General features: G+C 34.1%; 7 protein-coding genes and 3 non-coding genes across 13 annotated transcripts in view; 1 reads left to right on the forward strand and 9 right to left on the reverse strand.

Moving 5' to 3' along the window:
- Positions 1-9,681: 9,681 nt before the first annotated feature.
- On the reverse strand, positions 9,682-11,349 carry LOC113740004 (gibberellin 3-beta-dioxygenase 1-like). The gene is made up of 2 exons (XM_027267466.2): positions 10,723-11,349; positions 9,682-10,337 (listed from the first exon to the last, which is right to left on the reverse strand). The coding sequence occupies exons 1-2, from the start codon at positions 11,205-11,207 to the stop codon at positions 9,704-9,706; spliced, it is 1,119 nt and encodes a 372-aa protein (XP_027123267.1). The 5' UTR covers positions 11,208-11,349; the 3' UTR covers positions 9,682-9,703.
- An 11,314-nt stretch (positions 11,350-22,663) lies between these two features.
- On the forward strand, positions 22,664-23,512 carry LOC113739121 (UDP-glycosyltransferase 90A1-like). The gene has a single exon (XM_027266365.1). It carries the CDS (start codon positions 22,664-22,666, stop codon positions 23,510-23,512), a length of 849 nt encoding a protein of 282 aa, XP_027122166.1.
- A 2,572-nt stretch (positions 23,513-26,084) lies between these two features.
- LOC113740348 (protein DELETION OF SUV3 SUPPRESSOR 1(I)) lies at positions 26,085-31,405 on the reverse strand. 3 transcript variants are annotated; one of them, XM_027267952.2, is made up of 4 exons: positions 31,225-31,405; positions 31,066-31,094; positions 30,618-30,735; positions 26,085-26,309 (listed from the first exon to the last, which is right to left on the reverse strand). In XM_027267952.2, exons 3-4 carry the CDS (start codon positions 30,712-30,714, stop codon positions 26,179-26,181), a joined length of 228 nt encoding a protein of 75 aa, XP_027123753.1. In that variant the 5' UTR covers positions 30,715-30,735; positions 31,066-31,094; positions 31,225-31,405; the 3' UTR covers positions 26,085-26,178. The 3 variants fall into 3 exon arrangements, with proteins under 3 accessions (XP_027123753.1, XP_027123754.1, XP_071902221.1); XM_027267953.2 differs by having other exon boundaries at positions 31,071-31,094; positions 31,225-31,323; XM_072046120.1 differs by lacking the exon at positions 31,225-31,405 and having other exon boundaries at positions 31,071-31,209.
- Positions 27,844-28,001, reverse strand: LOC113740470 (small nucleolar RNA snoR145). The gene has a single exon (XR_003460470.1). It is a non-coding gene; the product is annotated as a small nucleolar RNA snoR145 (small nucleolar RNA).
- On the reverse strand, positions 28,778-28,943 carry LOC113740474 (small nucleolar RNA snoR145). The gene has a single exon (XR_003460472.1). It is a non-coding gene; the product is annotated as a small nucleolar RNA snoR145 (small nucleolar RNA).
- Positions 29,709-29,865, reverse strand: LOC113740472 (small nucleolar RNA snoR145). Its single transcript, XR_003460471.1, has one exon. It is a non-coding gene; the product is annotated as a small nucleolar RNA snoR145 (small nucleolar RNA).
- A 7,696-nt stretch (positions 31,406-39,101) lies between the features above and the next one.
- Positions 39,102-41,441, reverse strand: LOC113739508 (U-box domain-containing protein 19-like). The gene has a single exon (XM_027266731.2). The coding sequence runs from the start codon at positions 41,311-41,313 to the stop codon at positions 39,262-39,264; it is 2,052 nt and encodes a 683-aa protein (XP_027122532.1). The 5' UTR covers positions 41,314-41,441; the 3' UTR covers positions 39,102-39,261.
- A 9,860-nt stretch (positions 41,442-51,301) lies between these two features.
- LOC113739122 (aldehyde dehydrogenase family 2 member B4, mitochondrial-like) lies at positions 51,302-52,366 on the reverse strand. Its single transcript, XM_027266366.2, has 3 exons — positions 52,160-52,366; positions 52,009-52,070; positions 51,302-51,575 (listed from the first exon to the last, which is right to left on the reverse strand). Exons 1-3 carry the CDS (start codon positions 52,364-52,366, stop codon positions 51,302-51,304), a joined length of 543 nt encoding a protein of 180 aa, XP_027122167.2.
- Positions 52,367-59,369: 7,003 nt separating this feature from the next.
- Positions 59,370-64,391, reverse strand: LOC113740006 (benzaldehyde dehydrogenase, mitochondrial-like). Of its 2 annotated transcripts, XM_027267468.2 has the most exons (12): positions 64,229-64,391; positions 63,821-63,967; positions 63,157-63,294; positions 62,900-63,042; positions 62,638-62,791; positions 62,323-62,552; positions 62,018-62,107; positions 61,134-61,307; positions 60,919-61,056; positions 60,345-60,482; positions 60,190-60,251; positions 59,370-59,785 (listed from the first exon to the last, which is right to left on the reverse strand). In XM_027267468.2, the coding sequence occupies exons 2-12, from the start codon at positions 63,882-63,884 to the stop codon at positions 59,512-59,514; spliced, it is 1,605 nt and encodes a 534-aa protein (XP_027123269.1). In that variant the 5' UTR covers positions 63,885-63,967; positions 64,229-64,391; the 3' UTR covers positions 59,370-59,511. The 2 variants fall into 2 exon arrangements, with proteins under 2 accessions (XP_027123269.1, XP_027123268.1); XM_027267467.2 differs by lacking the exon at positions 64,229-64,391 and having other exon boundaries at positions 63,821-64,066.
- A 6,672-nt stretch (positions 64,392-71,063) lies between these two features.
- LOC113738688 (probable cyclic nucleotide-gated ion channel 16) overlaps positions 71,064-71,347 on the reverse strand; it is a 10,138-nt gene continuing 9,854 nt past the window's right edge. The window contains exon 6 of the mRNA XM_027265931.2: positions 71,064-71,347. This exon is cut by the window's right edge and continues 719 nt beyond it. Within this exon, the coding sequence (XP_027121732.1) occupies positions 71,278-71,347 (70 nt within the window). The 3' untranslated portion in view covers positions 71,064-71,277.

The raw sequence follows: 71,347 nt of genomic DNA on the forward strand, positions 1-71,347 counted from the left end.
ATGCTGATTTTTTTTCTTTTTTTTTTCTCTCTCTCTCTTCTCTCTTTTATTCCAAATTAGTTTTCTTTTTTCAAATTTTTATTTGAAAGAAAATAAAAAGTTTCTCTAACAAAAAATTTAGATTGTTCATTCTCTAACTGACAAAATTGAAAAAACCCACACATTTCTGTATAATCAGTTATTACAAATCAATTTCACATTTTCCAATTTAAGAAATTAAGAAAAAATTATGCATTTATTTTCATATAATTATAAATTTCAAATTTAATTATCCGTTTCTTTATATCACACATTCACATGCCGATTACTGGGGCATTTTTTTCTTTATTCCTCTAATGGATTTTTTTCTCACTAGGGTCTTTTCTTTGCCTTTTTCTTAAAATGTAATCAATTTTTGGTATATTCCTTAATATATCTACTCATTTCATGTGAAACTTTATTACCATCAATTAGAGTGGTCAAAATTCAATCACTGTTTAAAATTCATTTAGAAAAGGAAGAAGAAAAAGTAAAAATGCAACTTAGAATTGTAAAAGGTTATTTTTGCCTCTCAAGGGGTCATGTGACACAAAATAAATGTTAGAAAGTAAAGTGAGAATCAAAATATATGTTAGGAAAACAATTATGATTAAGCCTTCTATTTTCACTTGTCCCCCTTTTTGGAATTAAAATTGAGGGTTTTATGTAGCCAAAGTCAAATGAATTACAATAACAAGAGGATGTATTAAGTTTGTCATTAACAGTTGAAACAAATAGCTACAGCATACATATTTTCATTCAAATTCCTTGGGCAGTTGAATATTTGAACACTAGAAAAGATAAAATTAAACTTCAATTAGGTTAGGGAGCTGACCTAATTTAAAAGTAAATTAAATTTTATGGTGAAGAGGTATACAAATAGTTCTAGTAAAGGAATTAAGTATTAAAATGAGAAACAAATTTTCTTGGTTGCCTACTTTGTTATCCGCATCTGAGTTGACAATATTTTCGTTTTGCCTTTCCATCTTAAACCGACATATGATCGTTAATGTCGTCCAAATTTGGAGATGATAGGCGTCTCAGGTCACAACCATATCTACCATTTGTCTTTGTTCAAACAAGCCTAGGATACAAAGAACGGAAAATTCTAATATTCGCTATAGAGTCAAAATTAAACTATTTTTCTCAGGCAAATGACTTACACTATTAATATTTGAATGAGGACGAATTCCATTTTGCATTGATCTTTAACGTTTGTGGCATATCCCTCCCGCTTTGCTCCTTTAGCATATTTTTTGAAACTTGCATCCTAAACTCATCAAATTGTTTAGAATCATAACAAGAGTGTTTATTAAATATAATTATAGTTATAGGCATTAAATGAAAGAAAAAAGAACAAAGTACTGTATTTCACATTGATGTAGAAACATAATAATATGATTATTATTGTCCTTATAATATATATTGGCTTTTATCACATTTATTTTATCCATAGATTATAGCTATAGAAAAAGTCATAAAGAAAAACAAATTGAATAAAATCAAATTATCAAATTATTATGAATAGGGCGATCAATAAGTATGTAGATATTCACTCATAGACAATAGAATCCAACCTCTATTGCGTATTGTCACTTATCGACTATAGACTAAATTTGTTTCTCTTTGTTCCTACGAAGAGAATTGTTCCATTATTTTATTACCAAGAGAATAGAATAAATATTAATCTCTATTCTGAATAATCCACTGAACAGGGGGGTCCATAAAATAGTTATAGTAGAGTCTTTTCTAATACAATAAAGTTACGTAATGTCTATTTAGCTTTGGTAAAGGAGTATTTTCATGGATTTGCCTTGGTATCACGTTCATACTATTGTATTGAATGATCCCAGCCATTTGCTTTGTGTTCATACAATGCATACAGTTTAGGTTGCTGGTTGGGGCTAGTTCGATGGCTCTATATGAATTAGCAATTTTTGATCCTTTTGATCCTGTTCTTGATCCAATGTGGAGATAGGATATGTTTGTTATACCCTTTATGACTTGTTTAGGAATTACCAATTCATGGGATGGTTGGAGTGTCACAGGGAGAACAGTAAGGAATGCGGGTATTTGGAGTTACAAAGGCGTAGCAGGGGCACATATTGTGTTTTGTTTTTTCGTGATTCTTAAGTATTAATTCCCCTATTTGCAATTAAAACGGTAAATTGTTGTAGTGTATAGCCGTCAATTGTTGCTAGTCACTAACAATGTGTGAAATCATACTAATTTGAGATGAATTGGAAATTCTAGAGTACAAAGTGTCTAAAAGAAATTTTATCTTTTTTCTTTCTTTTTTTTTTTTTTTTTTTTTTGGTTTAAGGGAAAACTCATAACCTTGTAAGAGAAAAGCAAAGGGAATTGGTCACATCTTGATTAAAGCTATTTAAGCGATGCACACATAAGGAGATTTGCATATAAGATGCTAAGGTGGGTCTTGGGCTGAATTACTATGATTTGTGCATGAGAACATTCGGTTGAGTCACACTATTAAACTCAAACATGCACACATGAGAAGAAAAGGTAAAATCACAAATCAGAGAAGCTTCAGCCGGATTACATATTTTTAATGGTTTCTCTTGCTAGAAATGCGAATTGACCAAATGGTTCCTCTGCATTGATCTTGGATTTTAAGGGTTTTCATTGTCCATACTGCTGTGATTCACTAATTTATTCTCATTTTCAAGGGATTAGCACTCATCAGGTAATATTTTGAATTCATATAGCGTGCATAAATAACTATCATATGCATGACTATAAATTTGAATACTATATAGATATATCTGTATGTATGCATGTATATTAAATTTGTATAGACACATACACGTTTATAAACTATGTACAAGGTATAAGCTCATCCATTTTAACGCACTTTATCACTTTAAGTGATTTTATTAAGAGTTAATCTTATATATATTTACAATGTATACAGTACTATTAGGATTGGATATATGATGCATATGCAAGATTTGAATTTTTAATTCAAATTAGATTAATTGTTATATATCTAATGGTGATAATGTATACACTATCAGTATATAAAAAATTATGTTTTAATGAAGATCCTTCTTTCACTGAAATTTAGAATTTCTGACTTCCACTTCTTTCTCCCTACGACATTCAATGCAATAACATCTTGACATTGGCACATTCAACATGACCCTCCAGACATTCAGGGGGTCAAATTTATGCTTGCACCATTTGTACATTTGCCAAAATTGAGACTAAGAATTAACTGTTCCAATGCTTCAAGAGTTGGTCCTATGCCATTTTCAAGGGATCACCTGAATTCAAGTAATATATAGTTTTTGAGAACTATTCCGAGTTCGAATTAATGGACATCAATTCACCCTTAAATAGAAGCAAACGGAGAAACACCAGAGGGAGCAGTAGTTCACAACTTCAACTTGTGCATTCAAGCCTTTCTCTATTCGTTCTTATTGTCGTCGATGTAAAGTACAAATTGAAGAAGTTGATATACATAGAAAGGGACTGCCACCGAAATAGCTTAATTATAATCTTATCTAATATTCCAACTTCAATAGAAACACTACTCGTGCTGCAGCTGCTATAAACTGCAAACTGCCTTGTATTGATAAGAAAATTGATCCCCTGAATATCTGTAAAGGAACCACTGAAGGAACCACTGGGCCAATGGCTCAGAGGCCACCAGGGAGGGATTTAAGTCCCTCCTTGGGCTGTTGGCGAGGGTTCAAACCTCACCAGCAGCAAAAAAAATCTAAGGATTGTGCCATAGCACTCCCTTGGTCTAGTTGGGTTTGTACACCCACTAGCCCCTACAATAGCTTCCTTAGGCTTCCCCTCCCCCTAGATTAGGATAGCCCTAGATTAGGATAGAATAAATAATACAAATGTATCGTAAGGGCATCGTGATGGACTGGGATTCTTGCAATTGACACAGCAATTTCACCATGCAATTGATCACCCTAGATTGGTATAATTTGAATTTGATTAATGGATGAAATTGATCGCGGGACATAACTTTCATTTGGTGACAAAATTTGTTTTCTTTTTGTACATTATTCTCGTAATGTCAAGATTTGCAATTTCAAATCATAATATTGTATCATATTTACGGGATTTGTCACTAAAAAAAAAAAAGTATCATGCAACAATTGCAAAGACTTGAATCGCATGGTGACATGTATATTTGGACCGTGGAAGACTAAAGATGAGAGAGCTCAACGCCTGTCTACATCTGTTGTGTTAATGATTACGTTGTGTATGTCGCAATTGCAAAAGCCGGAATCCCATGGTGACCTGTATATTTGGACCTTGTGCGTCTAAAGATGAGATAGCTCCATTCGAATTCCAGAATTAGTCCAAAATTCCAGACAACTACATAATATTTGTCAATATGCATGTGGACGGAAATACTTGCAATAAGGCAGTAGATAAGGCCTGCAACAATCATGAAATAATTTATGTAACAAAATTAAAAAAAACAAAAAGAAATGCCTAGAGGCTAGAAAGAACGATAGGAAAGGGAACCAATTAAATATGAAAGTATATGTGGAGCTGTGCTTGGGCGGCCATGAATATTATTATCATAAGGGATCATCATTTCTACTATTTATTTCTGGTGAGAATTTCTCTTCTAGAAGAGAAGAATGTGCCAAATATCACTTTAGCCTTCCATGAAACTTGATAGTTGTTTTGCAAAGAACAAGAGCCCACGAGTGTATACGGTTGAATCCAAACTTCGCTGTGAGCTACACGAGTGTATTTCAAGTGTCGTCACTTTGATTTTTGTTTTATCTTCTGACTTGTGTTTTTACTTATATTTTCCTTCAAGAAAGAAAAATCCAAAAGCATGAAGTTTATCAGCCCATATAAGTAATGAGCTAAGTTAAAGATGGAGCCTTAGGTCCTTGATTCGAACTTTGCTGAAGATGGAGTCATAAGTCCGTGGTTCGAACTTTGCTGCCAGCAAGTTGCGGAGAGTGAGGAATAGTCTGCGGGATCCACTTCTTGCGGGACACCCCTAAAAAAAAATACTCGTGACCTTCTTGTCATTGGATTGCTAATTTTTAAAATTTTTATTGAAAAATATATTATAAAGATTTGATGTATGTAAAGTAAAAAAACGATTTCAAAAATGATGTATTTATGAAAAACGTAAAAGTTTTTTTTGAAAAAAGAAAAAAAACTGCAATTCAAACAAGCCTTACATCTTGACGATTCCAAGTGACTTAGGAAATTAACTCAAGGATAAATTTGGTTAGACAATTGTGATGCCAAAGTGATGCACCACCTTCTTGAAGAAGCAAAACCCTTTATTAGACATAGACAAACAACCAAAAAAATACACACATAAAAGGAGAAGAAAGCTGGGAGAAAATAGCAAAAATCAAACAAACAACCATACTATATCCTGTTGCCCAAACTCTAGATTGAGGCTTCTATCGTTTTGAAAAAATTCACGAGGATCATGTTACATTTGCACTCACAATAATTGGTTGGATGAAACAAGTCATGAAAGCTACTGCATGAAGGTATCAGTGTAAATAAAAAGTCTCACCCTTTTTTTTTCTTTTATTTTTTAGTAAGGGACATGTGAAATTTAAGGAGTATGGAGCGAGAGGAGGATTTTAATTCAATACTTCTAATTTTTGAAATTCAATCTTAGCCATTAGACGTGAAGTCTCCTTTATGTTAGCAACTTAACAAATAACGACAAAAAGAATGTAATCAAATCTTTAAAGGGAAAAAAGTGAAATGGTAACAATCAAGTCATTTTGTGCAACTGGAGATTATAAAAAAAAATAGAAAATAAATGAAAAAAAAAAAACTGGTATCCAAAAATAAGAAAATAAAAAAATGCATGCAAAGAAAAAATCCAAGGCACGAAAACCGTTGCCAACAACTTCTTTGCATCATGGACATATCATATTTCGCGTTGACCCTCATTTTCAATAAGTTACTGCATTATGGGTACAAGTTGAAACTGCATTTTTGCTTCTACTTAGTACCTTTCGGTTTTCAGAATTTTTCACCCCCAGAGATCCTACGATCTTTCAAGAGCTTGCTTCAAAATTTTGATTTTAGGGGCCAAAAGTACCTCAAATTTCTAAAATATGAAGATTGTGCGGAGCTTATTTACACCATTTTTGACATTGTGAAATTTACAAAATACTACTAAAAATGTTACCTATTGTACAGAATGATTGAAGATTCTTTACTAAACATTTCACAGCAGACAATCGTCCTGCCCCACATAACATGTTGCTGCAAAATGGACCAATCTGGTAGCAACCAACTTGCATCTCTGATTTATTTTATTTTGTTAAGTACCCCCAAACACTTCAGAGGTATCACCTGACAGATATGATTGTTTGTTAGAATCCCATCAAAGGTCGTCTGTCCTAAACAGTAACACACAACATTATTGCCTTCAATGAATGCAGTTCCCAGTAACAATTTTTTCTTCTTTGGGAGGGGTAATGACTTAATACTGTCTTTTATTTTCAAATTTTAAACTCATGATTGAATTATTATGTCCTATTCCTTTTTCAGTCTCTAAAAATACTCATGTTTTTTCCATAGACAGAAGAAACACACACACAGTTAGATTAGAAACACTCAGGAGTCATCACCAAGAAGGACCCTAAAGTCAGTCTAAAAATACTCCTGTTTGGATTGCTATTTTTAGGGGATTTTATAGAAAAATGTACTATAGTGATTTGATATATATAAGATAAAATGGTGATTAGAACATGCGTTCACGAATTGAAATCTTTAGAAGATTTTATATAATACTGTACTATAATGATTTGATATATGTGAGGTAGAAAAATAATTAAAAAATGTATTCACGAAAAATATGAAATTTTTTCTAGAAAAGATAACAATCCAAACAAAAACGGCTTGTAATGGAATGTGTGGCTGATTCTAGTCATCCCATTCCCCGAAAAAAAGACAAGGCAAAGAGAATAAAAGAATGGATGACTAGATTCTGCACTGTATTACTACAATTTTACAAGAATAGATCAGTTGAAATTATAAAAAAAGAAATCTAATGCAAGCCTTGGTTCAACAAATATTGAAATCTGAAATTCAAAATCATGAGACGTAGAAATTTTTTTATCATATTTATTTTTATGTAAATCACTTGTTCCATGGAAGATCAATTTCTAGTATCACTCTAATTCATATACTCCCTCCATTACTGTTATAATTCAACTTTTCTTTTGATATAATAGAACAGAACTGTACACATACAAGAGAACATTCCCTAGTGTTGGCAAACCCTCTCACTAATCTATTGACTATTGTACGTTTACCTTACATCACTATTACAATCGACTAATAAAAAATTTTTGAGTTAAACCCCATTCCATTGCAAGAGCTCGGGTGCAATAAGGCTTACCAATTTAAATTTTACACAAAACATTAGTTGCTTTTTATTTTTTCCGTTTCAAAGAAATAACTTTTCGAGATAGAAGAACACATTTACCACTTGAAAATTTTGAATTCTTAAGTTACATATATCTGAATTCTTTTCATACCATCTCATAATAAAGGTGACTCTAACGCTAGGACGGAAAGAGTACGTAACTGTCTTTTGGTGTGGACATCTTGTCTTATAAGCGTCAACCACTCCAAGCCGTACTAACCAAGGAATTGTGTTGGTTTCTTTTGCAAAATTTCTACTCTCAGTACGGGATATATTAACAATTAGTGATTAAGGCACACTCGCTATGTGTGCAACAATAAAAACAAGAATATATATAAAATTATTTCATGAAAATCTAAGCATGAAAGGAGAAAATATTGTATGGATTGAGGTAATTTAGAAAGCATGAAAAAATGAAGAAAGAAAAGAAAAAAATCGTGACAAATATTTTATTTCATATTTCTATCTCAATCATAAATTTAGATGAAATGTAACCTATATCGCAAGACGTTTCACTTGCAACTGGCAGGTTACGGGTTCAAGTCATCAAGAGGATAAGTAAAGAATTACTGTTAATCTTCTTTAAAAAAAGTCCGTTCAATCCGACAGTTCAACTGATCAACCTTGTAACCTAGTCATTTAGTCAAGTTGGATTAGTAGTTGGAACAGATAAAAGAAGAAGCTGATTGACTAGTCAATTACATATCGATTCAACTGATAAAATTCGATACATTGGCCGATTCAACTGCCAATTCAATAAATTGTATTATTTCAAAAAATTTGAACATACTATTTTGTGATATATAACTATCGGTTCAACCAATAGACATGTAGAGAACCATTAACCTGTTAAACCGATTGCCTTGCTGGTTTATGTCCTAGTGGGATTTAATAGCCATGGTTAACACTTCTGCTTTAATATATAAATTTGAAGAATGTCAGAAATAAATGTGGAGATGTTGTAAATAAAAATAGAGAAATTAACAGAGTAAAAGATGGGAAGACAGGGTAAAATAGTGACACATTTTATAACACTATAAAGGGCTTCGCACTGAGTCTAAACGGGCCAAAGTCGATTAATCCTTTCTATCCAATTGGCAATTGCAACATCTGATTGATATCATCACCACATAAGCCAAATCGACAGAGGTTCGGTTTCAGTTACAAAACAACAAACGCTATTGTTAACAAATTGAGATTCTGATGAGCCATATTGGAAAGGAGGGGTAAAGAATAAAAGAAACAGGCAAGAAAAGTTGCAGTTCATGGAGAATTATTGTGAAGTACTATGATGAAAGGAGTAACTAGCAAAATGAAAATTTTTGGACAAACTTCATTCAGGCATTGGCGGAGCTCTTCTGTTCTCGAAGTACATGTCCGAGTAATACGTGTCTTGGCGGACTTTGTTTTTCTTCTTATCATGTTGTATGGAATTATTGATATAGTCCTTTGCCCCCCATCATCTTCCAAATATTTGGTCCAATCATTTGTCCATTGTCATCTTAATCACTGTCTTATTCTTTGGAGGTGGATCTTCCTTCATATCCGGGGCAAAAAGATGTCGGTTTGAGTGTCGTTTACTTGGATATTCAAGAGACCCCCACCCCCCCCACAACTCTTTAAGTCCTCCATAGCCCTTGTCCGTGTCTCACTCTATACACAAAGACAAATGGCCAACAGGGACTGCTCATTTTGGATGCCTTCGTGTGATTTGATTGAAGTTATCCTCGAGGCACTTTGTATTGGAAAAGTTACTTTAATTCTCCACTACTCTCCAAGCACTCCTTTAGATTTGGCAAGCGTAATATACAAATTAACATGGGCATGACTTTTGGACTACATAAAACTTGTTCTCTTATATATGAGCTAGTCTAAATGCATGACACATAATTTCTATTCAAATTTAAAATTTTTTTTGTGTGCAAAAGAAGGATAGTAACTTATTTGCAAAAAAAAAAAATATAAACACATTTTCAATCATCTTTTCATCTTTTTAACTAGCTTCTCATCCCATATACATCAGATTACAAAAAATATTACAGTACTTTTTCAAAAAAATTATTCCAAATAATCTTCTATCCAAACACACTCCTTATTTTGTACAATCGTCCTTACACCTGCATCTTCTCGTGTTGAAAGATGTCTATATATTGTCAATGTAAGACAAATAATAAAAATAGTTGAAAAACTTACCTCAAGTAATAATCACCGTAACGATCCTTACGAGGTACAAAAAGAAGAAAAAGAAAAAAGAAAAAGCACTTTATTTTAACCCACAGTCACACTCTGATGATCATTTGCATCCCCAAACCCATTTAAAGGAGCACAAACCCTAACTAGTGACAGTGCCTTGTCAAAGTGTTTGGCTTTGGTGCCAAGATACTCAGTCCAAGTGACTGGCCTGTATAGAGGAGGGCGGCCTTGGTCTACCAGTTTTTGAAGTGGTGAAATTGTAACACCGGATGGGGGCCCATAAAGATAAGCTACGGAGAACCGATGTCGGGTCCGGTTCACGACGGCCCGGTGCAGTACACTAGGGTACAACCCGTTGGATAGTATGTGAAGGAGGTCCCCAATATTGACCACCAGAGCTCCGGGAAGAGGAGGAACCGTGACCCATCCGGCCCCGCCGTCACGGAGCACCTGTAAACCACTGGTGTTATTCTGGTGGAGGATGGTAAGTATGGTGGAGTCGGTATGCGCAGCTAGACCCATGGCCCGGTCGGGCTCCGGACAGGCCGGGTAAGAGTTCAATTGAATGGCAGCATTTCCACCTTCAAATGCTCCTTTAGGGCTAGCCCATTTCACCTCTTCCTCGGTTACGCCCAGTGACCCAAGAATTAACCACATCAGCTTCCCCGCGAGCTTTTTCATTTCCTTCTCGTACTCTTTCATTACATTGCTGCAGTAAAAATTAAATTAACTGAAAGTTAATTGAAGAAGTTGTTTAAAGAAAAACAGCATGCCTTTTTGTATTCATTCAACAACAGACTAAGAGGAGAAGGGGCAAAAGGGAATCTTAATTTTAGGAATCTTATCTATCTAGCTAAATTCCATATCTTAATTGTGGGACCATGTCAACTTTGATATAGGTAATCTTTACCTATTGGATCTTATTGGATCAAGGAGATTGTCATGTACTTCCCTCAACTCAAGTCCCAAATCGATAGTAGAAATGACCCCAAAATTCATCCCAAAAAAATTAGATGAACATATTCTACATTTGCAAAATGGAAAGTGAAAATCAATTTATACACGTGCATGAGTAGGTAAGGATGGATGTATACCAGAATTTATGGTAATCATGGGGCCAAAGTTGACGTGCATGTTCCAGTGGAGAACCAACAATGGTGAACCCTTCGGACCACATAAGTTTAGGGAAGAATGAAGAAATACGAGCGACTCCATAGCCAGAGACCCCCTCAGGGGAACGAGCAGCTTTAAGTTTTTGATGCATGGGGAGCGAGAAAAGTCCTTTTCCGGCAGACTCAATTTCCTCGAGCAAGTTCTTGGAGATGCCATGGTTTTTGACTTGGAAAACGCCCCATGTTCTGCATGCATGGCCGAGTAAATCCTGGGCATTTTTATCAGCCAGATCAACAACAGGAACCGTCTCAACGTTGAGTAATTCGCCACGAGGGTAGTCGTCCTTTGGCGGAGCCGTAGTCCATGCATGGGAGTCAGGTAACTTCTTGACTCTGCTTAAGTCCAACTGTTTATGGTGGAAGTAGACAGGCTGAGCTCTCATGCTATCTGAAGCCCTTGATGGCATTGTTTATAGCTAGGTCAAGAAACAGGAAGATTTTAATCAGAAATTGATGTATGGAAGTTGCAATACTCCGGCAAGGGGCGGCGCTACGGGTGGAGGTGGAGGGACTAGGGAGACTTGTGATGTAAGTATCTTGTGAGAAGTGAGAAAGAATTGATTTTATGCAAGGGAATTGATGGTGTCTGCCTTGTATATTTATAGGGATGAGGGGAGAAGATGGTGACGAGGTGGATACAAATAGTTGATCTATTGGAGATTATGGAGTAGCATAATTTTTGTTGTTTTTGTTATTATTTTTAGTTTACCTTTTAGTGGTCTAGGGGTTATCAAATTTTGGAAGGGACAGAAGTGATAGAAGGTTAGGCAGTCATTTACTAATTTTGTAGTGGACAAGTGAAAGAAGAAGTAAAGATAGACCATCATGTCCTACATGAAATATGAAGAAAAGTATAAATTGCCATCTCATCGCTCAAAACAATAAATTAAAATAAAAAAAAACCAAAAAAAAAAAAGGGCATCTCATCTCACATTAACCAAGCTGCTATTCCATGAGAGGACTGAGGAAAGAGTCAATCTCTCTCCATGTGGCCGTGTCTTGTCTTCAAGTAGAAAAACATCTACATCACCCTCTTCACTGCTTGGTCTAGATCTCTCTTGGCTATAGGACAAGGAATACTATTTTGCCATAGCTTTTCTTCTTTGTCCTTCTCTTCTTAGTTAAAAAATTGAGGATATAGGGATTCTAAAATTAATCGCATGTACTAGTAGTTGATATAGGGATGGTTATTCTGTCCTATGTCACTCCTGTATAAAGGGCTTTAAGAAATTGATTCAGATTGATTACGATTATCCAATCATTTGTGAAGATACATATATCCTACGATGTATTCAGTCAAACTTTTATCAAGGGGAGGGTCTATAATTAATTTTGGAAAGTTACAGACTACTACTCTTAGTTACCACAATTTATTAATGTTATCCTATTTCATTATGTCTACTTTCACTCGACTATCTAATGTCTCCAATGGTACGAGAAACGATGACAATTGAGGGAGTTTATATACATACATCTATAACTTACATCTTATGTGATGCTAATGTTTGATGTTTGCCTTACCCTTTTACCCTTTTGTACGGATGAATCCTCTATTTATCTTATATGATGCGCTGCTTTGGATTGGTAGGGGACCCTAAAAATTGTTAAGACCTGTTTTGGTGCCCTACATGATCTGGGCAGGAGGTGATAGGAGACCTATTTTGGGCTTAGTCGTTCAAAATTCGAATCCGACTGTGACAAACAAGATAACACCTAATAAAGAAAAAACCGCAAAAAATAAAGAAATAAAGAAACAGAAATCAAAAGAAAATTAAAAAGGCCAATTTTGTTTCCTTGTGTTTTTATTTTTCCAGTCAAACTCAGCATTATCAAATTCATCCGAGTCAATAACTGGCCAAATTTTTTTGGTTTAGCCGGACCAAACAACCAACCGTTTGATTCTCGGTTGAACCGGTTGAACCGACTAGGCCCATACAAGTTTTATGAACCGCTTTTGTACGATGGGGGATGGGCATTATTGTCCTGCCAAAGACAATAAATAAAAATAAATAAATAAAAATCAGGCATCTTTCGTGCTTTTTCTTCTTTGCAATTGGTCATTTCGGTGATAAGTAATAAAGTTACTTTTGGTATTTTGCGGTTTAGATTTGCCGTCTTTTGTCCCATAGTAGACCCAAGAGTCGGACCATCTCTAAATCATCATCTTTAATCGAAGAACAGAATTGAGACTGTTTTGTCTTAACATTCGCAAAGGGGTCATTTTCTGATTATGTGTCATGCTTATGCAAATTAAAGTCTTTTACACTAGAATTCTGTGTCAAAAATAATTGCTCACAGAAAAATCTTTTACTAACCCCATGTAAGAACTAATTCATATGCTACTACTCATCTGTAAGGGTGTGACAGCTTGGTCCACTAGCATCTGATTGGACTGACAGATGCATTATATTAAGTAGACATGATTAGAGTTGGATAACCATTTTTCTATCTCTGTCTCAATTGGTTGCTTTCTGAACCAAAACAGCTAACTTGTGGATTGTATTGTATGCATACGAAAGAAATGGGCAGCTGTTGCGATGCTCAATTGCACATGTTCCTGCCGAATGGACCAAGCAGGTCGCAGTCAACTTGCACCTCTCATTTATTTTTGTGGCATTAAGCGAAACGTGAACATAGGTTTCAAAGCAAATGGTATGGCCCCTAGAATTAACTTTATCTGAAGAAAAGGAGGAAAAATAGGATGTAGTTATAGAATGAGACATCTTTCTCTTTATTTTTATCGCTTAATTCGACTAATAGCCGTATTTTATATCTTTTTTATTTATTGTGTTTACCTCCAACTTCAAGAAGTCGAAATTTTTTGGCACGATAATAGTATTGAGCAGCATCCGTTTGAAATTTTGAATATGGTGCTGCACCATGTCCAACGTGCAAGACCCAAAAACAAAAACCCCACAAAAAAAAAAAGAGATTCATTGTACGTGTCTTGTATTACTTTGATAATTATTCACTCAGAAAGGATTGACAAAAGGCTGCCAGTGGTATATGTTGGTGATTTTCAATGTCATTTTAAGCAGAGGTTAATCCAAAGAGGTTGGGGTACTTAGAAACTCGTGTTCGTCTAAGAAAAACTCAGACAAGAAACTACCTATGAGTGTAGATTAATTTTTTTTACACCAACAATGTAATATTTTGTTTACATTACTAAGTGTAAACGCGTTACATTGTTCCAAATGAATTTCAAAGTTGAAAAAAAGCTTATGTATGTCGTACAATCAAACTCGCTAAACATGCATAATAGGAAAACCTTTACAGTATTGGCGTCCAAATATGGGAATAAATTTTCTAGGTTATCAATGATAGCATTTGGGTTGCTATGTTTTTATTTGTAATGGTATGTGACGATTTTTTCTACAAAGGTAGAACTTGATAGAATTTGATTTTGTTACCTGCAGAGTACAATGAAATACATCATTCAGAGATGGAGACGTGCTCTTGGTGTTAATGTCTGTGGCAGTGGCCTAGATTCCTATGTGGTAGGAAGGTGGCGGCTATGGTCTGCAGTTTGGGGTGTGGGATTGATATAATTGAGGCTGTGCACTTGCTAAAGGTTGATCCAACATTGTAGCCAAGCTCTTTTGGGTACTTGATGTGAAGGTTTCAAGTTGATTCAATTATTTGCCGTGGAAGCCTATAGGTAACAAAGGGATTTTGGGGCTGCTCAAATCTGCTGGAGTTAGTTTAGAACTTTTGTAATTGACCAATTGAATTTGAGAACTTGTTGGATTGGTTTGGAGGAGTGATAGGCTTGTAGCAAGCAAGGATGAAGCAATGAAGTAGATACAGAGGACCATTCTTTTCCCCTTTTTTGTGTTTTTAATTATGACCACAAGGTTATTTTAGAATTTTTGAAAAAAAAATAACCTTTTAGGTCTACAATATTATTGAAACTATGAAAATATGTAGAGGTGTGCAAAATCGAAAAATTTTGATTTACCGATCGAATTCGAATTGAATTCGAAAATTTGAATTCGGTAATTTGGTGATTCGGAATGAAAATCGGAATTTCGATTTCGAATTGGTCGAATTCAGTAACGAGATTTTTCAAATCGAAATCGGAATTCAGAATTCCTATTTCGATTTCAAATATGTTTTTCATATATATATATATATATATATATATATAATATAATATAACATTTATATTATAATAATAATTTTTATATTCATGAATTCGGTGAAATCGGAATTCCTATTTCGATTTCAATTTCGTTTTCACACATATATATATAATATTTTATATATATATGTAATATAATATTTATATAATAATAATAATAATTTTTATATTCATGAATTCGGTAAAATCGGAATTTACCAAATTCCGAATTGAATTCGGAACGAATTCGAATTCGAAATCTAAATCGGTCGAAATTTTTTATACCAAAATTTCGAAAAATTTCGATTTCAAAGTTTCGAATTACCGATTTCGATTATGATTCACACCCCTAAAAATATGAGAGGTAGATGTAATTTGTAAACCTTGAGGGGAGCTACATGCAATTGTCATAAGCTGTAGGGAAGGTTTGTGATGTTATCCCCAAAATTCATACAACTCTCCAAAGTCTAAATGAATACAAATCTTGCCCTAAGAAGAATCTTCTTACATCTGAGCCAAATTACAATGTCTACTCTGTGGTTTGAGCAAAATCAACAAATTAAAATCAAACTTCTTGCATGTAAAAGCATTTAACAAATATTCACTCACGTTAACTGTCATTAAAAATATTATCAAAAGATATGTTTGAAAGTCCCAAAAACCTATTTGAAGTTTGATTATTTACATTTACCTCCATGAATTCGGTCAAACAACTAAACGCACCTTATATTTTGATCCATTCAATATCCAACTCTTTGGTTAGCCAAACTATTATCAGATAGACATTCTCTATGGTCAATTTTAAGTAATGTCAACGAAAGTTTTATTGGAATTTCAAAAGTAAGAACAAAAACTCAACTTTCAATTATTAACCTAAACAAAAACAATTTTGGACCAAATTGCCAAGTTTATTGAGCTAAATTTTCTCTTTCCTATACTTAATTCTATATGCAAAATTAATGAATGATTTCTGTATGAATTAGTGGGTTGGGAGAGTATGATAGCAAATCATATGCGTCTAAAGCAAGGAAAAAGAAATGTAAGGAAGTACTTTTTATAATTAATTTTTCCATTTGTTTAATGTTTGATGCTTTTATGACTAGCAATTGGTTGATTTATTTTAATTTTAGTTTCGCTTTTTCTTTTTGGATGTATGTCAAGGACTTTCTGTGCATAATTTGCTATTCAAAAGCTTTAGGCTACATGTTTCTCAAACTATAGGAGTCCATTTTATGATTTGGACAAATTTTAAAGGAGATAAATTTATTATTAGAAAAAAGAGGCATTCTCATTATTTCCTTTGGTTGGGTTTGTGGTCGGTCGCTTGTAGGGGGTGAATGTAATTCGGTTAAACTATAGAGTTTATCTGGTAAACTTAGGGGAGAAAAAGGTAACAAACTCAACAAAAAATAAAAAGAAACTCATAAACTTTTAACTAAATTTGTTGTTGTCACGTAGAGTAGCACATAAAGTAGCAAAACAATTCAAACGAGTGTTCATATAGCAACAAACATTACCGACCCTGGAAATCGCATTCGATCCTGAGCCCCCCTTAAAAGAGTCTTTTATCGGATCTCACCCTAAAATTTTGATACCTATAACAAGTTTGACATCTACAAACAAATTTTTTTTTTTCATAATAGGAGTAGTGATTTTTTAGAATTCCAAGTAAATCACCAATTATTTGAGAGTGATTTTCTGGAATTCCAAGTCAATCACAGATATTCAAATTAAAGAAAAAAAGGTGTAAAGAGTGACGGAAAATATCGAATGCTGAGAGGGTTGAGAATAATTCTGATTATGAATTTAGGGTTTATAGATTTTTGTTTAATGTGATTTCTCGTTAGTTGGATCATTGATACACTGGCTGGATTTTGTAATATTCAAGAAGAGGGAATAGCCAAATAGGTTTTGAGATAGGATTAGACTGATGAAATCACGTGAGTTGTTACGGGGTAAAATTGGATTAATTAAATCCCGTGAGCTGTTACAAGTGTCAAATTTTCAGGGACTCCCTAAGGGAGCTGAGGATTGGATGCGCCTAGAAATGTGTAAAACAAATATTAAAATTGGTTAGTAAAAGCAAAATATCTTCTGGCCTTTGGGCAGTAATTTGCTGCCACTATTGAAACGACAAAGTGTAGCCATCCAGCAAAACTGTGCAAGGATACAAGCTTTCAGTTTATCATAACTGATCATAATACTACAAATGCAGGGTAGATTGTTTGAACATGCACGTCGATCAAATGGATAAGCCTATCAGCCATTCAAGGTTCCATGCATGGTTGCATGATTTGTAGTGCCGACTGCCAATCTTGCCCTTGTACCAAGCATTTTAAAATATCACCAACCATATGGGATTTCTCTGACATATTATTGCGGCTCAATCATCATTTTTCCAGATTCTCTATCTATACTCTCGTGCATGTATGTAATTCTTCAGGGGCTACTTTCATTAGATCAAAGTTTGACAGTGTCACAAAATTTTGCATTGTATTAACACTCTAATTTTCTCGTTTTGCCTTTTTCCTACCTTTCCACCCCTCCTTATACCCTCTCATTCCAAACTGCAAGAAATATAGGATTCGACCCTTGATAGTGGAGAAGACTTTAGAAGTCCTTCCCTAAATACTTACCTCAGTGATTTACTCTTTTTTCTCATTGGAGAACCATGATTTGAATTATTTTGTCCTCATCTTCTTTCCATTCTTTATACTCATTAACATACCAATCAAAATGGCTCGTGAGACACTAGAAGACGTTGTTGATTCTAGTCCTCATCAGTCATCCTCATCCCATACCCAAGTTGGACCTCCCTGCAATTCCCGAAGGAAAAACACGACAAAAGAGACTGAAAAAGATTGGATGACTAGTTTCTGCGCCGTACTAATACAACTTTGCTAAGATAGAACAGAGGTCGTAAAAAATTTAGAGCACGAAAATCTAAATAAACCGGATCTTAATTCGACAAAAGGCGAAATCTCAAGTTGGAAGTCACAAGGCACCCAAAAAAATAACTAAATTTGTGCAAGATGCGTGAACCACTCGAATCTTGAATTTTTTTTTTTTTTTTTTTTGTAATTTTTTAAAACAGGGAATGGATGCAATTTAATATAGCAGCTTTTCCAAGCAAGCCTCTGGAATCTCCTGTAAACCCCCATGATTTGGTAAAGGGAGGATATTAGGGGAAGCAGTGAAGCCCAACAGTTAGCATCCTCCCCTTTCTCCTAAAAGGTTGAAGCTGAAGTGGAACACACCATTAAGAAAAAAAAAAAAAAAAGGAGTTCTGCATCTCTCCGGCGCCGAGGGAACAAATGGGCGTGGGGATGATTCTTCTTCCATTCCAAGCTTATCAACGTCGTAACAAGGTAGCTCTAGGGACAAAATATGGCTATAGATTGAATCCTTTTTATTTATTGTATTATGATATTTAGATATATAGCTATGCTTAGGGGTATGGAACTTAGCAAGGTTTCTCGATCAACTGCTCCTGGGGAATCCCCCAAGATTTCAGGCAACTCTGACTCAGAAGCACAAAAACTCTGCTTGCTGGAAGCCCAATTCTCAAAAATCACGGGAGAAAGAAAGAGAAATTCAGCAAAAAAGAAACTCAAAACCTCTAATTCTTGGAAACCGTAGTCACCACTCCTGAATACTTGGCCCAAGGTACTCTTTTGGTTTCATCTGCGAAATATCTACTCTCAAGGACGGGTGAGGATTAACAAGATCCAGGCCAGTGTGTTTCTTAACGGGGACAAAGTTGATTAATCCGTTAAATCCAATATGCAATTGCGCCATCTGAAATTATTACTAGATAAACACAGTTGGCAAAGCATTCAATTTCAGTTGCATAACAACAAAGAGGATTGTCGGGGATAGACATCAGAAATTTGGAACAAGAATATCTAAATGCGAATCTTGCTATGACAAAAGAGTGCAGCCTCAAATTGAAAGTCATATAAAAATGTACTATATTTTGAGAACATGGATAGAACATGGATGAAAAATTACAATATGCAATGTAAAATATTTATCTTTATTTTTCACAAAATATACTACTTTAATGTGCATAGTGTAGTCAATGTCTATGTATAATACACTACACCTACAAACATAAAGTACTATTCTTTTTCTATATTTTGTATGTATAATATTTTCTTGTATTGAAAATGAAAAAATATTTAAATATAATATGCAAACCATGTTATTTTTAATATAGCTATTCAGAAAAAGTACACCTTAAAGATGATTCTCTGAAACAATTGAGGGGAAACTATCATATACATTATCATCATTCATTTTTTATAAAGTGGATGATTTAATACTTTACCTGCATGCATGATTTTAATATATAAGATTTTGATCTAATAGTGCATTAAATTTGTTGAAGTGAATCATTTTTGTTTTTCTTTTCTACTACTTACTTTTCCTTTTTTTTTTTTTTTTTTTTTTGCTTTTCACTTTCCATGTGACTATTTTCTTCACTTTCCCATTAGTATTATTGCTAATTGTGTGCTTATTTAAATATTTTATTTTTCTCTTACTCATAATTTCATTCTTACTTTGATTCATTAACTTATTTATTTATAGTATTAAGAAATTCATGATAAACTATATAGCATGACAAAATATTAAATACATGCCATAATCACAAGAGTATATAACTAGTAATTTAACTGTTTAACAGATATTAGCAAACTAGAATCTTTATTATATATTTCAGAGTATATGCCAAATAAATAAAGTAAGTAGTATTCATATGAATTTTATGCATAGACAATTAAAAGTTATGTGATTATGATCTATTTATTGGTTATTTTTTATTATCAATTAATTAATGTAAATGCCATATGGAATAGTCTATGTGGATAGCTAATATAGACTTTGTTATAGTGTAGAATTTGTTATCCTTATTACATTTTAAAAAAAATTAGCAAAATAAATGTGAGATTTAAGAAGAGGGAGAGGGAAGGGGAGATTTGTGATTATTATTACTTCTAACAGGAAAAAGTAAATAGCACTATAAATAAAGAATATATTTATGAAAATTAAAAATAATACATAGATAATAATAATAATAATAATAATAATAATAATAATAAAGAAAAAAAGAAAGTAGTTGGTCACATGAAAGAAGGGAGAAAAATTGAAAACCAAAAATAAAAGGGACAAAAGAAGAAAAGATATATAAAAATAATTACTGCAAAGAACAGGCACTTTTGCTTTTTTTGTTTAAATTTCCAGCAAGGGAGATGCACTTTTATCCTAAAACATCATGTAGGAGCGCAAAGTATCTATTGAATGAGTTCAAGTAGGTAACATGCAACTCGAGGCAAAGTTCAAAAGGATTTTACTGCATTCAACCCTAAAAGAAGTCACTAAATAATATAATATACTAATATTAGAATTGAGACTCTTACAGAGTTTTTTTTTTTTTTGTGCATCACCACCACAACGCACTCCACCAAAGGCCACAAGAGAATGAAAGCTCAAGTTTCAGAATTTTTCCCTTTTGTATAATTTGAGTTCTGCCTCGTGTTGTCTCACTTATTTTGAGCTTTAGAAATATGTCTTGATCTTTGTATTCTTCCTTATAATAGCAAAATTTGCTCTCTTCCACTCTTTAGAAACATCCGTCGTCTATTTGACCGAATTACATAAATCTTAGTGTCTTTATCTTTTATTATTTTACATTTTTATTATAGTTTTCATTATTAATTGTGTGAGTAACCAAATAACTTTTGGCCAAATCCTAACACATGTTAACTGATCACAACATCATTTGGTTCGTGTCCTAATGGAAATTGACCAGTAATGGGCAGGCCTATATTCTCCGGGAAAATTCTGATAGAAAATCATGAGCTCTCAAAATTTAGTAAATGTTGAACGAAAATGAAAACTTAATTCGCTTTTATTAGGCCTTGGCGGGCCTTTCGGTGCATCCTTGGTTTTAGATCATTTTGGGTTCAAAATTTTCCTCAGTTTTATTTGGGCCCAACATAATCGAGTCCAAACACCCTTTGGGCACTTGGTTTCCCAATCTGAAAAGCTTTAATAGCCCGAGAAATACATAAATTCATTAACTATCAAGGAACAGAATGGATTAAATGGCATATGCATTACTGAAAATTAGAATTTCAATAGAAGAGAAAGGACGTCCAACAACATCAGGAGCAATTCTTTTAGGCACAACAATGCCAAATTATCTGCAGAGTATGAAGCTCTTCTCAATGATTTTTGCATACTCTTCCAAGCTCCCCAAGCTAGTTGCTCATGTAGTTGTTGCTATAACTGAATCAATATGTTACCAGTAGATTTATGATCATTCTTGAAAATACAAATCCGTGCTACAGTTAGAGGGTCACAAAGAAAAAATTGTCCTTGTCACTGAAAACGATTTTAGTTTTTTGTTATTAAGGATTACAAACAAATACAACATCTAGGTAAAGTCAATGGATAGCGTTCAGGTTGAATCTGATTGATCCAAATCCAAGCTCACTGCATTTGTCAATTACCGAGACCCTCATGGTTAGAAAATTCTAACTCGAAACCTTATGGATCTAGCTAGCCATTGGGTATGAACATGTATTTCTTGATGTGCAATTAGAAATAAGGACAAAATACTCATAATCCCCCCGTACTTCTGAATGATACCACATGATCTCCCCAAGGTTATAAAATGTTCACTTAATCCCCTGTGATTTTTATGTAAATTGAAAATTTGATGAAAAATAGTTTCCGTAACATCATCAGTTGAAATGCTAGTGTCGGACTTACTTGAATACTAAATTAAATAATGGCCTAACCATTTTGCTTACCGTCATAATGGGATTATGTGGATAGATGCAAAACTACAAGGTGATTAAGTGGATATTTATCCAAAACTATAGAGGGTTAAATAGATATTTTAAAATAGATATCCAAAACTACAAGGTGTGTCTCGGTCAATTGCTATAACCAGAAATTTTTCATCTATTTTTCACTTTATATAAAACCAAAGGAGGATGATATATGGACATTTTGAAACATTAAAGGGCGTCATGTGATATCATGCAAAAGAAAGTACAAGGAGTTACAAATCATTTACCCTGAAAACAAATTCAAAAAATAATAAAAACATATGAAATTCAAAGATAACAAACCTATAATCCAAATGCCATTTTCAAATAACAAAATCAACATTTTATACTATATATATCTATGTATGTGTGTGTGTACACACACACATAGACCATACAAAATCCAAACTTGTAATTCTTTCACCATGTCTCAATTCAGATAGGGTGTAGGTTTGAAAAATTGGAAATCAACCTAGGAAAATAATGAGGGATCTAGATAACACTCATCCCATTGACGTGGGAGTTAAGATCTTCTCCATTAGATTTCTTTAAATATATTTAAATTACTATGACTTTATAAAATTATCTGATTATGTCATTACTTTTATTTTAATCTCTAGATCAACATACTAAAAAATAATATTGCTTTGAGAATGTTTTGGCATTTAATTTATACTAAACATTTGAAGAGTGAAAAATGAGTCACAATAATAAACAAATTTATAGTGATTAATCAAACGATAAAATTTAGTCAATTTCATATGAAATTTTATATATAACTTACACAAGTGAGGAAATGGTGTCCGACAGCTTTTTCAATTCCAAGATCATTTTGTTCACATCTCTCACTGTTTTCGTCAAGCTAACCTAGTTGTAGATATCCTTTCTAATGTTGGGTGTGTAGATGTTTTGGACAAGTATTGCAATGGCAAAAAGTTACGGCATGATTCTCAACAGCTTCTACAAGCTTGAAGCAGCCTATACTGACTTCTGGAACAGATGCATTGGGCCCAAAGCCTGGTGTGTTGGTCCTCTAGCGGAAGCCAAGCCACCAGTATTATTAGCTGAAGAATCTGCAAAGCCAAAGTGGAGGCACTGGCTTGACAAAAAATTGCACAATGGAAAGTCAGTTTTGTACGTGGCATTTGGAACTCAGGCTGAAGCATCCCAAGAGCAACTGCTTGAAATTGCAAATGGTCTAGAACAATCTAAGGTGAATTTCTTGTGGGTCATAAAATCAAAACGGCTGGAGATCTTGCAAGGGTTTGAAGAAAGGGTGAAGGATAGAGGGATCATAGTGAAAGAATGGGTAGATCAAATGGAGATACTTAGGCACGAGAGTGTAAAAGGGTTCTTGAGCCATTGCGGATGGAACTCAGTTACTGAAAGCATGTCAGCCGGCGTGCCCATCTTGGCGATGCCATTCATGGCTGAGCAACATCTCAATGCAAGACTTGTATCGGAGGAGGTTGGTGTAGGCCTGAGAATTATGCCATGCAATGGATCTGTGAGGGGCTTTGTGAAGTCATCGGAAGTGGAGAAGAGAGTGAAAGAACTGATACAAGGAACGAAAGGGGAGGCGGTAAGGAAAAAGATGGAAGAGGTTGGAGAAGCTGCTTGTGATGCAATGAGAGAAGGTGGTTCCTCATGGGAAACTCTAGATCAACTCATCCATGATATAAGTAACTACACAAGATTAACTCCTCTTAATCATGGATTGGTAAGTGAACCTAGGACAGTTTCAGTTAGTTAATAATTTGTTTATGTGTGATGAATTGGTATACACTATGGTTGTACGTACAGCAATACCATATGGGGCTACTACAGTTTTATGTAAATCAACTTTCGTAACAGTACAACAACATTATACATTAGCGTATCCCAAATCTCATGAAAAATACACATCACCTGTATGCAACCCCGAAGTCTTAACTGCAGTGTCCCTGGTTTGTAATAAGTTGTCAAGCAACCGAAATTGTTCTCCTATCGTTTGGAATCAACTTTGTTTTTCTTCTATGTGTATTGTATTTATTTGGGATCCAAAAGTTAGACCTAGGTTGATTTTAAAGTAGTGAAATCTGATTAATAATTTGGAAGGGCTATGCAATAGCGACCTCAGAACCTTGCATCCAAATCAACCTTGAGATCCTTGGCTTTGATTATTCGACTTGTACAGTAAATAAAATCATCCAAAATGTCAAGAAGCAAACTTTCATAAAAAAGCCCGTGCAAAATCCTAGAAGACATATCTAGTCTACAGATGTCTGAAGCCCACATATGCGTGTCTTCTACTAGAGAGTTATTTTACAAGCACAACATCAAAGAAGAAAATTTATTATGCTAATGCTACTACAACTGAAGACAAAGGGTTTAAAATACATTCATGCAATAGGGTGTACAGAAATTATCTAGAGGTCTATGCGTTCACTACTTCTATTGATCTTAGAAATCCATCTAGTATTTGCCCGCCGTGTACACTCAACTCGCAGGACAAACTAAAGAGTCTACTGCTGTTCTTCTTGCATTTTTTTCAACATCCAAGAAGAGATTTCCAACCAAATAGGAGAGAGAACAGATACAAAGTCCAAAAGCCTTTTGTTTCGCTCATACTTCATAACGAGGCCTTTTCTTAAAGATCTAAAGAAGCTCTAAACCTTCTTACAAGGGATAAAGGAAAGGGATCAAGGGAACGGGGAAAAGCTTAAGAGTAGAATCAGGGATAGACCACCACGTGATCCTAATCATCCCAAACGCCCACCACTTGTACCTTGCTCTGTTGCTCAAACAAAATATTTCCAGCAGTCTGAAATACTTCCTTATCGCAACGCGTGAATTTTTAATGTGACGAAGGTTGGGTCTTTCATACTTGAAAATGCTACTGCTTTAGAAATAGTTGTTTTATTTTTTTTTTTTTTTGACAAATTTGTCGCATTAACCCCGCAACAGGACAATTTTGATATGCTCCCTGATAAGCTTGCACATCACAATGGATGGCGTGTTAAAAAAGATGATCAGATTCATAAAGATACATCAAACGTTTGAAGGGATTTAGAGCACTCTCTCGTCTTCTTCACTGCTAAGTCATGCAAATGAGAGCTGTTTACAGTCAAACTAGCTCGAATAGGGTCCAGAAATGGAACTTAGGACTTCATACACTTCGTAGCCACATGACAATATGTATTCAAATTCTGAAGTTGGTAATAAAATTCAATTAGCAGAACATTTTTGTTTCAAAACAGATAAGAAAACTGAAAGGCCAACAGTTAATGGTTCACTCTGTCTAACTAAAACTATTTTTGCAAACCTTCAAAACTTTGAAAGATACAAAATGGAATAAAGTGACGAGCCAAATCAGTCTTTCAATTTCCCTAGAACCATATAAGCAGGAGGAAACATGACTTGACTTTGTTTCACTTTCAAATAAGATCCTTCGCATCCAAACAATAGCTAGCCAAAGCAAATTGAAGAGCCACCTTAAATGTCATATCTCAAAACGAAAGGTAGGAAAAATATTTTCATCCTTCACAAAATGACATGCATCCATGATGAGACCACACCTAGTTAAAACTAGTCTACAAATGATATTTGAGAAAGTACATCACATGATTCTCGAATAAATTCGCCTAGAGATGGCTAATCTAAAGCAGTTTTACGTACATACATATTTATCATATAAAGGCTGCATTAAAATGCTCTAGTAATGTATCATAAACCCAGGAACCTACAAGTCCAAATGTTTAAGATCTCTCCAGTCCAAGAAGAAAGCTTTTAACCATATTCCAGGGACATTACCTTCCAAAACCCCAAAGAAAATGGCCTTGTCATTGCAGTGATTGGTGTAAAACCAACTACAGTGTCCAGAAAATTGAACATTAGCTTGTTTTGCCGCCTTAAAATGCCAAGAGATGCATTCATACTCCTGAAAATAAAATAAAAGCGTGCCCATTGGCTGTTTATGAGAAATCTACAAACCAAACAACCAAGCTGAAAGTTGAACATCAAACTGTCTTTTCTGCAGTCAGTTCTACGGAGCTCACACGCTCCCATGATTAACAAGGTACCCATTTCTGTAGAAGAGAAAACCATAGAGGTAGAGCTCTTGCCATTCTTTGGTTTATGTTGTATTATTCATCAGCATACAGATAATCATCCAACAAAGGAGGTGCTTCCCGAAAGCATTCTACGAAGTGTCCATCTTTTATCTTTTCCTTTTTTTTATCTTTTTTTGGGTGGTTCTGACCAAAGTATTGCCATATGCGTCAGAAAAACCTTAGTTGCAAGTTTTCCTTTAAAAGAAAAAATAATTAAAACTCCAGATCATGAACTTAGCGCATTAAGATTCATCAAATCTCCATTACTCTTTAACCAAGGGTACAAGGCACAGTGTCAGAAATAGTAACAATCATCTCTACACTTAGCTTAGTTCTTCTCATTGTTGCTCTCCAGCTCCCTCCTAAGCTGCAGCGAGAAGTCATCATTTACATCATCATCATCCCAATCATCTTCCCACTGCTGGGTTACTTCTTTGCCTTCCTCTTTGTCCTCCCACTCTGCCATTTCACAATAAAGTGAAGAAATGATTAAAATACAAGTGCAGACAACGTCTAATGAACCTATGCAAGATCAGAATCTTCGTTATCATCACCAAAACACATATTTAATGGTAACAAAGAATTCCAAATAATAATGCTAAAACACAAACCAGCAAAACTGCAAGAAAGTGGAAATTACATGTGAGACTTTAGTAGCATGAGGAATTGAATGAGAATCTCAATTGAGTGAAACTTATCATACGTGTCAAGATTTACCTCATTGCGTGCATTTTACAGCAAAACATCAAAAATAAAAGCAAGCAGCTACAGAATAACAAGAGAGCCAAACAGAACAAATAAGAAGTATGAACAGCCATTAAAACAACCTAAAGTAACAATGGTTACTCTACATACCCTAAGAGCAAAATACATTTCAGAACTTTCTTGGCCAAACAAATATAGCCCTAAAGATAAACAACAATTAAGCTCCAACGTGGGGGCAGTTTGATAAGGGTCCACCTGTCTGACTCAATAATTATGCACTTGACAGAAAGAAACCCCCCCCCCCCAACAAAAAAAGAGCCCCTTCTTATCCAGAATATCCAGGTAACCAGAGAAACAATTGGCATCTTTCCTCCTCTGGATCCACTTCCTTTCTTTTCCCCCTTTGGTGCTCACAAAGAAACACACACTCCAACTCAACACACTGAACTAAACCCACACCGGTTGACCTGTTGATATAAAGAAAGAGGGAGGGGTGTCAAATGGTCAGGGAGGCTTCGAAGTAATGGAAGCCTAGCCATTGTAAAAGGCAAGGGCAGAAAGTCCTGCAACAGTGGTTCATAGAGGAAGGAAAAAGGTAGGAAAAGAGGGGCTGGCAGATAGAGGGATCGATTTATAACCAAGGATTCCAGAGGCACTGTAACAATGGATAATTTAGGGCATCCTATGATATGGCCACATTAAGTAAATTTATGAAGGTTTTCAATTCAATTGTTGGCGAGGCCTCAACTTCCAGAGTTCTTTAGCCATCCTCTAGGACCTTTGCAATTATCATTCTAAAAATTTACAAAAAAAAGACTACAGATATGAGAAAGAAGAAAAATAGATGGGTATAGAAGACCGAATTGAACTGAAGGGGGAAAAGCTATGCTATGAAACCTTGGCAGAGAATGCATTGAATTCAATTACACCTCATCAATTGGACCTTCGTTTTTGTGGTAAACACATCTTCCCTTTACAAGCCCTTGCTTTTCCCCTTACAGTGCTTTAAATTATTTTTAAAAATAAAGGACACACACACACAACATAACCACAGACCCTCCCGCTCACAAGCAGCATCATGAACATCAATAACAAAGTTCAATATGCCCACAAAACAAACACACTCAAACACAACAAGAAAATACATACATGCAGACCCACACAATACCTGTTTCAAATGGTCAGGGAGGCAAGGGAAGTGATGAAAATCTAGCCACTTTGGAAGGCAGGGGCTGAGTCCTGCACTGGTGGTTTGAATAGTAACAAAAAGGGAGGAAGATGTATCAATTTGTATTTAGCCGAGGGTTCCAGAAGCACCAAAACAAAGAATAATTTGGGGCATCCTACGATTCGGCCGAATAAGTGAATTTACGAAGGTTTTGCATTAAATTGTTAGAGAGGCCTCAATTTCCAGAGTTCTTCACCCCTCTGCTGGGACCTTCACCATTATTATTGCTACAATTAATAAAAAAGGACTATATAGATGTGGGAAAAAAAGAGAGGATAGATCTGCATAAAGGACCGAATTGGAGTAGATCCTAGTCGGCGATCTGGGATTCCAGAGCTAAGCTATACAAAGGCAAACTTGGCCAAGAATGCATTGAATTAAATTACATCTCGTCCATAGGAACTTCACTTGTAGTCGAACAACAATGTAAGTTAGATTTAAGAATGTAATAAAATAAATAAAAAAGGAAAAAGAGAGTGCTCAGTGAATACGAACCTATAGAAAGAGGTTCACATTTTGAGAGAATATCTCACAAAATCACTCAGATTTCCTATGCTATCTTCATTGCAACTCCCTACTCCAAATTATCCAGGTAAAGGGAAAAAACATTTGACATCTTCCCTCCGCCACATCCCGTTCCTTTCGTTTAACCCTAAAATGCTCACACAGGAACACATTAAAACAGACATGCCTACAGAACTCCCTCTCACAAGAAGAACCAAAAACACTAATAACAGAGTTAGAAATGTCACAACACAACACAAACGCACCAAAACACACACAAAATGTATACATGCAGAGGCTACACATGTTCACCTGTTCATAAAAGAAATGGGGTATCAAATGTTTTGGGAGGCTTGGGAAATTATGAAGGTCTAACCAACTTGAAAGGCAGGTGGCTGAATACTGCAGTCGTGGTTAGCAGAGGAAGGAAAAGGCATAAGAAAGGGGCCTGCAGCTAGAATCAGAGGACAAAAGGGGCTGGCACCCAGAAGGATCAATAGACAAGGATTCCAGAAGTACCAAAACAAAGGATAATTGGTACATCCCACAATTCGGCCCAATAAGCAAAATTACAAAGGTTTTACATTCAATTGTTAGAAGGGGCCTCAGTTACCAGAGTTTTTTACTTTTTTACCCCTCCACTGGGGCCTTTGCTATTACTATTCCTAGAATTGACAAAAAAAGGGTAAGATTATATAGACATGAGAAAGAAGAAAAGATAGATCAGCACAAAAGGCCAAATATGAGTGAATCCAAGACGGGCGATCTGGGATTCCAGAGCTATGCTATACGAAGGTAAATTGGCTGAGAATGCTTGAAATTGAATGACATCTTAGCCATAACACCTTCGCTTTTGTAGTTGGTGATTTGCAGGTCAAAATGCAAGATTTGAGAAATTGTAATAAAATAAACAAAAAGGGAAAAGAAGAGTCCTGAGTAAAAATACGAACCAACAGAAAGGTCCATGTTTTGCAAGAACATCCAACAAAATCACTTAATTTCTTATGCAATACTTTATCATGACTCACTACTCCAGACAACCCAGATAAAGGGAAAAACATCTGGCATCCTCCCTCCTCCGCATTCCCTTCCTTCTTTTCCCCTTCAGTGCTCACAAAGAAACATGCTACAAATAACATATCTACAGACCCTCCCTCACCAGAAGCACCATGAACACTATTACTAGACCTGGAATATGTCTAAAACACACACACACACACACTGAAACATGCGTACATGCAGACCCAGACACGTTAAGCTGCTCATAAAAAGAAACAGAGGAAGGGGTGTCAAATGTTTGGGAGGCTTTGGCTAGTCATGAATGCCTAGCCATTTTGAAGGCCAAGAGCTAAAAGTCCTGAAGCGGTCATTTGCACAAGGAAAAGGGAGGAAGAAAGGGACCGGCAGGGATCAAGATCAACGTATATATAGCTGAGGGTTCCAGAAGCACCAAAATAGAGAATAATTTGGAGCATCCTACGATTCAGCCAATAAGTAAATTTGCGAAGGTTTTGAATCAACTCGTTAGAGAGGCCTCAATTTGCAGAGTTCTTTACCCCTCCGCTGGGACCTTCACAATTATTATTCCAAGGGTTGACAATATACATATACATATAGATGTAGGAATCGAAAAGATAGATCTGCATCAACGACCGAATCAGAATGAATCCAAGTCGGAGATCTGGGGTTCCAGAGCTATGCTATCCGAAGGCAAACTTGGCCGAGAATGCATTGAATTGAATTACATCTCGTCCATAGGACCTTCGGTTTTGTAGTTGGTGAATCATGAGTGAAAATGTAAGATTTTAGAATTTGTACTGGTATTCAAAAAGAAAGAGGGAAAAAGAGAGTGCTCAGTGAATACGAACCAATAGAAAGAGGTTCACATTTTGCAAGAACTCTTGCTAAATCACTTGATTTCCTATTCTATCTTCATTGCAACTCTTTCCCCAGAATATCCAGGTGAAAAAAAATTCTTTGATACATGTAAAATACTAATTAACAATAACAGTCTCACACAGGAAAAGAAAATCATAGAATCACCAAGAATCAATTTACATCTTACAGGCATCAAAATCTCGAAACAAACTGCATTCGGTAATTAATATATACAACAAAATAACCTAACCTATCTATGACATCACTTTGCGGTGCATCTACCGTGCAGACAACACATGTATTCATATAGCAAAAACCAATCAAACAGGCGGAAATAAAAACGTTCAAAGTATTTACTTTGACTAAAAAAACCGAAGATTACGCTGAAATCAGAACAACAAGAAACTCGACAGTGATTAGAGGTAAAAAGTCAAGCAAGGGAGTTGACATACCCTGATCAATTTCAAACTCCTCAAATTCATCGTCGTCTTCAAAAAGATCAATCTTCGCGTCCTCGGTAGCTGCCTTTGGTTGCTCAGTAGTTGCCATTGTCAGTCACTCAAAGCAAAACTACACATCAAATTTTTCATAAATATAAGAAATGTACAGATCGTGGGTAAATAACCTATGTTGCCACGAAAGCCCTAGTTCAGAAAATAAATAAACAAATCGAAAAAATCAAACCAAATAATCAATAATCAGCTAACTAGTTAATATATCAGTCAACACAACCAACAGACATCGAGACTGCAAGCAAAAATCGAGCAAATGAAACGAACGTATGACTTCCATCACCGCAAAGAGGAATTTGGAGAAATATAAAATCAGAGCATCCTTAAAATATGTAAAAATATGGAAATACGAAGAAAAATGAATCGAATAAAAGACAGATGTAATTACCTTACCAGCGTATACTTGGTTCTTCGATCCTAAAACCAAAAAAGATCGGAAAAAGAAGAACCAGAGATTAGCACAGCAAATCCAATCGAAGTAAGGTAGTCAAGAACGGGGTGTTTGGAATGAAGAGGAAGGGGGGCTAGGGTTTTGAGAGGAGCGTACCTGAAAAATCTGGAGGAATCTTGTAGATGGGGAAAGGGATTAGGTCATAAGCAAGTTTATATACTCTTTTTGCAAAATCCAAAAATGTTTTTTTTCTCACTCTCCTCCTCCCTAAAGGTTATTCTACATTGAATAATTTTTTGTTGGCCCTAAAAAGGAGCAAAAGTTTTCAATTAAGCTCCAAAAAGTGAAAATGTTGTAATTTGGCTCTTATGATACATTATAAAATTGAATCTAACTTTATTGACAATACCGTTATTGATTGTAAATCAACAATCATGCTCCCAATGAGTTGAGAAGCTGAATATTTTTTTTATGAAGAAGCTGAATAATCACTCATTAGGACTTTTAACAATATCTTGCATGATCAAAAAAGGAAATATAAGCTTCGTTGGAGGTAAAATTGAAGCATTTCTAGTTTTTGGGGCTTTATTAATTACTTTGCATGATAAATATGAAGTAACTTATTTGCTATATAGCGGATTTGACTTCTCTTCAATGGATACTCTCTTCATTTTTCACAGTATACATATCTTCATTTATTAATAAGAGTTAGGATTAGTCGAACTTAAAATGATTATGTTCCTAATAATGAAAACATGTTATGCATCTAGATGTACATTGTAAAATATGGAAAGAGAATACACTAGAAAGGAGCCAATTCCATGGTAAAAGTTGATTATACTAAGTGATCTACAAATTTGTGAAGTAAATTACTACTCACAATGTAGGGAAAATTTTAATGTAGCTTGAATTTTGGTACCCTTTTTATCAACTCTACTACCCTAAACTTTGTTAGATTTATACATCTTCCCACTTAGCCGTTGCATCTATTTCATTTTCCGTTTCTAAGGGAATGCTTGATTCAAGTTTAGGAATCGGAATTGTAATTGGAATCATGTCCAAAATTTGAGTATGGGTTCTCATCAAGGATATCATTATAATAATTAGTGTTTGGTATATACTTATAAGTTTTTGGAATCAATTTTTTTTCGTTTTCTTGTCTTTATTTTTTTTTTCTTCCTTCCCATTTCCTGCTTCCTTCTTCCTAGCCTTTAAATACTCATGTTTCACCAAATTCTCTTGAACCACCACCAATCAACTTTAAAATTTTGTGGAGCATGGGAGAGCGACTGACAAGAGATAAGAGAAAAGCTTACACAAAAAGAAAAAAAAAGAGAGAAGAGAAAACCAGATAGAGAGGAGCGATTGTCGTGGAGGATTGTAGGAGAGAGGAAAAGAGTGAAAAGAGAAGAAAAGGGAAAATGAGAAAGAGATTGACAAGAAAGGAGAGAGAACCAGATGGGGTTGGGCTGCTGCCATGGAGGATTAGAGGAGAGAGTGAAAAGAAAAGAAAGAGAGAAAATGATGGTGATGGGAGGCTGCCGTGAAAGATGGGATGAGAACGAAAAAATGAAAGAGAAAATATGATGGTAAGGTCACTATAACAAAAAAGGTCATTAGTGAAACATTTCTTTGTGATGACAAAAAGTCGTCACAAAATGAGGTTGTTTAGTCACGACTTTGAAGGTTATCACAATTGAATCAAAACAACTAAGTTTTCAGTGACAACTCTTAATTGTCGTCACAAAACTACTTCGCGCCATGGGACTTGGAAGGCGCAAGTTTTGCGATAGTGACAACTTGATAAAAGTTGTCAGTAATTCTATCTCTTTCTTTGACAACTTTTCATTGTTGTCACTATTTATATTTATTGACGACCATTTTTTGTCAGTAAAACTATAGCGTAGTTAATGACAACATAGTATCATCACTAACTTGAACATCTCCAATGCATTTATTTAATTGTGAGCCTCAATATTAATTTAATTTTTTTTAAAATTTGATGATTTATTAAACTAGTCATAGTTACTCAAATAATAATAAGTTTTTAACTGAAAAAAATTAATAAAAGTTTCTAGTTAGAACAACTATATAAATTATTACAACTTGAGAAAGAGTACATTTACCAGTTCTTTGAATTTAGCAAAAAAATTTCATCTATTATAATTTTTTAATAAATATGTTAAGCAGTAGTGAGTACAAATACATTAGTAAATTTAAATAAAAATTGAAGCTAAAAATTGACTTGGATTGTCTTGATTGAGTAGTACCAGAAATTTGTTCAAACTAAAAATGAAAAAAAGTGGCACATGTACTATATAAGGAACCACTCTTACTCCCCACATCCAGATGTCTTCAGTACTCTTCACACTCTCAATCCTTCAGTCAACTTCTTTATTCTCAACCCCATTTATTCATTTTCCAAAACCCTAGCAGCAATGGAGGCGGGCAGGCAGCCAAGAGAATACAGAACATTGGTGACAGAAAAGGAAACGGGGCCTCACGAATTCCATTTCAGACCAATTCACGGCTACAATTAAAAGCATCAGAAAGAGAAAATGACACTATCATTTCTGCAGAACCGGTTGCAATGTGATGTGGGTAAAACATTGGAATAGAAAACATAGAGACCCAACCCCAGGAAGATGAATGGATCCCCTCAAACCCCTTATCTCCTCCTCCCATTTGCCATCCAGGACAAGGAGGGCATCCCCCCAAACCAGTAGTGCCTCATCTTCACCGACAAGTAGCTGGAGGATGTTGCACCCTAGCCGACTACAACATCCAAAAGGAGTCCACCCTCCACCTTATCCTCCGCCTCTGTGGTGGCACCAAGAAACGCAAGAAGAAGACCTACACCAAGCCCAAGAAGATCAAGCACAAGAAGAAGAAGGTCAAGCTTGCCGTCCTCCAGTTCTACAAGGTCAATGCTTAGCTAGGTCCTCTTATGTCTCTACTTGTTTCCCTAATTTTTCCCAATTAATTTGCCTAAATTTTTCCCCAAGTATATTTTTGCAAAATTTTTTGGTGGCTAGTTTGAGTCGTGGATTTAATCATCTTTTTCTGCAAAATTTGCCCTAATTTTTTTTTTCACAAAATTTTTTTGGTAAGGGAATTCAAGGTAGGGGATGAGGTATTCAGAGACATTCACGAGCATGCTTTGTACCCAAAGGGATGTGTGTCACTGGCGGAGTACAATACAGTGGAGGAGAAGGTACTAGCTTCGAAGCTCAAGAATTTGAGTTTTGCCGAGGCAGCTAACTTCCTGTTGCCGTTCAAATAGCATACGGGGGAACTTGAAAGCACTGGGCTTTCAGCTGGTAAATCACTTCTTGTTCTGGGTGGTGCTAGTGGAGTTGGATCTTTTATCATTCAGGTAAAAATTTTGGCCTTTCTTTTTTCTTCGTTCAGCTTTATCATTTTCCTTGAATAATTTTGGGTTTCTTCATTGTCTAGGTCTATGCAACTGCTACTGCCTTTCTTGTAGTTTTTTTGGAGAGGAAGGGAAATTTCCTGATGCAGTGTAGTGGAGGTAGCTTTTTTTTTTTTTTTTACCAGTCATTTATATCTATTTTTATTGTCTCTCTGCTATAAGTTTTTAGTATTCCATTTTGATGGACGAACTTTTTTTTAAACTGTAAAAGGATTGGAAATAATTCAGATAGGTTGTCTCCAATTGAGTCAAAAAGTGCATTGGTTGGGAATGAGCCAAAAAATGAAGGGTTATTATTTGCTACATCCGCCTCACATAGCAAGCTGCTGAGGGTTTGAACTGATACTGTTAAGCTTTTTTTCTTGCAAAACCTTTTCTCTAAGCTAACAGTATTGATTGCAGTTGTACCATATGTTTCCTATTGTAATGCAAAAATACATAAGGAGTTATCCAAATGAGTAAAAGCTTTTTTTAGTGATAGCATCTGGATGTATCTCTCTCTGAAACTAATCAATTCCTATATCAATAGATAGTCTTTTGCCACCATTCATGTGTTGTTGCACATTTTGCCACCATTAATCTGTTGTTCTGTTTTGGACATAATTTACTCTCTTCATTTATTTTCAGAACTAGTGAAATATGCTATATTTATTGATTTATTCTTATTCAGAAAATTGTAGGTTTTAAAATCCTTCTGTTGTATGTCTTGATCCCACAAAAAAAGTTGCAAGGGAAGGGGTTGGTTGCTGCCAATCCTATTGCTATGTTGTTATGCCAAGATTGGCTAACGGTTAGTTGATGAGTTAAAGAAATGGGGAGGCAGAATGTGGGTTGAATAACAGACTAAAAACTAGTAGTAGTGTCACTTTGAAGGGTATGATTAATGTATGAATCTTAAACCTGGACCTAGCAACTGGTATACCAAATTTTTTGGTTTATTGTGGTTGAAAGATTGGATGCCCCTAGTAGTGGTGGTTAACTATCTGATACTTTCTCCATCAAAATATGTTTTTCATTTTTTTAAATATCTTTTTATTTTTTTGAGCTACATTGCTCTATCAATGTGTGTGTGCGTGAAACTGCTAGAGAGAGCTTGCTGAAGCTGAGACAGAACAAGAACATTTGAATCATTTAGATGACTGATTAAAAAGTTGCTCCTGCATTCTTTGAAATAAAATATCCATTTACAACACGAATTTTGGTCATAAGTTTGTTCAGTAAGATTTTGTAATGTTTTTTGTCCTGTAACTTGCTGAGATAGGTTGCTTAAATACCATGAATCTATGAAGATGGCACTTAAAATGTTTTATCTGGTTGTCTTATCCAGGGTGTGAAGAATGAGGAAGAAGAATTTGGGCTGATTTTCATTTTGAGTTTGAATGAGAAACTTTGTTTTCATATTTTGTCTATGTTACTTTAAGTATCCAAAAATGAGTGTGAGAATTACATACTTGTTATCATGTCTCTTCCAAAGTTCTAAGTTTTGTCCGTCAAGTATGTTAGCCAACAGAACTTTTTTTTTTCAGATTCAATATTAAATGTATGTCTCAAAGAAAAGTTACTTAGATATTCCTATCAATTGACTTTCTTCTTGATTAATGTGCACGTTAGATTGAGCAGGCTTCTGATCTAACGCAATGCTTTGAAAACTAGCCTTCAAATCAGTGAACCTAAAATAACCAATATTTTTAACTTTAAACTTTCATTTACTTTGGTGCAAATCTGTCAATTCTGTCTTTTTTCTATTAATAATGGTTCGTTTGTGATTTGTTGTTCTGGAATTAGATAGCTTCAAATATTTTGCAAGAGTTGATCAACATTCATAATGATGCAAAAGTCATATAAGCAATCCAAGATTAGGTCGGAGATGATAAGGCTATCTTTATTGAGCGAACAGTAGTAAAATCCATTTGTTTATTTTTTTCCCTTAATTTCCAATAGTTTAAAGCACCCTAGTAAAAATCAGATGTATTGGTCAGTTCCAAAGAATTAGTGATAATTATTGAGGATCAATAAACAACAAGTGGTAGCAGTACTGTGCTAAGCCATCCTTGGCAGAGACAAAGAAATGTTTATAACTTTGTATGAATCAAAATTTCATATAGTAGCAGGTTAGGTTTGGCTTAGTAGCAGTTTTAGGTTTGGCTTTTGAATTACTAGATAAATTGAAAAGCAATTCTGAAGGTTAACCTTTGATTAGAATCTTTGGTTGCTATCTTGTTGATAGCACTAAAGCTTCCATCAATTTTGATGTTTGAGAGGGTGCCATGGTCAACAATAATGTTAGGTTTGTTCTCTTTGATATTTACTTGAAAAAAGTTTGCAAAACTTTAGGAAGTTAATGAATTTACACGGTTGGATTAGTACAATCACAATTTTATATCTATACCTAGTTGTTTGTCAGAAGTTCTAAGTGTTTTATCTCTTACTTTGCTCTTATTTAGTCACTATCTAGATGATACTTAAAAGAAATGATTTAGCTTATTTTCTTGCAAATTCTTAAGCTAACTTTCTTGTTTCAAGTTTTTCTTATCACCCACTAATAATTGAAGTACTTCACTGCAGATATGTTGCTCATTATAGACTTCTGGAAGATCAGCAGCAAGAGTTGTTAATTGACTCAAGAACTATAGAGAAAATCTTATGCTCAAGAAATGTTTCGACAACACATTTTTTTGGGGACTTGGATTTGTTTTGTAAAATTGCCTTGACTTATATGTGAAATTTAGGCTAAATACCACTTATCAAACTATTTGTATGGTGTTATTGAACTTCATTATGATATTCGAATGCTTAAAATGATATTTTAGCATTTCACAATGTAATGGATGCCTTCATTTGTTAATTGTAAAGCATTGTCTTTTTTTCATTTTTAAGATATAATTTATCAGGAAAATCATCAACTTTCATGGTGGTAAAGTGTTGTCACTGAATTAGATTTCTCCATTGACAACCACCTATTGTTATGGAATTGAAAACTGTTTAGTGACAACAGAAGTTGTCAGTAATTAGTTTATACTAGTTGACACTACGGATTTGTTTTAGTGACGACATTGCTTTGTACATCATTGACAAGATACTATGTCATAACTAAAATTACAACAATTACTGACGACACTAGTTGTTGCAAAATAGTACCATTCACTGACAACTTTTAAGGTTGTCACTGTATATATTTACCGACGGGCCTTCAGTGACGACTCTGTGACGACTAGAAAGTTGTCAATAAAACTTATCAGTGACGACTTTTTTTTTTTTTTTTGTGATGAAAATGGCTTGTCACTAAAAACCAATTTTCTTGTAGTGGGTGTTGCCATGAAAATTGTGCCAACGTCATATAATGATGAAGACAATATGTTTTCTTTTCTTTTTTGAAGTTTTCGAGTCGAATTGAGTTAAATTTAGGAATCCACCAAAACCCTCCAATTTATACGGGATTGAGAACCACCAAATTTTAATGATTTATTGCAAGATTTTGAATCCAATACATGTAACCCAAACAACAAGAATTGGAATTATTTCAGTCCTTGATTCCAATCCTCTTTTACCAAACGGCACCTAAGTTTACTTAACACTAGTTCCCAGCAAAAGTTCATTGTGTTAGGGTAGTTAGGCGTTGTTCTCTAATGATTTTCAAGACTTGATTCTAGATTTTAATTTTGGAAAAGCTATTTTATTGCGTTCTCAACTGTGTTTTCATATGTTGATTAGTTACTATCAAGTATCAATCAAGCCATTTAGTCAAATGCAAAGACCAGTATAGCAACAAAAATACCAAATGGTTTTAATGATCTTTTTTATGGCTGGCTAATCAATCGATACCAATGGGGTTTAAAAATCAATAAATGTTTGATTGTCTTTGACACTATGTTCTTGGATGCACATTCATGATTGGAATTCAGTACTTAGGATGTAGAGTGAAGTCTTTAAGGTCTTTAATCTGCTAATTTTAATGATGATAAATAAGTCATGAGATTGTTTTAGAGCGTAAGAGTGAAGACGACGTTAAGGTCTTTATTCTTAATTTTGATGATTAACAAACAAATTATGAGATTGTCTAACATGTCAACTCAGAACGTGATAGATGAAAGATTTGTCTAACAGATCTGGAAACAGGAAAAAGGCGCACCAAAGAAAAGAAAAGGATTGAATGTGAAGCTTCATTCTTGCTAGCAAAAATGGATTAAAATTGAAGTTAGTAGAAAGCGCAGGTAAAGTGACAAAACGTTCATAAGTTTACTGAATCTTAGAAAAGGTGATTTTTATGGATTATATATGTAGCAGAAAAGCACCTCAAATTTGGCGAACTAATTTTCAATTAATTGTACTCAATTTATACATCTTTATTCTTCCAAAATTGGTCTTCATTTAAGTCTTAACAAGTCTTCATCCGTTGATTAAAGCTATTAGGAGCTGTAGTTTGTATATTCATACCGTTGAGGGTGCTACAGAGCTTTTATTTGCAAGTATAGGCTTGAAGATTGCTGCTATCATTGTTAATAATCAACCTTGTATTCTAATGAAGACTATGGAAAAATTTCTGAAAGGAGATTACAAAGTATACTCTCTCTCTCTCTCTCTATATATATATGTATATGTATATCACAAGCAAATAAAGAATGATTAACTACAAAGTCTCAGCTCTTGAAAATTCGAGCTATTACAGGAAAATCAAACCGTGTGAAGAAAAAAATTGGAAAGCCATCTAGTTCACTAAGGATATATACAAATGTGTTGAATTCAAGAAAGTTTATCGTGCTTTACCGAACATGAACAAACTGTCCAGGCAGAACTTGTCTGATCGAACCAGAAGAGCTGGTTTCGCCGAATTTATGCAGGATTTTGATAAGGGATCGAGCTTTCTTGCCTGCAGGACTTGTTCCTTCGGTCACAAGTGAATAAAGAGCAGGCATGAGTGATTGATCTTTTGCTAAAACTGAGATAACATCTGCTCCACAATTTAGGCACAAAGAGTGCAGAATTGAAAGACAGTACTCCTTTCCTGCTCGAGATGTTGTTGAATGCAATAGCCCCGAAACTGTAGGTAAGGCAGAAGATTCAAGAATCTTGGATGAGCCATTAACACTGTCGGCCAATGTTGCGAGGACTGCTAATGCATCTGTTGTAAGCTCTACTTTTTCTGAAATAGCTAAAAGATTGACCAGTGCTGGAATTGTCCCTGCTGCAATCACCCTCTGATGATTTCTGTGGGACAAAAGCAGCCCGAAAATTGCAACCACGGCATTCTTTTTCCCACAAGTAGCACCATCTTTGATGAGCTCTACCAAAGCTGGAATTGCATCAGGTGTTTCTCCAATCAGTTTACGATATTCATGAACTGAGGCTAGGTAGAAAAGTGTTGCAGCTGCCGTTTGTCGAGCTTCCATTTTGAGTCCGTTTCTGAGCACCCTAAGAATCAATTTCAAGCCCCAATTCTCCATGATTTCTTTCATACCACTAGAATGCTTTGACAGCTTCAACAAAGCAGACATTGCATTCGCTTGCATAGATGGATTCTTAGACTTGAGTAGTCCTAAAAGTGGGGGAACAGTTCCAGCTTCAATCATGCAAGACCTGTTGAAAATGTTTGATTTTGCCAGCAAACGAATCTCGTAGGCAGCCTTGTTCTTTTGATCAACAGTCCCAAAACATAGCCGGCAAGCGAGGAAATGAGCAAGGAATCTAATGGCTTCTGCGGCAGCAGCACTTCCTGGTACGATCGTCCTCGATACATCGCGATTTTTCTTCCTTGATTTAGCCAAAGAAATCCCATTATCAGCACAAAACTGCTGGATAAGTTTCAGCAAAGCCGAATTTGGCACCAATTCTGCGCTTGTCAGCTTCTCCCCCGTTTTGGGACAAATGAGATTCCCTGATCCCAACCATTTCTGTATCGAAATTCGATCATACGTCTGCCCAGTTGACACAGTTACTGGATCAGTCATCAGCTCCAATGATATGGGACACCTGAAGTCCTCAGGATTCAAACAAGTCAGAGTTTCCAAGCTATGTCTGCCATCATCTGATTGATCAGAATTTCCATAATCATAATCCTCATACAAAACTCCCCTGGAATAACACAGCAGCCCAACTAAACTGCTCAATAACGGCAACTCTCTCGCATTTCCATCATTTAATTCCAATCTGATCTCTTCCTCTAAAAATTTAATCTCCTTTTGACAATCATTCCAACTCCTGATATCAAGAAAATCAAGAACTTTCTTGATAACACACCTCTCAGGCTCAAATCGGTTCTCAAATTGATTCGATATCACAATAACCCTCTTCAGTTCTTCCTCATCCTCAATACCAATCTCCACTTTTGCCTTCTGTGATTGCTTAGCTACTAATTCCACGAGCTCCTTAACTTCACGTGACAAATCAATAGATTTCAGTGGAAGTACATCAAGAGCAGTAGCCATTGCTCTTACCAAAACCCGAAATTGAGTCGTCATAAAATGCGATTTCATCAGTATCCACAATCTAGCTCCTTCTCTCGTGCAATCCTCCAACAAAAACTCAATTTTCTGAAACGTAAGATGAAGTTCAGAAAAGCAGAGGACAAAGGAGCTGGACAAGCTAGGAACATGTTCTCGAATTTCCTCGAAAAACATCAAAAGAATCCCAATTTGGCGAATCACTTCGCGGGCATTTTTCCTTTGGCTTGGGATATATCTGGATCGGAAACTACATATCCTACCAGAAAGATTTATTAGCGACTCCAGAAGTATCCCTGGAGATATCCCTTCACATGGATGGACAGCCGGAAATGTCAGAATCCGGCGATCACTCCGATCAAACCGTTGAATCATTGGAAATTTACAAACAACAAATTTGTTTGTATGATCAATGAATTTTGTGTTGTTTGTTGTGTTAGTTGAAATTTTAAGTATGGTCTGTTTTAGGAAGGTAAATATAGATTTTTGTGGGAAGTTTCGGTTGGTGTATACATATTCAGAAGGGTTTGAATGATTTGATTTTTAATAGACACGTGGCATTAGAAAATGGGTCTTTTGACTTTTAAAATTTCTGCGTGGACTTTTTGTGGGACCATAGTGAGGTGACCTTGGCAGTGAGGTGTACCATACACGTGGCATGGATGCGTGTGCACTAGGGATTGGTGGATAGTGATTTATTACAAAGGCTATATTACAGAATATAAAAATTTTATGTGAATAACATTTTCATTTTTTTCCGATAAATAATAGCATTCCTATATTTGGCCACTAAATAAAACAAAAAAAAACTTCCTATTTGCAACAGCGATAATCCACATAAATGCGTGCAAATAGACACATGTAACTGGTACTAGTATATTGCGCAGCAAGCAAATCTACACGAGCTCATTTGAGATGAAAATGAGTAAAAAGTATTTTTGTGTAAAGATATGGTAGGTTTATATGCATGTATATGATGGGTTTGTTTGGATTGTGTTTTATTTGGAATATTTTTACTGTAGCACTTTTTGTGATGTGATGTATGTGAGATAAAAAGATAATTGAGAAGATAAAAAGGTGTATTGGAAATTGTAATGATGATGTAAGCAGATAAAATTGGGGAAATAAAACACAATCCAAACAAACCCGATGATTTTATAAGGTGACAATCACGTTTGACTTACATCAAGTTATTTCCAAGAAATTAGATATAAAACGCGTCTATACTTTTACACAATCACTTGTCACACATATGAAGTCATTTTAAAGAAATTTGATATTGTAGAAACCATTTATTTAACAAATCATTTCATACTTCTAATCTCTCTAACTTTTACTTTCTAAGCTTCTTACTTCATAATACCGTGAGGGGGCGATATTTAGGTGTATTAACACGTAATTGATCAATCAATTTATTACTTTTTACGCACGTCTTTATAAAAATCAGAGCATACATGGAATAAAAAATTAAAGAGAATAAGAAATTTTATCGAAATTTACTATAGAGGTCTCTTACAGAAATTCTTACAGATCATCCACCATACGTCATTTATATAATTTCTTATAAATCGCCCACCAACACAGTTCTCACGTCGATAGCAAAATTCGAACACATGATTTTTTTTATGAGAAAATAAGCCGTTGATGCCAATTAAATTTAACTTGTGTTGCCATTGAATCGAAGGTGGCTGATTACTGTGGATTTTACACGTAGGAAGTGGGCGTGTTACACGGTTTACATTTTGTGCAGCTAACCTGGAGAGTACTGATAGGCGGAGGGCAGTTTTTTCGTTCTTTTTTTTTAATATTTGATGTTTGGATAAATGATTGGACTGAGCCAAGGTCCCTTGAGGTCAATCTCATGTGGGTCCAAGTTTTGGCCGACACTGGGGGCACGTGGATGTATCAGGACACCGTGACTTGCAGCGTCAGGCGGGGGGAAAGTCCGCTTAAATTCATGAAGGAGTGCAGCCGACAAGGAATAGATTATGGATGTTCGAAGGCAAAAAGCTATGGCCTTTGCTTCATGCAGCGGAGGAGAAAAGTCATTTTCGCACCATGATCTTCCGGCAGAAGGTATATCCCATCCCGGATCCCGTTGGGATACTACGCTATTGTTGGAACAAATTGTACGGTGCAACCGACGGTGTAAATGTATTTAACTTGAATTTAAACGCAGGAGATCGATTGCAAGGCATTGTTTAGTGCACACACTATACGTGCATGTATGGATAGCGATTTTAGATGCAACGGATCTTCTGTTTTATATTCTGTGTCATTTTTTATTATATTGCTATTTTTCCTACATAAACATCATGTTTTAGTTCTTTTTTGTTTTCTTAAAATTCAATAACTATTAATTGAATAAAAAATAAATACAGTAGCTTAAAAAAAGCAATATATAATAGAAAATTAAAAAAATAGCAGAAAATTCATAAAAAATCTCATTTTTTATGCATTTTGACTTTTTTGAATTTGTTAAATTTTGTGTATTACTCAATTAATAGTTATTGAATTTTAAGGAAACAAAAAAGAACTAAAACATGATATTTATGTAGGAGAAATAGCAATATAATAAAAAGTGGGACAGAGAGTGGCACAGAATGTAAGACAAAAGATCCGTTGCAAATTTTAGATGTCTCGTGTCTGAATATCCCTAACAGGGGTAGTAAGTGGATTTGAGAGGAGTCGAGGTTTAGTTTACTTGAGCCAAAAACAATCTTTAACTTATCAGGGTCAATTTCAATTTAGCATATAATTTAAATATTGAGTTCGAACTCGAGTTTGAATTCGAACATGACTAATCTCAAATAAAATCAGATATCTATAGTCTTTCTTTGAATGGATAAAATAAACATTTTTATCATAATAAATGTTATAAGTTATGTAAATATTATGCATATTTTTTAGGCTGAGTAAAACTTGAAGAGTAATCTTTGTACTCCATCTTGGCTTGAGAGTTTAATAAAACTGCTCGAGCTAGACTTGAAATTAGTCAATATTGAGTTGAGTCGAACTGTTGACCATGCTCATGAGTTGACTCGATTCACACATGCAATTTTTTTGAGTGCAGGATTGTGAGTTAAATTACAATGATAACAATTTAAATTTCTTAATGTGAAATTTTTTTTCATTTATTTCAGTCTAGCTCTAGAAAATCCCATGTTGCAATTTTTAGTTTCTAGGACACTAACAACTAGTTAGGGAGATGAGATTTGAGTAGAAAAGCAAAGAAAAGGAAGAGAAATCCAGATCTTTCTCATGTTTGGGACTTCTAGATAGTGTTTGTTTGTCAGTAAAAGAGTAGGAAAGTGAAAGAAAATAACTTTTCTGCAAGTTTTGAATGTTCGTTTGTTAGGAAACTTATGAAACCCAGCACATAAAATTTGTCTGTAACCACTTATTGTGCTATAGAATTTTTCCTACAGAAATCAATAGGAAAGGTGAGTTGCGGAAAAGTTTCAACTAGTTAGATTTTTTTACAACTCCTTTCTTTCTAAACTATTTTCTCCATTCTAAACTTCTAAATAAATTAGAAAAACTTAGAATTCACAATTCAAAAAACTGGCTTGTGGTTAGATATATTTTATTCTTAATTTAACAATTAATGGATTCGTAGTTTTTTGGATTTACATGACATTAGTATTTTTTTTCTTTTACATTTTATGCTTCTTTTTTGTGACTATATATTTTGTGAACTCTTAACCTAGAAGGGATTCTAAAGTCCCATTTGCTAATCAAATTCAATCCTTAAATTTAATAAATTCAGACGTTATAACAAAAAATAGAATGCTTAATTAATTAAGTAGTTCTGAATTGTTTAACCGAAATTTACTCAAAACAATAAGTGATAAGCTCTCCCACCTCTATAATTGATGACGTCTATACATGAATGTAATCATTTCAGTTTTTTGTATGGATGAACCTTTTATGGGATTGAAAAGTCCATTTTTTGTTATTATTAAGAGTATGAATTCTCTAATCATCTCTCTTGTCTTTTCTTAAATAGAATTCTTTAATCACACTTCTTGTATCAATGAACCTTATGACTGAACCTTCTATGGGACTACATTTAATTATAAACTATAACAACACTCGGATTTATGATAATGTAGAATGAATTTCCCGTGAAGGAATAATGCATTTCATGCCAAATCCATAAAGCAACTAATGTAGCCCTTATCTATATATGACATCGTTCTATGGACCAAAAAATTTAAGATTATTTGATTAGCTTTGATTCAATATATTACTATTATCCTCCTTGAAGTGTCTGCAAATTCATTGGCTTAATCAACTTCTATTTTTTCTCTCTTTTTTTTTTAAAGAAAATGTTAGTAATTAATTTTTTTAATATAAAAAATGATTGTTCAAAATACCGAGACCTTTACCTTTCTTGCAAATGCTTAGGTAAACTTAATCTTGCAGACCATTGCTTTAAGTAATTGTACATATGTGTATTATTATTTGTACCTTATGCAGGAATGCAAGTTTCTAAAGCATGTTGATTTGCAAACTGGTGCACCTAATTACTTTTCGTACATCTACTAGCTATGAAGCAAGATTTACAGGTCTTTAAATCAATTGTCGGTTTAAGCTTCTATAGTTGTGGCATGATAAAAATAACATCCCAATTCGTGAGCTATTGCAACAAGTTTCTTACGTACATATTTCACGTTAGCACTCTAATTTATGACTTTACTTGACAACAAATTTTTATGCAGATGTCAAGCTTATGTTTAAGATATTCATCCGCCTACCACAAGGACGGAACTAGTGGGGGGACGCGGAAGGACCACCGCCCCATAAGTTTTAGATATTTATATTTTTTTCCTTAAAATTTTAAAAATTTTTATGTGTTTTATACTATTTGCCCCCAAAAATTTTTAAAAAAAGTCCCATATTGATTCAAAAGTTTATATGTACATGCATTTCATCCCTGAATTAAAATTTCTGATTCCATCTAGGGATGCATTCAAATCGAATCAGGTTTAAGTAGTGCACTACTCGAACTTGATTCGAGATAAAATAATTGAGTTCCAACTAGAACTCGAATTCGTCGAACTTTTAAAAGTCAAGTTCAAACTAGAACTCGACTTCAGTTTACCTTACTCAAGTTTTAACTTGATCTCAAGTTTAATTAAATTTAATCGAATCAAATCAAGTTCAATCGAGCTTATCCAAGTGTAATCGAGTTCAATCGAACTTATTCGAGTCTAATCAAGCTCACGTAGTAAAAATTAATATTTTACATATAATTTTAAATAAAGGACATTATTGACATCTCATAATAATAAATATAAAAAATTAAAAATATATATTATAAAAAGCTCGATTAGACTCATCGAGATTTTGAATACAAAATATTGGAACTCAAACCCGACGACTTATGAGCTCAAATGAGTGGCTCGAACTCGAGGTTGAACTTGATCAAATCTAGCTCGATTTAAGTTATTGAGTCGAGTTATTTGGTTTAGCATCATCTCTAGTTCCATCCCGAGCCTAGCATGTCACTGTTTCCTCTAGAAAATTCTTTTTTCTAGAGAATTCCATTCATAATGCTGACACTCCCAAGGCTTGTCCTCGTTTAATTTGATAGATACTGATGACCATTGGAAAATCATAGGCGTGAAAAAGGTCCCATTCTATGGTGCCATTTTTCCTGTTTAAAGTTTAACATTTTCCGTGGTGGACCAATAAGCATTAATCAGTTGGACTTGATTGGTTTCTCTTATTGATTACGAGATCTACGCTTCAAACACCACCACAAAAAACATATAGGGAAACGCTTTAAAATTTTAGGAGTGTTAATATAGCAGCTGTTGAGTGGGCACTTATTAATATTAATTCTGGTGTTAGTTTTTTAATAAGGTGAAATAAATCAAAGTTAGTATCTACATGTTAGAGAAATAATAAATGTGAACATGTCAATGCAATTAAGCATGTTAATAGATCGGGTCTTATCCAAATTTAACATAGACCCAATATACTTGAGTGGGTTTGGATTTAATTTTTCAAATCCAGACTCTATCCAAACCTAGACCTTGTGAGAGAGTTGTGGGTCTAGGTAGGATATAGTTTTTTAGAATCCACACTCAAATTTAGATCTATACCAAGTCATATCTAGATTTAGACCCATATCAAGTCATACGGATTTAGACCCATACCGAGATTTCGTTTCATTAGAAATCTTGCAAACTATTTCTTTTGCCCTACCATCTCTTGTATTGTCTTTTCTATTTTCGGCTATTACAATTGCATTAGAATTTACATTTAATGTTGGTGGTAGAATAATTGATGTCCAGATGTGATTGAAGTATTAGTAACTATTGATAATTGGATTGAATCAAAGAAAAAAGATGAGTAAGTATTTATAAATCTTCTTATTCTATTATTTATTTGTTATCGGTCCTTAATCAAATGATTTTTATCTCATTCACTATTGTAGCGTTGGATTGCAAGAGATCTATCTACATCGGGGCTTAAGTAAGATAAAGAGGAACAAAATTATATATATATATATATTTAATAAGGCTAAATATTTATATATGTTATATTGATTTCTATTTTTCAGACTAATTCTAGTTGTTATTATAATTCATACAAACTTTTCAGGAAAAAGAGAAAAAATAAAGACAAACAAATAAAAGATTGAACTTGGATGCAGTTGAAATTCTGAAAATATAGAGAAAGTAGTCGATGATAGTTCTTTCTTTGAGTTCATAAAATTACATTCAACTTGTTGAATATTAATTTCATTATTTGAAAACAAAAATTGGACGGTATTTATATTATTTATTAACTCTATATACTTTTAATATATTTTTATTTTAGCCCAAATCCATAAGGTCTAGATCTAAACTTATGATGTGTTTGATAAAACTAAAATCTAAAATCTGAAATCTGAAATCTGAAATCTGAAATTTGAAATCTAAATTTATTAAGCCATTAAATTCTTAAATATCAAATTTAATACATTTGAGTGTATATCACATTCAGTAATAAGTAAATCTCTTATCACTTAATTTTGGAGCAAGTTTTATCTAGGAAATTCAATAATACTTAATTAATTCAGATGTTTAATTTTTGGTAATCAAATGCATCTGAATAGATGAATCTATTAAGTTTAAGTGCTAAATTGAATTACTAAACAGGACCTTACTTTTTCATACCCATAAGGGTTTGGGTTCGAGTATACATATGTGTGTGTATTGGAAAGTGTAAATGAGAGGACTTGAATTCAAACTCCTATAAATAAAAGGTATCGAGTTCGAATCATTTCATTTACACTAAAAAATAATACGTGTGTATGTGAAACAAGATACTCAGCTTGAATAATAATTCGAGAGAGCTGTCTCATCAATAAGATTCGTCATTATTCCGAACATGATTTGATTGGAGACATGGGCATCCAGACTTGCCATCGCTAGTATCCTGAGAATTTTTCTCAACTGAATATGTACCGACCATCCTCTAACGTTTCCGGAAAAAAAAAAAAAAAAAAATGTGCCGACCACATATGAAAGCTGAAAAGCCACTCGCATCCAAGTTGTCAATCCACCTGTTTATTGATCCGAACTTATAACGTGTACGTACATATACCATTGATATTTTTCCACTTTAAGGGACACAATTGATCTCTGGCCCACCCCGGAGGATTAATTAAAATAGTTTTTACTCTATTATTGAAGAATACTAAACAGAAAGGATTCTATAAGCTGTAATGCCGTTCTCATGTGAAAATTTGAGATATGAACTGGGCTCATAAAAGAATAAACATTTGTACAGAATGCATGAAAAGTGTACGTTCCAGAGTAGTATGATCTGAAATTATACACATGCGATTGATAGTTGAGTATAACTGTCAATTAATAACACAAGTTATTATATACATACGCTGTAACGATAATATTTTTATAATCTAATTTATCCATTTTTAAAGGGAGGGAAGCTTAAAGAAGCTTCGCCGTTATTATACATTACCTCTGTATGTATTTGTGTATTGCGTAGTACAATTGAGACTTGGCAGTTGCAGAACCCTAAATCGGATTATTTGATATGAAAGATGAAATTTCATGCTGACAAAGAAGGGATGACAATGAACACAGAAATAGTAGGGTAATTGCTTGAGATGGACCAATAATGTATCCACATGTAGCATGAACTAATTTGTCTCTCCATTAGTAGTCCATTATCTATTGTCTAATCAAAACCTATTCATACCATTATCATTGTTTACTTGTCTTAAACACCAAGAGTCCTCCTTGAGCATGCAATCTCATTATTTGATAGCTCAAACTTAATGGTCAAATAAAGGGGCATGGAGCCATCATTAGAGAATAATAATATATCTTCTGCAGGGGATGGAGGACACGTGGAATGTTGATTTGAATTTTTGCACAATAAAGTATTTGGAGGGAGAGCTAAACCTAAGAAGGAAAGTGAGAGATAAGATGATGAAGCCAATTTTGGTCATAAGCAAAGTTTGCTTTTCAAGTAATCATCTCCTAGCTGCCACATCTTCCAATGAACACGAAGAAACAAGATAAACTAATCATGTTCTTAGTCCAAAGATTGACAAAACAATCCACATTAGAATATTGTTTGAGAACATACCCACATGAGCAAGAGTTCAAAGAATAAGGGGTTTGATTAATTTGGAACCTAATTAATCAATGGGTTTGATTGATTCCCATTGATTAATTAGGTTTATTAGGACCCAAGTTCTTAGAAATAGAATATGTTGCCAAATTCTTGGCATAACATCATCCAACAGTTATATGACTCATGCTTAGATAGAATCGATCTTAAAAAATTCAATGATCCAAATTGTGCCACACCATCTCATCAGATGGTGTTGTACAATCTGGACCATTCAGTTTTCGAAGATCAGGCCTAGGCCTATCCAAGTTTTGGCCTAATTATGTATAGCATAAAACAGGTCTTGCAGTTACCTTATCTTCTGATGTTTCTATCAGCTAAAGTTAGGAAAATTTTCTGGAACACGCAATTGTAGTTGGAAATCCAGTTTAAATTAGATTGCTGACCTCCAAAGGCTACGAGCCAATAGCCAATCTAATCCAGTAGCAAAATGGGAAAGCCCACAAGCCAATTGACCCAATTGGCCCGTAGTCCTGCTACCACTTTTTGAAAACTGTTTGGGTCAATTGACAATTCTTCCTCTTTAGTTGGTTGAAAATTTTTGAATTTTAGATTCCATGGTAATTATATATAAAACAGATTTCAAAAGGATTAATGACAAACTAGCCTATCAAAAAGTACTAAAATTTGCATCTTAAACGTCTATATTTCAGATATAATACAATATAAACTTTGCAATTTCAAAGTGCACATGATTTTGTAACATAAGATGCACGTTTTGCAAGGAAAAAAAATAAACTTTCAATTGGGCCAATATTTTTTTTTTAAAATTGTGCAAGAATATATAACACTTGGGGGTATGTTCATCCTGAAATTATAATGCGCATCAATTTTTGTGGATGGCATGTTTGTCTTCTTCATTTTTATACACTTGCAATTGGACATTTCTCTAAAATATTGCTTTAATAGGACATTAGTTGTCAAAGTTATATTCAAGTTAGGATTTCTTGGATTGATTGTATTATATGGCCGACAAAAAAGGTGTAAGTAGCAGATTGATCTATTTAAACAGTAAATGGAACAAAATTGTGACTCACCTATTCTTTGAGGGTGCATCTTGTAATTTACCCATTCAAGAATGCATGTCTCCCAACCAATATGGCATCAGATTAAGGCTTGCTTTTGTATAAATCTAGCAAGGTTTCCAAGAATCAGAAAACAGTAACAAAATTTTATTTTCACACTAATACTACTACTTGAACAGAATATTATCATGTTTACCAATTTAGGATTGGTTTGGAATGAGAAATTTGATGACTGATTTGAAATCTACCCGAATCGCTCTAGTTATTTGAATTGCTTAAGAGGCATTTCAATTTGTAATTAGTTGTTCGGATTACTTAATAGGTATTTGAACTTGTAATTCACCAATTATCTGAATATATTTTAAACACTAGAATAATTAGCAATTTACAAATTCAAATACCTCTCAAGTAATTTAAATAACTAGAGTGATTTAAAAGAATTTCAAATCATTTGTCAAATCCCTCAATCCAAAAGCAACCTGATTAAGTTTTATGCCATGGTATTTAATATATTCCGTACTCTATAGCAAGTCACAGAATATATGAAAAACTGTATCGGAGCAAGAAAGAAACAAACTTGAGAAGCATACATTACATTCCATTTCAAGTTCTTCAAGCCAACACTAGGCATTTAGTCGACTTATTAAATAGGAATTATCAAACAAAGACCAAAAAATTTACAACCAAGCTGGATTCTCCAATGGAGTAACAACGGCCTTCTCCTGCAAATGGTTCTTTAGGCTATAAATTCCTTTTTCTCTTCCATGACAGCTCATCTTATAGCCACCATATGGAATTGCAGCATCAAAGATATTATAGCAGTTAATCCATACTGTTCCAGCCCTTAATCCTCGTGATAATGTGTTTGCTGTGTTGATGTTCTTTGCGAAAACTCCTGCTGCCAGACCATATTCTGTTGCATTTGCCCTTCTGATCACTTCATCAAGGTCCCTAACAGGACATGACATATAACACTCATAAACTGAAATCCTGTCATATCTCTTTTGTTGTATTGCCTTCTCTAAAAGTTTGAAATAAACAGAAAACTCAGAAAACACTTGGAATCATTTGCATCAAGATTAGACTTCAGAAAACAAAGATGTAGTTATTCAATATGCGAGTATATGTAGGTATCAATTCATGTATAGCTGATTTCTGAAGGCATTTGGCAACCTAGCTAGAGCAATCCAGTCTGACCAGTGATTCACTGGTTTTGTATAGTGGTTTTCCTTGTACCAGGGGAGGAAAGGCCTGGGAGGCTGTTTCTTTTTCCTCATAATGCCATAGGATTTGTATTTAGCTTTATACAAGAGACCAAATACAAATTATATGAACAAAGTGCGGGGTTTACATGAAATTCGGTGTGAAGTATCATATGACTCACTTGAATTTTAAGATTGACCGCACTGGGCCAAAAATTTCATCCTTAGCTATCAGCATATCATCCTGTTTGAACATAAGAAATATCAGTTATTTTCATTTAACTTTTGTACGCATTGTAGGTGAAGATCAGAGGGACAGAAATGTAGAATTACTTTAACATTGGAGAAAACATTTGGTTGAACATAATAGCCCTTGGAGCCAACTCTTTCACCTCCACACTCAAGGGTAGCATTACCATCAATTCCAGATCTTACGTACTGAAGAATCTTCTCAAATTGTTTAGAATCGATCTGCGATGTTTTATTAGGCAACAAACTTTTGAGACAGTAATTTCCATCTCTAAAATTTGAAAGCAACATGGATATTGACAACTAAATATGACAAACTTTGTCTTTGAGTGTAATTCGTAGTTTTACGTTCTGCAAGAAAAATTTCCTTTGTTTTCTGACAATGCTGGATATACTCCTTCACAGAGTCATGTATCATATTCGAATGAATGACAATTGGTTGCATTGCAATGCTCTCAGATAGACAATATCTGTGGCATGTAGGTTGCAAAAGTAATCTAGAGCCTTAGTTTATCTAACCATTTTGACACATAAGAGAAAGAGGTCAAATGTGGAGCAGGTTTACACAGTCTAACACACTACTAGATGTCATCTGAGAGCATGCTTACTTTCACATTGAACAAGAGAAACAGCAAAGATTGCAGAATAACTGAGGGCCTTGTTCAACACCTTTCTTGAATGGATCTCCAACTATACGCCTCAAGGCACTAGCCTTTGCTTTCTCCACAAACTCATTATAAACACGTTCATGAACAAATGTACGAGAGTCGAGAGCCAGCACAGCAGATTTGGCCTTACAGGCGGCAAATAAACTCAAAACACTTCTCAATCTTCAATATCAGCTATGCAGCTTTATTAATTATTGCTGCACAAATTCTTACAAGATTAGTGAATGTAGGTTTCAAATGATTGTAGCTAATAATTGTGATTATAAAAACTAGTGAGCATAAGTATATTAAGTGATTTTAAGAAATTTTTAAAAAAACATGTCCTTATTTTTGTGTTGTCTTTTCTACCTATTAAAATCCAATGTTCTAATAGTAAACTTGTAGATTATTTATTTTATTATTTGTTTACCTTGATAATTTCAGTGAATGATTCAAATAATTCTATAAAATATCAACTTAATCTCAAACTAAATTGATAACCTATTGAAATGGAAAAAAGGCAACGAACCTAATTTAAAGGGACATCCCTTATATTTTAAAGGGACACTTGATTGAGAATTTAGTTATCAATACAAGAGAAAAAATGATAAAACTCATTATTAATTAATTAGTCATAATGCAAAGCAATAAATACATATATCATCAAGGAGGTCTTGGCTTAATGACTAAGGTTGAGACCTTAAAAATTAGAGCTCTTAGGCTCTAATTCCCTAACCCCCTCCTTGCTTTTTAAGTCCTACCCCTTCCCTATTAGAAAAAAAAAGAAGAAGAAGTTTGAGACTAGGTATGCAAAAGTGGGGAAGCGTCTGAAAAATTAGTGAGATAACTAAATAAAATAAAATAAAATAAGAACAAAAAGATGTTTAATTAGTTTTTGCATGTTTTTTTTTAACACAATTTCAATCTAATTGGCATCTTCTTTCATCCTAAAACCACTATTTTAAATATAAGGGACTATAATGATCCAAATTCGAAACATCAAGGACCAAAAGTGCAAAATCAAATTTATTGACAAATGGCAATTTAATTTGACGGTTAGTTATTATTGAATTTCCATCGAGTGTCCTAAATGTACCTAAAATCTAAAATTTTGAGGACCAAATTTTTTTTTTTTATCAAAATATTAGGGAGTAGCTTAGCACATAGGCCAAACATTAAGGTCTAAAACTGCATTTTTTTCTACATTTGAAAGTGTAAAGTGTTTTCACACGGGTAGTGTACTAAAAATGAATCGTTTCCTTAATACTTCTTTCCACCCTAGCTTCTTAAATGAATAAAAAAGAACTCGTTATTTTTCTTTTGATAATACGCATTTTGCGTGCATATTTGTTTGCATATTCAGTAGTTAACATGATCCATGGCAATTTCATTGTTAACAAAATGAGAAAGGATCATTCAAAAATTCAACCTAGTAAAAGAAGAACTTTGAATTTACAGTGGTGTATGTTAGAGTCCCCTTTTGATCAATCGTTTCAAGTTTTAAAAGCAACTTGGTCCCATGCAACATGTTTGACGGGTCATTGCCCTTCTTTCATCAGGAAATGGAAAGCAGCATTGAGAGTTAGACATATCAAGATGCCTGGTAGTTCAATCATGCATCTATGAATGATGCAGCTTGATTCGACACACGTTTCATCTAGATGATTTAACCAATCCAAGAAACGTGAGGTCTTTTTCTGTAGCGGATCAGCGCAGATAAATTTTCAGTTATAAAAAAATAAAAAACTAAAATCTTGAGTTGAATATAAATAAGAAATTGGCTCTTGCACATTTTTTTTTTTGCCTTTGAAAGACAATCACGAATGATCATTCATGTTTGAGAGAGAATATTTCATTCAATTTGATAAAATGGACACCCAAGAAATGAGTTCAAGAGGGCTATTTGTAACGTTTAAGTCAAGAAAGTAATAAGCTAATGCTAACAAAGAAATACTCAAATTACAAGCGGAATGAATGTCACAAGTCTGTGCTCTTCTTTGTGTAGAGAGCTAGTGCAAAAGAGGAAAAAAATTGCAAGACAATTAAAGCACCACCATATCCAAATTAAAACAAGATTCTGCATTTGAATTTTGAGGTTTCTTGGGCCCAATTTCTTAGTTTGTGATTGAAAAAAGAAAATTCATAGGCCAAAGGGAATTGATCTAAAAGAGGTTCAAAACATTTGTACTTGTAAGATTTTTTTGTTTTGAGGGAGGGTTGGATTTGGTGGTGAGGTGGGAGAGATTGTAAGTAATAGGTCATGAATTCAAACTCCCATTTACCCAAAAAAAAAAAAAGATATTTTTTTTCTTTCCAGTTATTACATTGCATATCATAGTGAAGCTGGACTATAGGTTAGAATGTCGTATATCTCCCATCGAGTAGATAATTTTATTATCTAAAATTGGAGCTGCTTAAATTACCAATGTCTAATTTAAGTCCAATCTTTTACCCTAAATTTTGCTTTCAAGTATATTCAACACCCTTAATCACACCAGCAAAATTGCTGATTTATCGTCCCGCAGATCACTGTTTTCATTTGAAAAGCATTCTTCTAGAGATTCCCATTGTAATGCCTTGTATACGGGCAAAATACAATTTATTCTCCTGTGGTTTAGCGCTTTTTCACATAACCCCTTATGGTTTCAAAAGTTTTATATAATTCCCTTATGATTTGGATTAAAGTGTCGAAATGACGAAATTTGCATTCTTTATCGAAATCAACTAAAATGTCAAAAGTATCCCTATGTAAAGTTGAAAATTATTTATTAACCAAGGGAGGATTATATATATATATATATATATATATATATATTGAAAACCATAAGGGAGTTATATGGTAAAATACTTATTTATAAAGGGGTTATATGGTAAAACGTAAAATCATATGGGGTTGCATGCATATTATGTTTATATATTTTGGTCATTTCAATTATTTTAGTTTTTAAATAAGGGTAATTTTGACATTTTCATGGGTTCCATTACAAATGATCATTTCCGTCATTTTGACACTTTAATCTAAACTATGAGAGAATTATATATAGCTTTTGAAACTATAGGGGAATTATGTGAAAATTGCTAAACTACAGGGGATAAAGTGTATTTTGCCCTTTGTATATTGCTGTTTTCGATTGTCTTGTTTGATATGACTATTCGAAAATCATAGGTGCCAACAATTATTTCTGCAATCCCCTTTTTCTTTTATGTTTATAAATTTGAAATTTATCATTCAAGCTACAATAATTAATATTTAAAAGTATCTTTTTTCTAAATTTTACATGTACTAAGAAACTTAATGTATTACTTTTAGGATAAATTACATATAACCCTCCTGTGGTTTCATCTATTGTCATATGACCCTCTTGAAAGTTTCAAAATACCCACTTCATCCTCTATGGTTTTATGTAAAGTGAAAATTTGATGAAAAATAACATATGTAATGCAGTTAGTTGAAATACGAATGGTGCCCTTACTTAAGTGCTAAATCAATCAATGGTTTAACGACCTTGAATAAAACTATTGGAAGATTACATGGATAAATGGTAAAACCATGGGGGGGTAAATAAGATATTTATACAAATCATAAGGGTGTTAAATAGACATTAAGATTTTATCACACACACTTTTAAAGCGCGTTTGGTATAAATGCTATAACTGATTGTACATTCTATCCATTTTTCGTTTTATATAAAATCATAGGGGGATTATATGGCTATTTTAAAATTTTAAGAGGGGTCATCTGGTGTTGTGTAAAATCACAAGCGGGAAATAAGTTATTTACCCTTATTTTTATTTATAAATATTATTCAAATGATTCATCGATTCAACCACTTATCCACCTATTGACCCAGTGACCCATCTACCCGCTCCTTTTTCAAGTTTTCTTGGGCCGACTTTAATGACTATGGAGATTTGTGTTCATCAAAGAGAGCTGTATGACATCAACCAAAGGACCTATTTCAAAAGGACACTCCTCACAATTCTTTAGTTGTTGAATTACTAAGAAAGCATCCCTTCAAGAAAAAAATTAGTGATCCTCAAAAGCTCAACTAATTCGGCAGCTTCGTTGGTTGCTATTGCTTGTGCAACCTAAGCCATACACAATCCCCTGAAAACTTTTAGCAAGACCAGCCACGATGACACTCTCATTGTCACGACTAACAGCTCCAATACAATAAACTTTATGTTTGAGAGACTCTGCTCCGCCGAAGCTAATTTTGAAAAAGGGTTAACAAGACCAATAGTCCCTCTCACATATTACTGATGTGAAATTTTAATTTCTCATAATCAAAATGATCGATTTTAATTTCGAACAATTTAAAAATATTTCCTTTTGGTCCCTTGTTATCTTTCCGGCTAAATTTTGTGGGAATATATCACGAGTTAGTCACGTGATTAGTTTTTCAAGGATAAATTTGACAACTCAATTAATATTGCCTTTCCTAATCCACCACTTCTCTCCATTATTCACCAAATGCCAAACTAGTTAAAATGACATAGTTTTGATAAAACTCCACTTTTTCTATTCTTTCTTTCTTTTTCCTTTTTCTATCATCTTCTTCCTTCCATTTTCTTACAAAGCTCACATGAGCTGCCATAGTGCATTTCAGCAGCGGCAGCACCGCAGACCACCATCTTCTGTTCACAATTTGTCTCAAATTTTAACTCCCCAGTTGGTTTTTTGCTGCATAAATTCCGATTCTAACATTATTTTTTTGCAAAAATTGTACAAAAAGTGGTCAAAATGGCCAAAAATAGCTGTGATTTCTTTTCATTTCTTTTGTCAAAACAACACAAAAACTCATTGAATTTTTTTGCAAAATGACCCAGATGAAATGCACAGCATCAATAACTCGAAAATCAGCCATGTAAGCCTCAAGAATCAACAAAGTTAAAACAAATCTTTTTTTTTTTTTTTACAAGTAATGCATAGCCATTAGGTTCAATAATTTGGAGATGATTACATTAGAGCTTCTTAAGTGAGGCTTCGGATGTGATTGTAGACTAGTAACTTCAGTAGCTATATCAACCACATATGCTATCATGGGTTTGCTAAGGCTCTTCGAAATCTTGTAATTTTCAAGTGCTTTGGGAATAGCCATCAGGATTTGGTGTGGTGGTGAGAAAAAATCATTTCTTCAAAGTATTATTGAAAACGGGTGATGGTAGGGAAATCACCTTCACCTTGGCTTTTCCAGGTCCCTAGCAAGAAGGACAGAGGTTGGACTACTAGATGTGCTGTTGGTGACACCGCCTCACCTCTGCCGTCCATATTTACGTCGAGCCCTATTGAGCTTTGTTATTTAGTTACAACAAATCTTGAAATTTTATACAACACATTTCCATGATTTTTTAAAAATAGAGGGAGAAAGAAATATACTTATTTACAAGACCCATAAAATTGGGGGAAGAAGAGGAGAAAAGAGGGAAAAGGGATGGGGTGGAGGCTGAGAAGTGAGAAAGAGGTCAAATGGCAGTGGTGGTGTTGGTAGAAGTGGGAGTGATATGAGAAGATGATGCTAGAATAGGTAAATAAGTGACGTGGATTTAGAATTGTGAAATCAGGGTTTAGGTGGAGAATAATTTGAAAAGATGGTAGATTAAATGAAAAATTAGTTCAATATTAAATGAGTTACCAAATTTGCTCTTAAAAAATTAATCACGTGATGGGTTCGTGACACATTTCGATAAAAATTTGGTTGGAAAGGTGACAAGAGACCAAAAGTGATCGTTTTTCAATTGTTAGGAACTAAAATCTATCATTTTAACTCTAAAGGACTAAAATTTCACATCAGTCATATGTGAGAGGCTATTGGTGCAATTTTTCCTTTGAAATAATTGCATGGTGGCAACAACTAATGCGCATATATCTCGATATCACTTTAGTCTCTAAATTCTAAATTAGGATACTTTAATTCCTAAATTGTATGTCGATTCCTATTTTGGATGTCCAAAATCCATTTTTCCCTCAACTTTTGGAATTTTTTCTGGGCATAGTTTGATCTGATTTTGCTGCTGTACCCTTGCAACATGCAACTATGCTGCTCAAGTGACTGGTATTCCATTAACTTTGAGATTCTGTTAAAGATTGTACTTAAATGCGATAATTTTAATAGTTTGGGGACTAAAATATCCCAATTTATAATTTAGGAACTAAAATAGGAATTGAAATACAGTTTAAGGGTGTAAAGTAAAATTAATCTGAAAAAAAAAGAAAAACCCAAAATTTAGGAGTGCCCATATATACACGTATGTTTTATTACATGAATTTGTTGTCTGAGCATTTACCTTACCAATTATAATTAAAACTTGCACAGTTAAGCCTCATAGTTGTGTCAATTCAAATGCCTCGACAACCTAGCCTCTATATTATTCGGACTTTTCACTTTACCCTACTGTATTTATGTTCAACTCTTTATTTTGCACTAGAATAGCCGTGTCAGAGCATTACAAGCTTTTCTCTAACACAAAGTTGTTTGGCATTAGATTAAGAATGTTATGTTTGCTGTAAATATAGCAAGGTCTAAGTAATGAGAAGACATTAACAATCTTTCATTTTACAGTTTCAGTCTTGCTTGCACAGAATAATTTATTCTTTACCATTTGTATGCCATACCATTTCACGTTTTTCCTAACTATGTAGCAAGTTACAGAAAAGATGAAAAATTCCATTCAGAGCAAGAAAGGAAACAGCTTGACAAAAACACAATACATCTTCTGTTTCAGGCAAGCCAAAATATGTATTCAGTGAACTTATTCCAGAGGTTTTATCAACAAAGACCAGAAAGTTTACAGCCAGGCTGGATTCTTTAAAGGAGTAACAACAGCCTTCACCTGTAAATAGTTCTGTAGGCTGTAAAATCCTTTTTCTCTCCCATGGCCGCTCATTTTGTAGCCACCAAAGGGAATTGCAGCATCAAAGACATCAAAACAGTTAATCCATACTGTTCCGGCTCTCAGTCCTCGCGATAACGTGTTTGCTGTGTCTATGTTCTTCGTGTAAACTCCTGCTGCTAGGCCATATCTTGTGGCGTTTGCCCTTTTAATCACTTCATCAAGGTCCCTAGCAGGACAGGACATATGACACTTGAGTACATATAAAAATTCAGTTACGTCTATTACTGCTGTATTATCTTCTCTGAGAGCTCAAAATAGGGAGAAACCTCAGTTAATACTTGATCATTTTTTTCATAAACGGAGATAGAAATCCAAGATGTAGTTGTCCACATCCAATTATTAGAAAGGTAACAATCTTATGTATATCAGATTTCAGAGGGCATTTAGTTGCCAACCCAGCTAGGCTTTTTCTAGTGGTCTTCCTTTTTGTTCTTCTTGGAAGGGCCTAGGGGCTGTTTTTATATCCTTATAATGCAGTAGGATTCGGTTCAGCTCTACAAAAAAGCCCAGATACTACTAAGCATGAACAAAATGCAGAGTTTAGATGAAATTCACTATCAAATAACTCACTTGAATTTTAAGATCGACTGCACTGGGCCAAATATTTCATCCTTCGCTATCAGCATATTATCCTGTTTGAACACAAATGTAGGTTGCTTATGTTATAAATTTATTTTTTTTGCACGTTGTAGTTGAAGATTAATGGAACAGAAATGCAGGGTTACCTGAACATTGGAGAAAACAGTTGGTTGAATAAAGAAGCCCTTAGAACCAATTCTTTCGCCTCCACACTCAAGGGTAGCATTACTATCAACTCCAGATTTTATATACCTCAGAACCTTATCAAATTGCTCAGAGTCAATCTGAGACGTTTATTGGGCAAAGAAACTCTTTTGTTAGAAACCAGAATTTGTAATTGAAAAGTAAAATGTATATCGACAAGGAACAGACATAGCAAGCTTTGTTTATGATGAATGTGTTCCACAGATTAAAAATTTGCAGGAAGATTTCCCTTTCTTTCACGACAATGCTGAGAATATGCTCCCCCACAGAATTATATTATCATATTTGAATGAACAACAGTTGGTTGCATTACAACACCCTCAAATACAATAAATAGATTTGGCATATAAGTTGCATGAGTAATCTAGAGCCTCATTTTATCAACCATTTTTACACTTCAGCAAGAATGGTCAAATGCAGAACATATTTTGCCATGGTCACAGACTAATAGATAGTCACTGGAGAGCATGCTTAAATCCACATTAAACCAGAGCACAAAAATGCAATAGAGAATACCTGAGGGCCTTGTTCAACACCTTGCCTGAATGGATCTCCAACTGTACGCCTCAAGGCGCGAGCCTTTGCTTTCTCCAGAAACTCATCATAAACACGTTCATGAACAAATGTACGAGAACCAGCACAGCAGCATTGGCCCTAAAGGTAGCAAATGAAATTCTAAATAGAGCCTTCGAACCTCAATATTAACTTTGGCAGACAATTCTTGAGCAAACCTGATTAAAGAATAAAGCAAAATGTGCTTCCTCTACAGCCTTGTCGATATCAGCATCCTCACACACAATAAATGGTGATTTCCCTCCAAGTTCCAGAGTAACTGGTTTGAGATTGCTTTTTGCAGCCAATTCAAGCACAATTTTACCAGTATCTGTTGATCCTGTAAAAGCAAGCTGTAGAAAACAATAATAAAAGTTGTAAGAATCAACCCCAGGTTTTGCTGCACTGTTATAGTTTCCCCCTTGGGTGCATTTTAATGCAAAGAGTTAAAATATGCCCCTCGGCTTCTCCCTGATCATCAGTATCCTGAAAAGTTTTAATCTGAATTCCAAGAGCTTAATCATTGTTAAGTTGCTTATGTGAGTGGCGAGAATAAATAACATGTATAATCAACAATCGAGAGTCAAAACACTGTTCCAGTAGTCAGCCTAGAATAACAGCGTTTGATAGTAGTCTTAATTTCTGTTTATTCTCTGGAATATTACTAGATAATAGTCCTCACAGAGTATATCTTTAAGCAGTTACGAAAAGACAACTCCATGTTAAAGCCTTGCAGCCAAGCTTCAACGGTACCACTCTGGAGTCACTCGATTAGTTTTTTGTGGATACAAGAATTTATCACTTAATGAACTCAACCCTTTGAAGCCAGGCTATATTAGATTGGATACAAGAATTCATCTCCTCTTCAGAACTCCTCTAGCTCTAGCTATCACATGTAGTTCTACAAAACCTTACAGTTCATGTTAGCACATAGCTGCCAGTAGTCTATCTTTTATTATGCAATCCTTAAGCATTACAATAACCTCTAGCAGATGATTCATATGAAAGCAACGTTGATCGAAAGTATCTATCATTCATGGTTCCAACTGAAAACACATCTAACCTTGTCAACATCCATATGACTAGCAAGAGCTGCACCGGCAGTAGGGCCATAGCCTGAGATTACATTCAAAACGCCAGGAGGAAGACCAGCCTGCCAAAACTCTACTAAGTTAATTGAAAAGTTATAACTATGTTATCACTGTTTGGGATTTGGGCATAAGCACCAGGGAAAGACACAGATACTCTTGATTCTATTCTCAAAACACAGTGAAACAAATGAATGCTTAAAAATTAACTTGAATGAGCAAGCACATTATTAGCAATTAGTACAAGTACAGATCAGGAAAACAGCTTTCTTAAACCAACCTCATGAAACAGCTTTGCAACGTAGAGAGCAGTTAGTGGCGTTTGCTCTGCAGTCTTCAGGACAACGGTATTTCCAGTTGCTAGTGCAGGCCCTATTTTCCAAGCAAACATTAGAAGCGGAAAGTTCCAGGGAATAATCTGACCCGCAACACCAATTGGTTCATGCAAAATTTGAACATGATGAGGGCCATCAGCTGGAGCAGTTAGACCATGGATCTTATCCGCCCAACCTACATATTGAACATAAGTGTGTCATGCCATACACCTTCGGAGCTCAATAAATTTCCTGATAACATTTCCCTCCAAGCCACATACCAGCATAATAATGGAATAGACGGACAAACGTTGGTAATTCAGCTGTGGCGGCCTGTTCATAAGTTTTCCCGTTGTCCCATGTCTCAAGGGCTGCAAGTTCATCACTATGCTTTTCCACCAAATCAGCAAACCGCAATAATACCCTTGCCCTTTCCTAAGTTATTGATCATCGCGGAAGAGAAATTTAAAAATTGTCATATAACGTGCTCTGTCTAGCTGGAACTTGGAAGCCAAAATCAACCAAAAAAGGAGGAAAGCTTACATAGGCTGGCATTTTGGGCCAGGGTCCCTCATCAAATGCCTTGCGAGCTGCGGATACAGCACGATTGATGTCCTCAGTATCACCTTCAGCAACATGTGCAATTACCTCTCCAGTCCGAGGATCCAACGTTGGAAATGTTTTACCTTTACAGACAATTCAATGCTACTGAATTTCATCTTTGAGTAATCAAATCGTTTAAAAATTGAGAATTCCATAAGCTAGATTAACTATATGTCTTTGCACAGAGAAAGGATTACCTGATGCTGAATCAACAAATTGACCATTGATTAGTAGCTTGGTGTAATTAATCTGAACTGGTGGAGAAATTGGCTCCTCAACTGCTGCAGTAGCAGTACTGAACCTATTCATGCCACTCACCACACCATAATTTGCTCCTGAAATTAGAAAATAGATATAATTTGTAACATAAGAAACAGTATCGACGTAGAATAACTAATCTACAAGATGAAAGAAATTGCAGAATCTTGAGTTTTTGAGACTATCACAATGGTCCTCTGCTTTTACTACTGTCTTTTCTTAGGAAAACTCTCTCAAAGATTCAGAATCATCTATTCCAACGGATGAGGAAAACAACAATATGAAAGGAAAAAAGGAAAAAAAATGCACAGTTGAAGTTGCTGAGCATGATGCCGAAACACAAACACACGCACAGAGAGTTTACTCATTTTGCAGTTGCGGGCAGAATTTGCTCTTTATGATTGAAGTTTATTAGCATGATGATTGCAACAAAAAGAACAAGAAACAAAAGAATCAGAAAGAAGAAATTCTGAATCCAAGCTTGAGCTATCAATCATCACTGACAAGATTGAAAACTTAGGAATCCTTTTTTCGAGATTGAAAACTTAGGAATCACTGACAAGATTGCAAATACATGTGGATATAACGAGATGGAAAAGTCACCTCGAAAAGAAGAAGAAAGAGATACAGAACGAGTGAGCAAAGAGGAAAGTCTGCGAGCAGCCATAGTCTTCTGCACCTCTAGAGTTTCTACTTCTTCTTCTTCTTCTTCTTCTTATGTTTAAGCTTATCTTGTGCTCGTGATTTGAACTGCCAAAAAAATCACATACAAATAAAAGGATAGAGAGAAAATGAGCGAGCTCAGTTAAGCCAGAAGTTTTCTTTCCTTCTTTTTTGTCTTACTAGTCTCTACAAACAACAAAATCTACACCTTACAATTTGCAAACTTCTCTTTGATTAATATTTCTCCTGAATCTTCACTTAAAAAAAAAAATCCCATTTGATTTTACTTTGTTACACGCATAAAAATCAAAAGCAATGGTGCAAAACGGCAATCCTACCCATTCTTACCTCAAGAAGAAGAAAACGACACAAAGTTTTCAAGTTTGATGGATGACCAATTACATGCTCTAAAATCAAAAAATGATGTAACAACAAAGAAATCCCACCACAGAAAATGAAGGAAAATGAGACGAATGTGCATGTGATTCCAAGAACTCTTAACTAGATAATAAAGAGTCAGAGTTGTACAGCAATGAGCCAGAACGAAGGAAATGGTCACAAAAATTACACTTTTGTGGCTTGTGCCTGAGCCAAGAATCTATCCACGCGTCCATGTTGATGCAATCGTCAATTTTTCTGTAGCAATTAACAATAGGAAGAGTTGCAGGCCATCTTAAGTCACCATCACAAGTGCCTTAATTTGGCAGTAAGATGGTTAGTCTTCTAATTGTCGGTTTTTATACTTCATATTTGCTATATAATATAGTTTGCTCTAATCACGACTTGAGTTGTGTACCACATTGGAAATGAATAATACATAAGTATGAACTGATAGGTAATATCTTGGGTTATGAATTTTCTATTTGGCACAAACATTTTAAACCGAGTTAGCCAGGACTTAAAGTTTTACCGTTAAAGTAATTCTGATACAAAAATAGTACATTTATTAAAGTAATGCTTTGATTTGAAATATTAACTTTTAAAGAGTGTTCTAGTGTTGACAAGAATTAGTTTTTCAAGTGACGAAATTGAAAAAATTCTTTTGTTTGGTTGAATCTAAAAAGAAAAAGATTTACTTTTTCAAGTGATAAAATTCTTTTATTTAGTTGAATTTGAAAAGGTAACTCTTATTCTGAAACACTAAAAAACTAAAATTATTGATAGTGGAAAGGAGAAAGTAGTTAAACATCAATCTTCTATATAATATAATTAATCCTATGACTTATCTTCCCAAATCCACTTTACAATCATCATTATCATCTCCAAAAGAGACACATGCCACCATGTGCTTCTGTTATGGCATGTTAACATATTTTGGAGGATAACTATTAAATATTCATCACACGTAAAATATTAGTAGTGGTGGTAAGTCGATCCCACAAGGCCCACGTAGACTATACTTGAGTAAAAGTAAAACACACGTGTATACATATACATATATATATACATATACATATTACATACACACACATGCATATATACATACATATATATATAATGAAAAAATGTTTAGTTCAATGTGTATAAGATTGTTGAGTTGGATGTATCTACGTTCCATCAAGTGGCCGTCCTATCGTTTTGCCATGTGACAAAAAAATTTTGTGCTTGTTTATATTTTTTGTTGATTTCATTCTTTTTACTTTTTTGGTAACAATTACTTTACACTTCCTTTTTTAGTTTATTATTTATAGTGAATTTCAATTAATTACCAATTACCTACCTTATATACATTCGTATTAATTATGTCTTTATTTTCCAATCAACTCATACATGTCCTTTTTAATTCTCATACATTTCCTTTTTTTAATTTTTTCCCTATCATTCCAATCATTTATAACCATTTTTCCTATCATTTATTATTATACCTTTATGTTCTCTAAATTCCAATTGATTTATTACTCTCTTGCCTCTCCTCTTATTGAATCAGTTAGCGAATCAAACAATCAATCTATGATTTTAATTCTCTGTTCCAATCACAATATTCTTTCTTTTATCCATGATTAGGGAAATTTACAATTAGTCACATTTTTCTCTAATTTTCTACTCCTATTATTTGACTTGGTTACTAATTCAACCCTATTATGTCCCATTGTAAATGACAAGGTCATTAGCAAATTTATTATAGTTTATTTCATATTTCTGTATCTTATATATGTTTCTTTTTCTCCCTTATTTTCTTTCATTACACTACCCCTATTACTCTTTTTTTTTTTTATCCTATTATTGAGTTTGGACACATTTTTTTTTCTTAATGCTTTGCAATTTGACTCTTTTTTTCTTTGGTTAATACCTTAATTTTAGCCTATTACGTACTCAGTGCCATTAATTCGATTCCATTAGCCTTGCGAGAAGAAAAAGTTTATTCTCTTCATCTTCAAACTCTTTTTGAATACTGAGTGAGAAAAATAATTTATCTATTAAATGAACATTTAGATTTTCAAAATTTGTGTTACAATTTCTAATTGTGCTATTGAATGCAAAATGAGCAACTAGTGTTAGCATATTTTGGAGGATAACTATTAAGTATTCATCACACTTAAAAATATTAGCAGTGGTGGTAAAACAATCACACAACAACACCCACGTACACTCTATATTTAAGTAAAAGTAAAACATATTTAACATCATAACATTTCAAGTACATCCAGAATCAGATGCACACGACTTCTTATTTCCCTTCACAGAATTCGATCCTTATACCAAATTCTCCTTTTTATCTTTCCTACGTTATACATACATAGATATATATATTTAACAATATGTCTGCCAATTAATGGACAAAAAGAGACTTTTAAATCTGAATATAAGTTATGTGTTATGCTTTTAATTTCTTAATACAGATATATTTTTACATTGGTGCTGTATGAAAAGTTAATTGTTTGCTTAATACTTTTCCCTTACTCCTGCCTTTTCTTAAATGAATAAAAAGAACTCTTTATTTTTCTTTTAACATTAATGCATTTACAAGTTTACAAGATCCATGCCCATTTCATTATAGGCTTTTCTAACAGGTGCCCATAGGGCGGCACTGATTAATACACCTAATATTCACCTAACATATCATGTATATACATATACTAATAATTATTATTTTCTCTTACATCTATATACTTTCTTTATTTAATCTTACCTACCCTCCCTTGTATTCATTTACTTTTCTTAATTAAATTTACATTTCCAAAAATATTGCACCTGAAATATATCTTAACTAGTGCCCGTTAGATAGACCGTACGTTTCATTATTAACAAAATAAAAAATGATTTTTCGAAAATCCAACCGACTAAATCAAGAACTTTAAATTCAGAGTGCTGCACTTTAACACTTCCTTTTTATTGATAATTCCAAGATTTAAATGCAACTTGGGCCCATGCAACATCCAAGTTTAATCATTTCCTTCTTTGTGTCATGAAAGCAATTGTTGTGACTACCCAATTATGAGAGTTACACATACAGTAAGGTCAAGTAGTTGAATCATGCATCTATTATTTAGCTTGAATTCGAAAAAAATGTTTCATCAAGGTTGAAGCTTCAACTCATGCAATAGATGTGAAGTCTTTTTCCTTACCACAGAAAGAAAATCATGAAAGATCAGTGATGTGAAGTACTGATATAGGACAGCCAAGCAAAAAATCTAGGGATAATATCAAAAACATCCCTTGAAGTTTGCAAAATTACAATTACCTTCCCTAGAAAGTACGTATTGGTAACAATTCATGATGCAATGAATATCCAATATTACCCCATTCTGATGTGTAGAAGAAACTAAATGCTAAAAAGTCAACTATCACCATTTTTCATTATGTTAGTTTTTTGCAAGAAAATTTAAGCCATGTTTTGAAAGCATTCTTTTTTGGTACTTTCGACATTTTTTGGGTTCAGTAACTTTTGAATATACTCATTTTAACAAATGCCTCCCTAATTGGTTGGTCGAATTTTTGTAAATTGATTAATAAATCTAGTAAAAAATATTGGGAATGAAGCATAATATACTAGTTTAGATGATATTAGAATTTTATGATAAAACTATTATAAAAAATTTTCCAATTTTCTCTTTTAAACTCATTTTCACTTAAAATTTGCAAATTTTTGAAGGCTATCATAATCTTTTCGTAGTATCAGGGTCATTTTCAAACCTTAGGGGAGGTGACCGCAATTGTAAAAAATCTCAAGGGAGGTTTCTAAAATTATCCCAAGAATCTAACTTTATTAAAGAGAGTGCTTCGGAGAAAAAAAAAATTTAATTCAAGTTGATAAAATGGATATCCAAGAAATGAGTTCAAGAAGGTTATTCGCAAGTTGTAACATTAACATCAAGAAAGTGAAATAGTTAATTCAAACAAGGAAACAATCAAAACGCAAGGGGAAATTTCAAAGTTTTGCTCTTCTCTTCTATTTTGTGGAATTTTTAACTTGCTGTCAAAATTCAGATTGATGGGCAGATTTTCGAGTTTGCACTCAACATACGGCATCGATGATAATGACATATAGTTTTTGGCACTACATTTTCTAGGCCAGTCATTCTCAAAGATACGGATTAAGGGTCTTTCTTGTTATTCAGAAAAGCTAGATACTTATGATAATTTATTCAACACGTCAAAACTTCAAGGATTTTGTATAAGCATGAAAAGCTGGATATTTGTAATAGTTTATTCAACACGTCAAAATTTTGTGGATTTTGTATAAGCATGAAGGAGTTTCATACTTTAGAGAGTTTAGTGGAAAGATAGAAAGAAAAAAAAAAAGAAAGAAAGAAAGAAAGAAGGAAGGAAAACAAAGCAAGAAAATAGCAAGATGAAAAGCTGGATACTTGTGATAGTTTATTCAACACGTCAAAATTTTGTGGATTTTGTATAAGCATGAAGGAGTTTCATACTTTAGAGATTTTAGTGGAAAGATAGAAAGAAAAAAAAAAAGAAAGAAAGAAGGAAGGAAAACAAAGCAAGAAAATAGCAAGAATAGAGGGCAAACAAGGAATACGACAAATTGCATTAAGGTGAAGGAGTCAGACCGCAATAAAGTTGGCGCTCTTTTGTTTTTTTTAAAATCTTTTTGCAGTTCAGTCAATGTAGGACCCGAATTCAGGATTCTAATAATAATTAACGTATGTAGGATTACAGAATTGAAAGGATAAAATAATCACTCAAAATATGTAGGTAAGAGAAAAGAAAATAAATAATTTACACTATATTAAAATCCCAAACAATAAAAAAGAGCGACACTAACAATAAAATCTTATAAATGCTCTTAAATTCTCTTAAAAAAAGTGCCTTAACTAATATCCTATTTTATAACTTACTGAACTTGTAAAACAAGAAATCACTGTGTCAAGAAATTACCAATAAAACATATATTATTGAATAGGAAAACTACTAAAATCCTGATTCCAGTAAGACTGCTAAATAACTAAACAGAAATTGCTAAGCTTTGTTTATTATGTCAACAGTAAAGCTGGATATACGATAAATTTTTGGAAAAATGACATGTTTCATCCCTCACATTTCGTAAAAAAATTCTTTTTGTCCCTCACATTTAAAACGAAACAAATTGGTCCTTCACATTTAAAAACTCAAGTTTTTACATCTTAGAAATCAACTCTCAGTTGTGAATTAAACCATCTAACAACCTGGTTACAAATTTTAGGGGATAGAATTAGTAGATCACTCGCAAAAATATATTTCTAACAAATAAATTAAACAATTAAAAAATCTTAATTAAAACCCACTTGTTTCTTCAAAAGAACGAAATAGTGCCAAACCTTTCAAGCCCTAAACCCTTAGAGCAACAAAACCAAGGAATATTGTTGATGTGTTGTCAACTATAGTTCTTATTAATCTAGAACGTATTCAAGTGTTGAATCCTTGTAGATGGAAGGCAACGAAGGGGAAGAAACAGGGTGGCAGGCACCAGACTATGGTAAGTTTTTATGTTAATCTGCAAAAATTTTGTTCATTTACGTTAAATGGGATGTGGTGCAATAAAATACAACAATTATTGAATGATTGTGTCGTAATCTTGATTATGGTGTATATTTAAATGAAGAACAAGAAACTAGGGTTTTCTAATATATTGTTGTGGTCGTAAATGGATGATTTTTTTTTTTATCTGTATGCAATGGAATATTTAGGGAGTAAAAAAATCCAATTTTTGTTTTGATGTTGATAATTTATTGAAGATGAGACAAATTAGAGTTATAAATTAATGGTTATAGCATGTGAACATGTTCACCTATTGTGGTCCCAAGTGTTTATGGCCTCAATAATTATTGGCAGGAACAAACACCAATTTTTTTTTTTCTATTAGGGCCATCATGGAGGTAAGCTTGAAGTTACGCATGAGAAAGCATACGTAGGGGGTTTGGTTGTAGTTTATCACTATTGTAACTCAGAGAGATGGTCTTTGTGTTCCCTAGATAAGATTGCAGAGGAGCTTGGATATGAAGAACATTCTATTAGGTACTACTACTTGCTGCCTGGTCAAAGAATGCAAGATGGCTTGCTTTACATGCTCTCTGAAGAGGATGCAACGGAGTTGGCAAGGATTGGGGAGTGAAAAAAGATGGTTGATGTTTTTTTGTACAAGGATTCAACACTTTAATACGTTCTAGATTAATAAGAACTATAGTTGGCAACACATCAACGATATTCCTTGGTTTTGTTGCTCTAAGGGTTTGGGGCTTGAGAGCTTTGGCACCATTTCATTCTTTTGAAGAAGCAAGTAGGTTTTAATTAAGATTTTTTAATTGTTTAATTTATTTGTTAGAAATATATTTTTGCGAGTGATCTACCAATTCTATCCCCTAAAATTTGTAACCGGATTGTTAGATGGTTTGATTCACAACTGAGAGTTGATTTCTAGGATGTAAAAGTTTGGATTTTTAAATGTGAAGGACCAATTTGTTTTCATTTTAAATGTGAGGGACGAAAAGAATTTTTTTACGAAATGTGAGGGATGAAACATTTCATTTTCCCTAAAATTTTTAGCTAATTTTGTTTATCTAAGATAAGAGCTACTTTGACAGTGTGCGTCTTATTTTGCACTTGTTACATTGCGTATCATGGTAAAGCAGGACGTGTGATATATTTTCCATTGAGTAGATAATTTTGTTTATCTAAGATGAGAGCTACTCTGAGAGTCAATGCCTAATTTAGGTCCAACTCTTCATTCTTTGATTTGTTTCAGAAGTATGCCAAATTCAATGCCTTTAATGACAAGCAAAATTGCTAACTTCGTTAAGTTGGGCCATCACAGCTCAATATTTGAATGTACATCAAAGGCCTAAATTTGATCCCTACTCCAATGATGAAATTGCAGGGGAAAAAAAATCACCTATAAAGAAAGTTGTAGGGGAATATTTTTCAAGCAGCCTGTCTAAATAAATCAAGGCTAGCTCATCACTTCAATCAAATTCTTCGGTGTCCTTAGTGTACTCTTTGTCTGCGTGAAAATCAGGTTCGTCAGGCTTGAAA

The sequence above is a fragment of the Coffea arabica genome, chromosome 4c (genome assembly GCF_036785885.1).
Source record: "Coffea arabica cultivar ET-39 chromosome 4c, Coffea Arabica ET-39 HiFi, whole genome shotgun sequence".
Taxonomy (NCBI): domain Eukaryota; kingdom Viridiplantae; phylum Streptophyta; class Magnoliopsida; order Gentianales; family Rubiaceae; genus Coffea; species Coffea arabica.

Excerpts from the sequence above, each read along its gene's own strand:
- LOC113740004 (XM_027267466.2), bottom strand. The coding sequence starts at position 11,207 with ATGCCATCAAGGGCTTCAGATAGCATGAGAGCTCAGCCTGTCTACTTC. Across the intron at positions 10,338-10,722 it reads CATGATTACCATAAATTCTG|CAATGTAATGAAAGAGTACG; the intron begins GTATACATCCAT and ends TTTTTACTGCAG.
- LOC113739121 (XM_027266365.1), top strand. The coding sequence starts at position 22,664 with ATGTTTTGGACAAGTATTGCAATGGCAAAAAGTTACGGCATGATTCTC.
- LOC113740348 (XM_027267952.2), bottom strand. The coding sequence starts at position 30,714 with ATGGCAACTACTGAGCAACCAAAGGCAGCTACCGAGGACGCGAAGATT. Across the intron at positions 26,310-30,617 it reads GGAGTTTGAAATTGATCAGG|AGTGGGAGGACAAAGAGGAA; the intron begins GTATGTCAACTC and ends GTGAAATGGCAG.
- LOC113739508 (XM_027266731.2), bottom strand. The coding sequence starts at position 41,313 with ATGATTCAACGGTTTGATCGGAGTGATCGCCGGATTCTGACATTTCCG.
- LOC113739122 (XM_027266366.2), bottom strand. The coding sequence starts at position 52,366 with ATGTTGCTTTCAAATTTTAGAGATGGAAATTACTGTCTCAAAAGTTTG. Across the intron at positions 52,071-52,159 it reads ATGTTTTCTCCAATGTTAAA|GATGATATGCTGATAGCTAA; the intron begins GTAATTCTACAT and ends ATGTTCAAACAG. Across the intron at positions 51,576-52,008 it reads CGGTCAATCTTAAAATTCAA|GGACCTTGATGAAGTGATCA; the intron begins GTGAGTCATATG and ends ATGTCCTGTTAG.
- LOC113740006 (XM_027267468.2), bottom strand. The coding sequence starts at position 63,884 with ATGGCTGCTCGCAGACTTTCCTCTTTGCTCACTCGTTCTGTATCTCTT. Across the intron at positions 62,553-62,637 it reads TCTATTCCATTATTATGCTG|GTTGGGCGGATAAGATCCAT; the intron begins GTATGTGGCTTG and ends TTCAATATGTAG. Across the intron at positions 60,252-60,344 it reads CTGTTTTCTCCAATGTTCAG|GATAATATGCTGATAGCGAA; the intron begins GTAACCCTGCAT and ends GTGTTCAAACAG.